At 49.7% G+C, this 71,485-nt stretch overlaps 1 protein-coding gene across 3 annotated transcripts; it reads right to left on the reverse strand.

Moving 5' to 3' along the window:
• Positions 1–7,203: 7,203 nt before the first annotated feature.
• On the reverse strand, positions 7,204–58,429 carry VANGL1 (VANGL planar cell polarity protein 1). 3 transcript variants are annotated; one of them, XM_034990221.1, is made up of 9 exons: positions 58,316–58,429; positions 57,400–57,573; positions 49,194–49,402; positions 42,024–42,156; positions 37,544–38,151; positions 18,216–18,349; positions 16,348–16,480; positions 15,361–15,595; positions 7,204–11,521 (listed from the first exon to the last, which is right to left on the reverse strand). In XM_034990221.1, the coding sequence occupies exons 3-9, from the start codon at positions 49,262–49,264 to the stop codon at positions 11,261–11,263; spliced, it is 1,575 nt and encodes a 524-aa protein (XP_034846112.1). In that variant the 5' UTR covers positions 49,265–49,402; positions 57,400–57,573; positions 58,316–58,429; the 3' UTR covers positions 7,204–11,260. The 3 variants fall into 3 exon arrangements, with proteins under 3 accessions (XP_034846112.1, XP_034846111.1, XP_034846113.1); XM_034990220.1 differs by lacking the exon at positions 57,400–57,573; XM_034990222.1 differs by lacking the exons at positions 57,400–57,573; positions 58,316–58,429 and adding an exon at positions 58,118–58,238.
• Positions 58,430–71,485: the final 13,056 nt, after the last annotated feature.

Consider the following 71,485-nt stretch of genomic DNA (forward strand, 5'->3'; position numbering starts at 1 on the left):
TAATGCAAGAGGCCTACACTGGTATTAATGTCACTTGTCATAGATCATTACTAAGTATCTTTTGATCAACAATCTCTGATACATGCAGACACACACACACATGCTTCCTAAGTGCAGATGGGTCCTGGGGCTCTGCCCTCCATCTCACCCAGCCCATGGTTACCAACATCATCTGTCTCTAGCCAGGCTCTCCTGTTTCCAAAGCCCTCACCCCAACTGTCTTTCCTGGACAGCCTCATCTGGAGTTCCCATAGGGACCTCAGATTAACATGGCTTTGGGGTTTAAAGATCTCCCCAAAATTAGGTCAAGAAGTCAGCAGTGTAACATTAATAATAATAATTAATAATCTCCATTATCATAGAAAAACAGCAATCTGGAGACTAGAGATGAGGAAAATGGGCTTCCCAGCTTCCTACCTCCAACTGCAGGCCACCCAAGGGAATCAGACTTGTAGAGCGGACCCAGGCCCTTGCTGCTCAGTGGGCAAGGATGGAGGGGAGGAGAAAAAAACCAGACCTTCAATAATCACTTCACCCCAAGAACTTCACCCCAAGAAACATGGACAAAGGGCTGTTGTCCACTAACCAGGTCACTCACTCTATCTCTGGATGGGAGTAAGGTTTAGGCAAAAGGCCAGCAGCAGTCAGGGAAAGATCCTTCTTCATAGAAGTGGAGGAGCAGGGAAGAGACATCCCCCTCTGACAATGCTCAAGCCGGAAGCCTTAGAGCCATTCCACTGTGTCTTGCTTCGGCACTGAATAGGGAGCAGGTGCTGTGCTCCCCTCTGCGCCCACCTTTCCTGTGTAACTGAGGCTTTATGGTCTCTCACCCGGCTTGCCGCAAGGTTCCAACTGCTCTCCCATCTCCCATCCAGCCTGCATGCTGCAATCAAGTGATCTTTCTAAAATGAGAAGCTGATCATGTCACACACATGCTTAAAATTCTTCAAGGGTTCTCTATTCCCAGTAGGTGTTAAAAAAATTTTTTTTTTAAGACAAAGAGGCCAAAGAGTGAGCTATGAATGGAAAGGTTGTTGACTGCCAAATGCAGAGCTGGGCCGTGTGGTGGGAGGTTGGGGAGGAGAAACAATGGGATAGGTCTTGTAAAACCAAAAGTCCTTGAAGTGTCTCTCCTCCCTGTGACGAAAGCAAAGTCTGAGTAGGGCTGATGCTGATGCTGGTGACGCCAGGGCTCTTGGATTAGGAAAGCATCGGACTGAATGGGGCAATTTCCGCTGCGTACGTGGAGGATCTGTCTTGGAATTAGGGCGTCCACATGCCTCATTTGGGATTATAGCACCCAGTTGTTATTTTAACAGAAGTTGGGTCAGCACCCCTGGCACCAGGCTAGGGGGTCAGGTGTAGAATGTAATTGCTAAAAGCCAATTTTCTTCGCAGGGCACTCAAGGTCTGTGTGAGCTTTTTGTCCACCTTACCAGCCTCATCTCTCGTAACGCCTCCCAGCCACCTGCCTCCTCTACTCTTAGAACCAGAAGTCAGTAGAAGCTGCCTGGCTGCTTAACAACACCAAGCCTTGGCTCATGCTATTCCATCTACTAGAGTGTCTCTCCTTTCCCACCTGTGCCTGCCTGGCAAACTCCCAACTATATTACCTGAAGGGTGAAGTAAGGTACATTCTGTGACTGTTCTAGTCATTCCCCAGGGGAATTGGCTACCTTACCCGCTGAACCCTCACTATACTGTGTACAAAGCTCTCTTACAGAAATTAACAATTTATCACACATGTACATTTTCGTCCCCCTATTAGTCTGAAAGCAAGCTTAGGGAAAAGACTTCAGCGGATTCTGATCTATCCTCAGTGCCTAAATTCTGATAGGTTCTTAGTAAACTTGTTTGACTAAGTATTCTCTAAGCCCTATGTAAAGCAAATTTAACAGTGATTAGTCCCATTAAGAATGTGCTAGTGATTATCAAAAACTATTAGTACCATTAAAAATATGCTAGTGATTATCAAAAGTCAATCAGGACCTTTTTGGCAATGGTATCATCTGTTCAGATCTGCTTAGAATAGCAAATTGGGATTATAAAAAAAAAAATCGGAGCACAGAATCTCTTTGGCTCAGTGAGGAGTTTCTAATGTGCGGTGTTCTTTACTCAGGTCAGCAAAGTCTCCCAGAAATATAGGCATCATGATGGCAAGCAAAGCAGCATGGGAATGACAGCAGAAGTTCCAGGCCCCACTCTCTGGGAACAGAATACCCACAGCCACCCAACTGCCCATTCATTTATTTTAATGTATCTGCAGGCCCAAATGCTTGCGAGATAAATTAAGAACCTCTTTTGAATTAATCTGGTATTTTACCAATGTGCACTCTTCAGAGTAGTGATGCTAGAATTCTTACTGTTAACCCTAGGATCCTGCAAAATCTCAGTGATTCCCCCTAAAATAATCATATATGTTTAGGTTACAGGTGGTAGCTTCCATGCTGAGTGTGCCATCCTGTTCTCATTCCCTCATTCACTCAAATATTCAATCATTGGACCCTTGAGGCTTGTTTAGCACATGCAGATTCCAGAAGGCAAAAATGAGTGGGTGAGATCAGAGGCCTGAGCAAATATCTAGAAAAGGAAAATGGTTAAAGTACCTTGGGTCACCATCATTTTGTCTGAACTATTACCACTTCTCAGAACCTCAGTTACACATTCAGACGTAAATACAGAGAACACGCCCAAAGGTCAAGAGTAGTTTTTGGTTTTTTTTTTCCATGTCCACATTAGCCTGTAGGACTAGAAGATGCTTGCATGACATGTTGACACCAACAGAGAATTGCCAAGTCTCTCTGGAAGCTGGGATCCTGGCCTTTGCTGTGCCACTGCTGGGGGCCTCCATCTCCGGCACTGGGTGGGCAGGCAGTGACTCAATTGGTGCCATCCTGATATCCCTCACTCCACTTCCATAATCTGATCGTTTATCATCTAGTCGTCTCAAAACTCTTCCAAAACTCTATAGCTGTATGACGGGCAATGAATGAAAAAGAGAAGAGTCCTTGGTTTGTGTCTGCAGACAACTCGAATCTTTTCCCTAGCAGGGTTTGCTTGTGCAGATATAAATAATGCATATCGTGGCCGATAGCCCAGAGAAACAGAGCTTATCGATAATCTATACAATGAATCTTCAAATCAATTGCTTTCTCTAGCCCCTGTCCATGGAATAGGTAAGAATTTATGCGCTATCAGTACTCTATACAGATTAAAAAAAAAAAAATAGCTGAGTGTAGCAGAAGGTAAGTTCCAACATTTCTTTTTTTTTAATTAATTTTAAGTAGGCTCCACACCCAATGTAGGGCTTGAACTCATGACCCTGAGGTCGAGTCGCATGCTGTACCGACTGAGCCAGCCAGATGCCCCCATCCCACCCCGCCAACATTTGTCATATTTTCAAGTTCCTTTTAAATAAATCTATTTTTAAATCAGTCAATAATTAAAATTGAATTATCAAGCCACTCACCAAAACAATCCAATATTCACCCCCTCACAAATCCAGGGGTCTGACACTTTTGTTCCTCCTTCCTTGATTCAAAGATCTTTATTCACTTGCTGATTTATTCAAAAGGCCCATTTCATCTTCATTTGTAGAGCCTAAGATTTTAATTTTCAGTAATCTATTCATTTAAAACATTCTCTGAGCACTCTCTCGCATAAAATGATTACAACAGTTTTTGTTACAATGACAATCCACTTCCTGATTCAATCTGTCATAATTATCTTGGTTTTCATAGAAACTTGACAGATTGTCTTTTTTTAAAAAAAGATTTATTTCCTTGAGAGAGGGAGAGAGAGAATGAGTGGGAGGGGAAGAGGGAGAGAGAACCTCAAGCGGACTCCCTGCTGAACGCGGAGCCCAACACAGGTCTCAATCCCAAGACCGTGAGATCATGATGTGAGCTGAAACCAAGAGTCAAACGCTTAACCGACTGAGCACCACCCCCAGGCGCCCCTTGAAGCCTTTAAGAGGGTATCAGAATTATGCAAGAGTGAAAACGCTCCCTAAAAAAGCAAACAACTTTTTAGATTGAAATAATCCCATGAGAAAAGAAGCAAAATACAAATTGGGATTTCAGTTTATTTTTCAAGTTGTACAGTATAAAAAAATGTAACATGTAAAATGTTTTACAGCTAATTGGGATGGGGGACCCAAAAGGGGACCAAGTAACTTGGCTGCCAGGTACACAGTTGTAAACTCTAACATTGTCACTGACGGACGTTACTATGAGAAGACATTTAGGAGCATACACCTTATGAACGTTCGTAAACGTGTTTGCGCAGATGGTTGCGGGTAGAGTCATTCATTTAGATGTTTGAAATGCCTCAACAGAGCTTGCTACCCATTTATGCCGGTATTCATACTCCGACTTTCTCCTATATATATGGTGACCCAAGTAGAGACTGATGAGCAGAACTGCCCCTCCTGGTTACAAAGTGCAGTATTAACTACTAAGAAAGACCACCAAGGCCTCTGGTCACATCTTTGCACAAACAGTGCTGAGTCCTTCGGATAGAGACAGATGGTTTTGTCACTGAACTTTCTGGGTTCGAATTCCAGAAGTGAAAAGTTCTTTCAACACAAAAGCAATTGTCCAATGAACTTCTCTGAAGAAGACCTGATTCAGATGTCCTTGGCCTTCTCTCTAGCATCTTGGTTGAGGAACTGGTTATTCACAAGGCGAGTTATGTTGACCACCACAGTGAGCCGGTATCCATCCGTCATTCTGGCTAGCGTCCTGGACTCTCCACACTAGTTGTGTTCATATACAACTGCTTGGAAATCACATTTGGCTAATGTCATAATTCAGGGGTCTCAGGGGAGTCTGCTATAGAACTAAAGCCCACAGTGAATCCATTATAAAAATAAGGAATTAGCACCACCGTTTGAATTTTACGTTCCTTTTTCTCTTAAGAATGATGAACAATATAAAAAAAATGATGAACAACATTAAGTGAACATTCCATTATTTCTGTGACTGAGGGGCACTGGCAAATGAAAAACCATTGCCACCTCTTTCTACCTGGGCCCTGGAATGGTGACAATGTGCAACTGCCTAAATTCCCTATGACGTGAGTTGAACTAGACTTGTCACCCACAGACCAGCTGCCTGGGTCCCATCGCTAATTCCCTGAGCAACAGTCGCTGGGCCTCAGAGATTAAGCTTTCCTAGGCTTTGGGCTTTGCGGGGGGCTGCTTAACAACTCCTAAATGATCAGCTCCTTCGGAATAAAAGCTCACAGTACAAGGGAAAGCCCGATAAATACAAGTGAACACAAAACCAGACAACTGTACATTCAAATATTTTTATGAAAATATTATTTCAGTGCCAAAAGACACTCTTAAAAGTCTGGGGTTTGTCACATTTGTTCCCTGGGCTTAAGATGAGTAAGTACTTTTATCCCACTAGGACAAAACATTGGTGTTTTCAAGCTGCGAGACATATAAATTGTAGATTCTTAGTGTCATATTGGAAGTGACCTCTCAGAGTACCGCTTCAGATGTTAGAGATGGGTTGGTATATTGGGGGGACTCGAAAACAACCCATTCAAGAGATTTATTTTACAGGTGAAACAAAGCAAGTTGGGTTGTCTAAGTAGAAATGGGACAGGGCCTGGCAAGGGAGATTCAGAGTCCCCAAATTCTAGTTTATTCGTTTTATCATTTCTTTTCTACCCTTTGAAAATCTGTCTTGATTCCAAATGAGGAGCCATGCATGCTGAGAGATGTATCATCTCCGTTCTCCTGTGCTCCACAGAAAGTGAACAGCAGAGAGAAAAAGGTAGTTTGTGCACAACAGAATGAAACTTTAAAGACCTCGGAGGAGAGGAAAACTGTGTTTTCAGCCTTCTGTTTTATGTCTGTTAAGACTCATGAGGGCAGGGGCGCCTGGGTGGCTCAGTCGGTTAAGCGACTGCCTTCGGCTCAGGTCATGATCCTGGAGTCCCGGGATCGAGTCCCGCATCGGGCTCCCTGCTCGGCGGGGAGTCTGCTTCTCCCTCTGACCCTCCCCCCTCTCATGCACTCTCTCTCATTCTTGCTCTCTCAAATAAATAAATAAATAAATCTTAAAAAAAAAAAGAATTTGGGGCGCCTGGGTGGCTCAGTTGGTTGGGCGACTGCCTTCGGCTCAGGTCATGATCCTGGAGTCCCGGGATCGAGTCCCACATCGGGCTCCCTGCTCGGCGGGGGGTCTGCTTCTCCCTCTGACCCTCCTCCCTCTCATGCTCTCTGTCTCTCATTCTCTCTCTCGCAAATAAAATCTTAAAAAAAAAAAAAAGACTCATGAGGGCAAATGTGGGGAGAAACAATGGGATGCAAGTGCTTGCTGAGAACACACAGGTCAAGGAGGGAGGTCAGGGGACCCCCGTTCCAGACCTCCTGGGGCTGGGCCTGCGGGTGGTCCCTCTCCCACCCTAACCAGGGAGGCAGAGCACGGGCAAGAGGCTTCCTCAGCTCAGGAAGAGGTCAGGTCCGCCCCCGCCCAGCTCCCTGCGCCCAAGGCCCAAGATGCCTGCCTGCCGAGCCAGCAGGGGCGGGGTGGAGGGCCAGAGGGGCAGAAGCAAAGGATGCCTGCCGAACCACAGGTGTGGTGCTGCTGGCGGGGCTGGTTTTCTGGGGGAGGGGCATTCTCAAGTTGTTTCCATTAGAAATCCCGAGAAATCCGCCTGCACAATGGAGAGGTTCCCCAGGGGCCACAGCTCTGGTGCAAAATGCAAGGACAGAAGGGGCCCCACCACCACCTCGGAGGAACCCTCACCCCAGGTTCTGAGTCCAGGTTAAGTGTCCTCACGTTCCTTCTCCACGTTCCAAAATGCCAGATCATTTAGATCGGCACCTCAGGGTGCAGTGAGCAAGGGGCTGGAATCAGACGTTAGATTTGAAATCCCGGTCACTAGCCATGAGACCCGGGACAAGTCCCTCCCTCTCTGATCGTCCTCTTCCTCACCTGTTCAATTGAGAGAACCCTGCCTCAAAGGACTTCCCGTTCTAGAACAGCACCTAAACACACAATACTGGGTAAATGCGTATTGGTACCCTTCTCTTCCTCACTTGACCAGAATACGATTTGTCAAGAACATGCCCCGCAATCTAATTGTCTCAGCATCCACTTGGATAAAGTGCAAAATGGCAACTTCACGGTAGTGTCTAAACTACCTCGGTTTACTACTGCACTGAATACCATTCAAGGACTGTAATATGGGCTTCAGAACAATTCATCTTTTATTTATGATGGAATATGACCACAAGGTTACATAGTAAATTCACAGTAGTAATTTATTATTTTCTTGTAACAAGATCCATAAAGCATAAACGCTACCAGAAATACTTACATCACTTTACAATCGCAGGAAGGATCTCTGCGGGACTACTTAAATATTATGTTAACATTTTTGTGCTACTTTTAGTCATCAGTGTTATGTTTTTTTATGAAGCTCAATTTTTAAGTTATACTGAGAAATATATAGTAAGGCTTCCAGGGTAGTAAAGTTGGAGCTGTAATTATCACAGAGCTTGACCTTTCCGTTTCTTGCTGTTTTCACGTCACAGGGTCCTAAGGCAAGAAAGAGTCTAATGGATTGCCTGCAGGATGTCAAGCTTTCCAGAAGACTCTTCTATGCTAAAGCCATTTACTCCTGGGGAGAAGCCAGTGTCACGGAGGGAGAGGAATAAAGGAGCCAAGGGAGAAGTAAACTGGCAGCCTTCCAAAAGATGGGTGCCATTAGGAAATCTCTCCACCATAGGGCACAGGGTAGAAACACAGACACTCATCCTTAACACATGTGTAAGTTAACCTGTTGACAGGACACCCACCAGCGACAGATGGCTAACATACGAGCGTGCCGTCCCTGGGGTAATCACACTCAGAGCCATGCACACATACATGGAAACGCATACCACCACCAAGTATGTGTCCCCACTGAAGGAGCCTGACATCGCAGGACCCAGCCAGAGGGAGTGTGAACCAAGGACCCGATTCTCTTGGTTTCACAGTGTGACTAACACTTCCCCAGGTGTGTGTGTGTGTGGGGGGGGTGGGACGAAGAGGGGCAGGGTAAGGACGTCTGCCATCCCGACAGGCAGGGGGCTTGCCGCAGAGCTACAGCCCTTTTGAAATACATGCATGCAGAATGAAGAGAAGCCGCAAGTATGGTGAAAGGGGAGGGGGACACCTCATCTCATCGCCCCCCAACACCAGCCCAGCCACCACCGCCCCACGGAAAAGGAGCTCCAACTCCAGCAAAGCACCCCAATGCGACGCGCACACACACCCCCCGGGGACCACATACATCCACCCACTTCTGAACAGAATTCGATCTGTCGGTAGACGTGAAAGCGAAGGACAGAGAGGGAGAAGGGGGATGATGACAGCCGGGCAAAAACCTGCTCAAGCATTTTCTCAAGGGCTTACCTTAGGATGGACTTTAGCAAAAGTATCATGCGTTTGACTTCACTGATAATGCAAAGGATGGGTAAACTATAAAACCTTAAAGTTCCTTCCAACTCTAAGCATGCAGATGTTTTAACATTCAGTTCGTGGATGATTAAGAATTATCACCACCTTCAGAAGTATACACTGAGGAACCAAAGTCAGCCACCGGCTAAAACACCACCAGGGGATGCGCCTGTCACTAGGGTCTTCTACTCTGAACATTTAACATTCACGTTTTAATAACTTAGGTTGAAAGTTACAGAAAATCTATAAACATTTAAGGCAAATGAAATCTTGCCTCCTCCACTGTGAAGTCTCACATATTTTACTAGCCCTGGGGCAACTCACCCTCTCTTAAAATGAATGGCCCATTGGTTCCAAGGACTGAAATAAAAACGCATCGTGTTCGACTGGGTGATGCAGCTTTCTGAAACCCTAAATCTTTTTAATGCCATTTACATTGTTCCCACTGCACCAGTAACTCAAGTTATTAAGATTTTGGAAGTGCAAAGGCTTTATACAAAGATCCTGCATTTTATTTTGTTATTCCTTCAAAAGGGACTCAATACAAAGTCAGTGTAAAAAAATCGATATCCAATTTAAAACTGAAACAATAATTTCAGGAAGTCTGACATTCTCCTATGCAAAGACTGGGGGACAGAGAAGGGGGTAGAGAGAAAATAAATTCCTTAATTTAAACCTTTCTTCACCCTGCTGGGAATACAGGCACCAAAGCAATGACTCTATCTTAACCCCTTCTGGCCTGGTAACTTAAGACAGGGTTTGGAAGCACGGTATTTTAGAATGCAGACGAATAGTATCGTCATGAACAAAATATTCTGTATACGACCCACAGGAAGTCCTTATGGCATCTCCAGCTGCTGGGCTCCTGATGCAGAAGCCTCTGACACACTTAGTCTGGGGCATGACAACCGTGACCCAACCAAAGTCCCATACGCTTTCACCATCCCTTGCCCTATCTCCCAAAATATATTTCCTGAGAAAGACATCATCAGCATAAGGAATGTCCAGTTCAAAAACTAAGAAGAACAAAAGCACCATGGTTACATGGTATGTGTTTTCCACAAACAGAACCACGTAGTTACACAGCGCATCTTGCCTCCACGCCATACCGACTGGTTCCTCCTCCTTTCTTCTGTTCCAACACATCTTTTTGAGCTGCAGGCTGTTGGGTCAAGAGTGCTGTTTACTTTTGCAGGTACAGGTGTATTACAAATATCCAAAGCCCATGTGGATTTAAAAAAACGACACACAAACACTGCACCACTTTTGGAATGCACAAACCAGAAAGGGTCCTCGCGAACACAAAGAGCATTCTGACAGCGTCCTTCTTGTCTAAAGGGGGGTGATTGGCTATCCCTGATCCCTGGGGTAGCAAGGGCGAATACTCTGTAAAGGCTGGCCGTGGATACAGGAAGGCAAATGGAGGCACAGACAGGAACTCCCCCACAGCCTTGCCACCTGCCCCCCAGGATCCTCAGGTCGGCTCCCTACCTTTCCTTTCCCCAAGCTCTGCTGCTTACCCCTTCCATCTCCCCCACTTAGCAGTAACTACAAGGACTTCCAACACCAGCGCCAAAGCAGCCCCTTCCCTGGTAGTAAGTGGCAGAGGTCATGAGTTGCACAGTGATGGTGGTCAGAAATCAGGGACCAGACAGCAGGAGCTGTCCCTGCAGTGGGCACTGTTTGGTCTCCCTTGGCAGAGCAGCTAGGTCACGAAGCTTTGTGAGGACTTCTCTCCCTGGGAAATCAGAGGCTCCAAGCTGCACCTGCCAGTCCCTGAGTCGCGGCGTCAGTCCCCCCGCACCCCCCCCCCCGTCCCTGTGAGCAGTGGGGAGGAGAACTGGGAGGGGAGGGGCTCCCGCTGTAGCCGAAAAGGGACAATCTGGCAGGCTTGCTGTCCCTGTGTTCGACCTGGTTGGCATGCTATGCTTCCCTATGCAAACAGTCCATGGCACCCACGGGAGACAGTGCACAGAGCCCGTGAGCACACATGGAGAGCCGGGTCCAGGGCAGCTCTGCAGGCTGGGCTTTCCTGGCCAGGGCCACCAGCCAGGTGGGGGTGCAGTGCGTGCAGGGGAGGGCTGATGGAGGGAGACGGGTGCGCCATCACGGGGTCAGGAAAGGGCCACCTGCTCAAACCTAGGCCGACGGTCAGAAACAGGACAGGGAGGTTTTCTCTTTGGGGGAGAAAACAAAATAAAATCATTTAGAGCTGTCGACTGCCAGTGCACATTTTTTGTTGTGACCTTTCTCAGCAGAACCTAAGGCAACAAAGAACAAAGATGAAGGCAGCCATTTCCGGAAGGGCCCACGGCTCCCGTGGGTGATGTGGTACTGGACGTTCACGGACACGAGCACCTACGTGGACATGCCGTGTCCGGTGCCCCGCAACAGAGGAAGGCGCGTCCCCCTGGAGGTCGACGAGGGGGCGGGCCGGAAGCAACAGGAGGGCGTGGCCCTGGACGAAAGGCGGGGACTAGCTGCCCTAAGGCGAGGCTCCCGAGAGCCACCTGCTCTACTTTGGTTTACAGCTGTCACAGAAACGCCAGGGAACGGCTTCGTGAGAAGTCCCATCCACAAAAGTCAGATGTCATCAGTCGCTTTTTGCCAGGGTGGACAATCCCCTGCTTCCTTCCGAGTAAAGTGCGGATGGTCGAAGGACACTGGTCTATCATCTGCCAGTTTCAGTCAGCAATGAAGAATAATAATAAAAAAAAGATGCCCCTCTGGTATACATATATATATCTCTCTATATATATTCTTTTTTTTTTTTGTAATAAAGCACAAATATAAAACTTTTAAACCGATGTCTCAGACTGTAGGCGAAGGACAAATTTGTGAGATTTGGGGTCTATGAACTCTTCCGAGAGGATGATGAATGGAATTTTCTTCACATTGACCACGAGGCTGAAGTCCAAGCATTTCAGGACGAAAACGATTCCATCCCGCAATCCGTTAGTCACAGCCTCATCACTAACCAGTCTCCACTGCGTAGAGAGCCAGCGCTCCTTGTCATACTGCAGGGTAGGGCCCGCGCTGAGGTAACGTTCTAGAAAGGCCTGAAAAAGGAGGACAAAGGCCGTCAGAGAAGAAATACCCTGTGCCAAGGGCAGTGATGTCAGGGGCACACCCATCTTATACGGATGAAAATGTTTCCCAACAAACCAAGACAGAGCCCAGCGAATCAGGCCGTATTCCCATCAGGCCCTCCCAACGGAGTCCTTGTTGGGGAGGGAAGCCTCCTTGGACTTTCTCACTCCCCTCTGCCAACTTCCAACCAGAGGCGGGCAGGTGGGGTGCCTGGCATCTCCGTCTGCCCGGAGGTCATTGCCGAGGCACCAGCCCGGCCACGGCATGGCCCCACGGCACGTGTCACCGCTTGTACCTGTGCTAGGTCTGCTTGCTCCCACACCAAAAGCTTCTCAGGGCAAGGGCCGGGCACAGAGAGGCACTGGGAACTGGAAGCTGAACAAGTGAAAGGATATACTTGCACGCACGCACAAAAATGCATGCTCCACCACTCACGGGCTGTGTGGCTTTGGACAAGTCATTTGTCTGGTCTGTAAATGAGGACAGTTAACAGCTCCTCACAGGGCCGAGGCGAGGATGACACGGCTGTCTCTAACCATCTAATGGCACGAGGTAAGCCCAACGAGTGTGGGCAATGGTGATTTCCTGTGGGATCAAGTGGGCACAGGGCAGGTCCGAGGGATGCCAGAGCCCACATCCCTGTCCTTCTCACAAGTCCCCTGCTCCTGCGGTGCTTAGCTTGTGGGAGGTCTTGGACCCCCCACCCACTCACGGCATCCACATGCATTATTCCTCCTGGGCCTTCAATTCTCCTCAGACCACCCCCTGAGCCTCTGGGCAGATTAACACACCCTCCTCCGAGTGCTTATAATCACTGGCCTGACTCCCGGGTGACCTCTACTTTCCTAACGATCACTGTGGACATGCGTGTCTGTCCCCCCGCACTGGAATTTACCCCCCTGGAGGGCAGGAACTATTTTTTAAATCTGAATTTCCAATGTGCCTGGACATAATAGGAGCTCAATGGCGTGTGCATTAAATCAATAAATACGCTGATTTAGCTACAAGAAAAGGGAAGAAAGAGGGAGCCAGTGATTCAGACAGGATATACTGGGATCTGTCACTCTGGTCCTAGACACAGGTCAAGGCCAGTTTCTACGAGGTATCCCCTTCCATCCACACCTCACTGTTGCCGCCAACTACGTGATTTCTGATCTGTAAGCATATATTCTATCTGTAAACATATATACATTTTTTTAAACGAAAATGAAAGCAACCAGGAAACGAAAAGATCTTAAGACAGAAAGCAGAGCCATGCCTAAATACACTTCTAATACAAAAATAGCTCTTGTGAATCATAAGAAACAACTCAGCAATGAGAAAACTGAAATTAATAAGATAATTTATAGGATAATAGATATTAATAGAAAATTAACATAACAAAAAGATGCTCTACCACATTAGTAATTCATGAAACATGAATTCAAATAACAAAAATTTTTTTTTTTGCCTCTTATGTAGGCAATGAGTAAAAAGAATGGTAACACCCAATACATCAAGTGTGTGGGGGAAATAAACAGAATCATATCCCAGAGGCAGAAGTGTTTAAAAGAGTAACATCCCTTGGAAGGACAATTTGGCAGTCTCTATACCTTTGATCTAGCTGTTCCTGTACCAGAAATTTCTCCTTTGGAAATACTTGCACAGATGCACAAAGATGTATGTGAAAAACATACTCGCTGCAACACTGTTTAGACCAGGGGTTGGCAAACTTTTCTCTAACATAAATATTTTCAGCTTCACAAGCCACACTCTGTCATGACTGCTCAACTCAGCCTGTGTAGAGAGAAAGCAGCCATAGATGATACGGCAATAAAAGGGTGTGGCTGTGTTCCAATAAAACTTGATTAACAAAAACAGCCAAGTCCTGGTTTACACTACCGAAAGATGTTAATCCAAATGTGCGTCGTAAGCATCGGTTACACAAATCATGGTATTCAGCGGGATGAGATGCAGCTATTGAAGAGAATGGATTAGATCTGTATGACAGAGATCTGGAAGTACTGACAGGGAAAAACTGTGCAGAGATAGTTTTAAGTGAAGAAAGCAAGTTTCCAAGTTGTGTGTGTGGTATGAACTCCCATTTGTGGTTTGCTTTTCTTCCACTTCTGCTTTAAACACACACACACACACACACACACACACCTCTGAAAGCATACACACCAACTCATCACCAAGAACTGTTTAGGGGAGGAGAATGGAAACTTCCCTTTGCACATATTTTCCTTTTCCTTTTCTTTTGTTTAAAGATTCACTTATTTACTTGAGGAGAGCGAGCACATGTGTGAGCATGGGGGAGAAGGGGAGAGGGAGAGAGAGAATCCCAAGCAGACTCTGTGCTGAGCGTGGAGCCTGACACGGGGCTCGATCCCATGACCCTGAGAACACGACCTGAGCCGAAAGCAAGAGAAGGACGCTTAACCGACTGCACCACCCAGGGGCCCCCATTATATTTTTCTTTAGTGCCTGGATTTCTAATTCTATATCGATTACTTTTAATTCAGAAAAGTATACATTTTTTTAAACGAAAATGAAAGCAACCAGGAAACTAAAAGATCTTGAGAAAAGGAAAACAATGGCTTCTGTTCTATGTGATACGAGCTACCACTTCGCACATGTATACTGTACTCATTGGCAACACGCTCTCCGTACTTTTTTGCCTTCTGTTTTTTGTAACTTAATATTCTAATGAAGATTCTTCTATTTTTCATAGGTGATACACCATAATTTATAAGCCACTGTTCTGTTTTTAAGTTATGTCCAGTTTGGAGTTATCCCAGATTACTTTGCAAAAATCACCTTCGTTATTACTTGTCCATGTATCTGATTCTAGGAGAGGGATTAGTGAGCCGAAGCATATGGAAACCTTTACAGATTCCAACTGAGTATTTCCTAAGGGTTGTTCCTGGTGACAATGCAACCATATGCTGTACATGTATGGGGCCACACATGAACATGGGTCCTTATACCAAAAGCCACTCCATGTGCACTCCACGCCAAGCTCGTTTACGCTCTACCATGTGATCGACATGTCATGTTGCCATATTGAATATAATTTTCACGCAACAACCCTATCAGGGAGATGCTACTATTATCCCCATTTTATAAAAGAGGAAACAAATATAGAGTGACCTCTACAAAGTCACAACCCAATCAATTGGTGGAGCCAGGATCTGAAGCCCCCTCTGTGTGATGGCAGGTCATTTACTAACCCTTACTCTACTCTGCTTCCTCGGCCCCACCCCTCTCTTAGCTACATGGCTATTTCCGGCAATCTCCCTAAAGTGTGCTCATACTGTAATTCAAGAGACCACTCAAGTAAAACTAACCCCATGATGTCCAAAATGCCTAACGGGGTGATGGCATCCTTTCTGCCACTAAGAACAGCCATTTATATGGCAGGCACTGTTTTAAGCACTCCGCATGAACTCTTTTAGTTCCCACCGCAACCCAGTGAGGTAGGTATTACAACGAGCCCCCATTTACAGAGTAGGAAAGTGAGGCACAGAGCCAGTAAGCGATCTGCCCGAGGTGACCAGCTCGTTGCGGGAGGAGCCAGGCTGGAAAGCGTCAGCTCGGCTCCAGAGCCCACAGAGCGGCCCTAACTGCCACCTCTACTGTGAAAGTCTTTCCTCTGCTTGAAGCTAGAGGCTCTCAAAAGGCAATTTCAAAAAACCACCGCACCCAAATCATGTAAAGCAAGTGGGAACCGGCAATTCTCATGAGTCGGGGCTTTAGAGAGCCTCTGAGTCCATCGCTCCCGGGCACAGCCGCCAACAGGACCGGCCGGCTCGGTGGCCGGTCGCACCTTGGGGGTCATGCTGTTGGTGATGCAGAAGGCCAGGTGCTGCAGGATGCTCTCCATGCTGTGGTGGTGCTGCTGCCGTGTCGTGCGCAGGTACTTCTGCAGAGCCCGGGCCATGGAGGGGAAGATGGCCTGCGCCGCCTCCCGCGGGTCCATCACTTCCCCTGGAGCTTTCTGCTGCTCTTCGGCCTGGAGGCGCTGGATGTGGACGAAGGCCTCCTCCACCGCGACCACCAGCCTGGGGGGGGGCAACGAGACGGTCATCAGGATGATGGCTGCTGCCAGGCTGGACAACAGCGTGGTCATTCAGGGCCTGGGAGGCCTCCTGCCCGCCTCTGTGTCCCAGCCTGCCGCCAGCTCACCCAAGGCTCACCTCCGTAGCGGTCACTCCAGATGGCTGGGGGGGGTGGTGGAGGGAGAAAGGAAGGCAGGAGGGCTACAGGGGTGAGGGGGAAGGAGCCCTGGGACTAGGAGATTGACCTCTGTTCTCAATTCTGCCACTAAGGAGCTTGGCGGACTCACTTCAATCCTTCCATCTCTACAACGAAGGCTTAGATGAAAAGAGCTCGAAGATTCCTCAAAATCTGGCCACAAAAGGCTCTGCACGCACTGAGAGGGGGCTGGTGCTACAGAAGCAGAGCTGCATCCCCCTCAATCCAGCGTGGGCCGGGGGCCAACAGCTTCAGCATCAACTGGGAATTTGGAAGACATGCAAATTCTGAGGCCCAACTCCAGCCCCACAGAAAGGTGAGTAAGTCACTTTTGCAGGTGGGGCCCAGAACCTCAGATCTGCGCTTTAATAAGCCTTCCTGGTCACGCTGGTGCATGAGAAACAACGGAGCAGGATACACTCCTGAGGCTTGAGCGGCTCACGTTTATACACTCAGATTTCATTCTAGCGGTTAAAAAAAAAAATAAAAAAAGTAAAAAGTCCGCTATGACAGGGTGTTAAGTGTCAGGGCTGGGGAAAGGGGGGGTCAGGCAACAGACCTCGCTCTTCGCTTCTTCACCCGCCGCTCGTGCTCTGCCTCTTCATAATACAACTCGTTGTGGCTTGAGTCTCTGCGCCGAGCAGCTGCAGCGATCATGGCCCGGGACTGACCAGTGGCATTGTTACTGGGGCCTTCGGGGAAGGACAGTGGAGGAAGAACAGTTTTAATGCCATGGGGCTGCAAAACAGAGCGGGAAACGAGTACCACGGTCTGTCGATACCGTCCACCCACCCCCTGAGAAGCATATCCACCAATCTCAAAAGAAACTTCCAGAAGGGTGAAGAGCACTCCTGCCTCACATTCGCTATGCTCATGAGAGGAAGGAAATCTCCCCCAAACCCAATCTGATGGGTGCAAATGGAAAAAGCACACAGGAGGAGATGAAGAATGCTGGACAATGAAAATATTGGCCAAAAATAACACACAAGAGAATGCTGAAGATGTTACTCACCATCTGTTACATCAAGTTTCAGTTTGGCCATAAGGGTAGCTAGAGCATCACACTTCAGCAACAAGACAATGAGAGAGAACGAGAGGGATGGGGAGAACAAGGACAGAGAAAAAAGAAAGTCAAGGGAGAAGGAGACACTGCACAGGACGACAAGCCATGCTGGAATGTCACGGTAGTCACAACGCTTAATTAAAAAAAAAAAAAAAAGTATTTGAGGACTTGCAATATGGCCCGTTTGTGACATGCAGACTTAGAACTCCCCACTGTTCCCCTGACCACAGATTGCCTTAACTTTTCAGAAGGACAAGGCAGATCACATGCTTTCTTCTGTATCAACTACTTAGTTAATGACTTGGTTTCACTAGTGGGAATTTTCAGTAAGTTTTCAGATCACAGGTGAAATTTACCAATCCTCTGGGAATCCCAACAGAGCACACATCTCATAAAGTGCACCCCCACCTGCCCCCGCCAAAATGGGGAGGATATGGCCATGAAAAATTGACACCATCCATAAATCACTTGACTTGCTAATAGTATGATCCTCTTCGAGGGTCTATAAAGCTCTTGCCCTGACCCAAGGCATCCAGCAAGAAATGACACTGTGTCTTGTTCCTTGCACTTAACTATCTGATAGCCTGAAATGCAGCTCTGATGTCGTCAGCCTGGCCTCTGGCCTCCTGCCACCCACTCAGCCCCAGGTCCTAGCCAGGATTGAGAAATCTCTTTAAGTATCTCACCAGATGCCTGAACTACTGAGAGTTACTGACTTCATGGATCTGGGGAGCTGAGTCTTTGAGTAACTTATCCAAAATTTGAAAAGCAGCTTTCCATAGATGTTCCCAGCAGGAGGCAGGAAACACACATCACTATTGTTTTCAATCAGAAAATCCCAAAATAAATGAACCTCCCACATGTGTAGACTGTAAATCAACATTCTTCTGAAAGTATGTTTGCTGAAAGAAAGAAAGAAGAAAGAAAGAAAAAGAAAAGAAAAGAAAAGGAAAAGAAAAGGAAAGAAAGGGGCGCCTGGGTGGCCCAGTCGTTAAGCGTCTGCCTTCGGCTCTGGTCATGATCCCAGGGTCCTGGGATCAAGCCCCATGTCTGGCTCCCTGCTCAGCGGGAGGCCTGCTTCTCCCTCTCCCCCTCCCCCTGCTTGTTTTCCCTCTCTCACTGTATCTCTCTCTCTCTGTCAAATAAATAAAATCTTAAAAAAAAAAAAGAAAAGAAAGAAAAAGGAAGAGAAGAGAGAAGAGAAGAGGAGAGAAGAGAAGAGTTGTTCTGAATTGAGAATGTACAATAAAGATGGACACTGAGGGGAAGAAGAACCAAATGGACCATAAAGTTTAAGCTAAAGAGTTGCCCTGACATGTGCCCCCCACACCCACCAACCAGAGACACCACTTCAAGTCACGTACCATCTACATTGTAGACTTTCAGCCCGGCCATGTGCTTGGCTGCTCGGAATTTGGAGGCTGTTAGGAGATTGGGGTTATAGATGGTGAAATCTTTATAGTAATTTTCCAGAACCACCAATGCTGCTCGCTGGATACTGAGAAGAGAAGGCAAAATTAATGCAATGCTTTTTCCCTGAAGAACCAGGTCCCAAGTGACCAAAAAAATCCTCTTTTGGAGTCAGGTAGAACAGCAGAGCACCACGGGTAACCTCCCATCATGGCGGGCCCCTGGATTTTACCACACCATTTGTCAGAGCAGGATGAGAATTTAAAGGTGAGACAGTTCAGTCGTCGAGTGGCTTCTTGGCCTTCTCCCAGGCTGCGCCATGAACTGCACCCCATCTAGCCAACAGCTGAGAAAGGAATCAGTTGTAACTCAGATTTGTTCAGGCTGCACAGAACTTTCCTATTTTCCCCAGTTTACAGAAGAGGACACTGAGGATCCCCGAATGGTCGAGAGACTTCGAGACGGTGGCAGGGCTAATGGGCGAAAGAACAAAGTGTAGGTTCAGGTTCTCAGGTCCCAGCGCAGGGTCTCCCCGTAGGCCTCACGGCCCCTGCTGTAGGGAAGGCTGGGATTTGGGTTCTCCATGGATCAAAACGAGCTACAACCAACCACACAGGACAGAGGGCACATGAAAGATGCTGGCTGTAGACATTGGTGAATCCTGATCCCTCCTCTGGGGTCTGTCCTCTCGGTCCCAAGCCAGCTGGAGCTCCCTCTTTCAGAGGAAGCAACACCCCTTCCCGAGCCCTCAGCTGAGACTTTGGCCTTTATTGGTCTGTGAGGCCTTCCGTCTCTTGGACAACAGGGGTGTACAGAGGGGACTCTCTCTGCTCTAATGTCCTGCAACCTCTACTCTGTCACCTGTCTGGCCCCTCGGACAGCAGCAGAGGAACAGAGAAGAGGTAACACCACCAAGGGGGAGGGCGGGGCGGGAGGGCGCCCATACTCCCCGACTGGCGGCAGAAGAACTTGCCCTTGGTCATGGATGCAGGCCACTCACCGCTTCAAAGAGAAACGTGTACTAATACAGCATGGGTTTTTCATGTACCATCTTGTCTGACTTCCACAATCATTCAAGGTAAGACAACTGAGGTTCGACAATCTCTGACTGGCACACAGCACGCATCTACCACACAGGAGAACTCCAGTCTGGAGTTACAAGCCTCCAACCTGTGCTCTTTCCCTGCGATGTGTGGCCACTATGGGACAGTGTAGGTACCGACACCGGCCCCACAAATTTCTTTTGATCTTGCCCTTTATATTCCCCTTCCCAGCCCCTGCTAAGTGGGTGCGGTGACAAGGATTACTGACAACAGTCTGGGCGCCGGGACAGGGCTGCCCTCTGTGCCTGGATGACCACCGTAACTCTCCACGTGGCTCAGGGACGCTCACTTTACAGCAAGACAACGCAGCCTCTAACTTATCAGTGGGACACTCTGTCAACCCACTGCTCAGCTCCCCTTGTTTAGCACGAAGTCTAAAAACGATCTAGAAGTCAATCAGCTAACCTCCTTGAGAGCAGAGTCGTGGCCCAGCCTTCTCACTTATATCCCAACAGCGCCTCGATCCATGATCTGCTCAGTTGCTGCTGAGTATCAACCTCGATACGTACACTCCCAGGAGGCGGGGGGAATCTGGCAAGACTAATCCCGTATGATGGAAGTAGAAGAGTCCTAAGAGCAAACCCACATTTTGAAAGCCCTCGTCGTTCAGTTACTCACTTGTCATCACTCCCACACTGGAGCGCCCCCATCCGCCCAGCCCTGGGAGTGCAAGGATACGACGCAAGGAGCTGCTCCTGAGCCAGGCAGACAGAAACCCTAAGCTCCACCGCAGCTAACTGGAATAAACGTGGGCTGGGGAAGCATACAGAAGAGCTTCAGAACGCCCAGACTCGGGTGAGTGCAAGAGCAGCCCCCCGAGCAAGGGAAGTGGTCCCTGAGTTGACGTTTTGTGGCATACGTCTTTGTGCCGAAGTCCCCTTGGCTGCAGGCAGACGCTCTCCACACTGGGGCAAGTCCGCGGCCCCCCTCGAAGCCCGCCCGTGCCAAAGCCCCGGTGGCCCCGGGGAGTGTGTGCGTCTCACAGCCTTCGAGAGCCTTCGCTTCTGGACAAGTCTGCCCAGTGGCTTCCAATCAGCAGTCTCCTCCTTGACCTCTGACTCTGGTATTTTCCAAAGTGGGGCAAGCACTTCTTCTCCACCGCCCCCTTCTATCCAGAGACTCTCCAGGGCCTGATGATATGTGTGCGCACACACAAAAACTTGCCCTCATAAGCACCCATCCCACCTCCCGCCCCGTGCCTCTCTGGAGGCTCTGGGCCTGGTGAGATAAGACGCCCCTCCACACTGAAATGTCCCAGTTCATGCACAACAGACATGCTGGCGTGCAAATATTTCCTCCCACGCTCCCATATGGACATGAAAACATCTCTCGGCTCCTGGATTCCAGCAGAGAATGATTTCCAGGATCAAAATTTAAAAATTAAAAGGCACCCCACAGGTTATTCTCAGGCCCGTCTTCAAAGCAAACCCTCTTGTGGTTGCTGGGTCTGGCTCTTCCGTTCAGCCAGGTCGCAAGGAGGAGCCCAGGGGATCCCACTAGCTCAGCCAGGGCCTGCTAGGCGGGTGAGGGAGAGCTGAATGGGAGCCCGGTGGCCCTATTTCCCAACCTCTCCACCCCCAAACCACAGACAATGCACTGTGCTGCCCGGACATGGGGTGTCTGCCCATGCCCAGCTCTGGCAGGCTTTCCTTGCCGGGTGCACACCCCACACCCAGCCCCCTTCCAGCACAGGCCGCCGGCAGACGCTCTCCACACTGGGGCAAGTCCGCGGCCCCCCTCAAAGCCCGCCCGTGCCAAAGCCCCGGTGGCCCCAGGGAGTGCTCAGGGATGGGGCAGGGAAGATGGGGCAGGGGCTGCCGATGCTACGTGTATGCGTCTCACAGCCTTCGAGAGCCTTCGCTCAGGGGAACTGAACAAGGGGGAAAAGCCAGGCAGTGCTCGCTTCCTCCAGCACTGTCCTCTCCCCAGGGGCACAGGAACTTCCCAAAAGCAGCCATGGTCGCCCGGCCAGCAACCCCCACCCCCCCTCTGGCTGACAAACTAACGCAGGAGCTGAGGGACTCTCCTGGGAAGTTTTTAGAAATGCCTCTAAGAGGGCTGCACGCCCTCACCTACGGAAAACCGTCTGCGCAACACCCACAGGCCACGAGAAGCTCCCCACGCAACAGAAAACTACGCATAACTGAAGTACCCAGCTTGAAAAAAAAAAAAAAGGTTGTGAAATTTGGATTAAAACCCAATATGCCTTTTTTCACGTTTTTAAAGAGAGTAAGCTATATGTGACTGAAGCCTTGTCAGGGACTCAGGACACATGTTTCCCGCATTAATTCTGAGCTGTACCACGCAGGCGGCCCAGTGAAGATGTCAGTCCCCACGGGAGACAAGGGCCACCTGTCCCGTGCGGCGGGGCAGTCGGAGCACTCGGCTGTTTCTCCACATCCTTTCCGCATCCCCCCTGACTATGGCCATCAGAGTCCTTCCCAGGGGCCGTTGACCTACCTGCCTCTGTTCTCAGACACCCTCAGCCTGGGTATAAACGGGGAAAAGAGCTTCGAGGGACCCAAGTGAGGAGCTCTGCTCCAGCTAGGTGACACCCACTGTGGCATGGGAGTCTGAGGTCTATGTCAATCCAAAGCCTAAAGTCTTTTCATTTCTGTTCTGGATCCTGACTGTAGGTTCAAAGTAACATGCTACTAATACATTATTTGGCTCTCCAGGGAAAGAGCAATTCAGCACCCACTTAGGGGACATCCCGCTGGGCACCCGGAATCGGCTTCAGCCATGGCCCACAATGCCAGGATGCAAAAGCACCCTTCTCCTCGGCCAATGTCAGGGTTCAGTATCTTCCTGCCTCTGTTCTTTGCCACCTTCCAAACGTGCTGTCTTCCAAGGCCAAAGCAGGCCCAATTTCTTTTAGGAAGCCTTTTCTAACTCTCTGGCCCCCACTCATCTGCACCTAAATGCACAGCATCAACAGCCTCCCACATGGGACTTGTGAGGTCTTCAAGCATGCTATTCTCCCTCTAAGGCAAGGCCATGAAAGTCCCCTGTGCACAAGGGACACCTCCTGTGACTTCCCCTGAGTACATAATACTCATTGGCTCAACTTGCTCATGTAGGAAACCCTAGAATTCCAACGGGTGTAGGATCAGTCCTAAGCATGCATTTCCTAAAGCCATGGAGTTTCCAAGGCAAAAAGGGCCACAGGGATGGGGAAAAGCAAATCCTTCAACTAGTCCCAGTCTCCAGACCAGATCACCTCTGAGGAAGGAGGGAGGCAAGAAAAATCAAGCTGGTGAGAAACCTGCCATCTCTCTTATCACCATCCTATTCTGAGAAATAGTAATCTGACTAAACAATCCCTAGACGGAAACCCCATATTAAGGCAGGTGGACCCTGATGTAAAGATTATAGATGTGGCCCCACCAAAAACCCACGGCAAGGAGCACTCTCCCAAGATAGAGAACGCCAGGCTCAATTAATACTGCATTTCAGGATACCCCTCCCCCGCCCCATCTCAGCATACAGGGAAATACCCCTTCACAGATCACACAGAGTTGTGGAAAACAGCATGGTGATACGTGGGGCTGTAACAGAACTTGACGCAGACAGGACTCCCAGATACGCACATGAAAGGCAACATGGATAAGCCAATATTTAGGGTCAGAAGAAGCCGATGTTACTGCCCGTGCGAAAGCAAGCCCCTCAGCTCCGCCTGGCCAAGGCTGATCCCAACTTGAACTCATAGACAAGACAGGCCAGCCACGGATCAGCACACGTGTGAGGAAATTCAACAGCCGCTTTTCTTCTTTTTATGTTTTGTTATTTGTCTTTTTTTAAAATTAACATATAATGTATTATTTGTTTCAGGGGTACAGGTCTGTGATTCATCAGTCTTACACAATTCACAACGCCCACCACAGCACATACCCTCCCCAAGGTCCATCACCCAGCCACCCCATCCCTCCCATCCCAGCAACCCTCAGTTTGTTTCCTGAGATTAAGAGCCTCTTATGGTTTGTCTCCCTCTCTGGTTTCGTCTTGTTTCATTTTTCCCTCCCTTCCCCTATGATCCTCTATCTTGTTTCTCAAATTCCTCATATCAGTGAGATCATATGATACTTACCTTTCTCTGATTGACTTATTTCACTTAGCATAATACCCTCGAGTTCATCCGCGTCGTTGCAAATGGCAAGATTTTGTGGGGTTTTTTGATGGCTGCATAATATTCCATTGTGTGTGTGTATATATACATACCACATCTTCTTTATCCATTCATCTGTCGATGGACATCTAGGCTCTTTCCATAGTTTGGCTATTGTGGACATTGCTGCTACAAACATTGGGGTGCACTTACCCCCTCGGATCCCTACATCTGTGTCTTTGGGGTAAATACCCAGTAGTGCAATTGCTGGGTCTTAGGGTAGCTCTATTTTCAACTTCTTGAGGAACCTCCATTGTGTTTTCCAGAGTGACTGCACCAGCTCGCATTCCCACCAACAGTGTAGGAGGGTTCCCCCCTTTCTCCGCGTCCCCGCCAACATCTGTCATTTCCTGACTTGTTAATTTTAGGCATTCCGACTGCTGTGAGGTGGTATTTCACTGAGGTTTTGATTTGGATTTCCCTGATGCCGAGCGATGTTGAGCACGTTTTCATGTGTCTGAACAGCCACTTTTCAATGTGAAACTCACGGCCGACCACGCTGCCTGACTGGCCTTATTCTCTTTTCAGGACAAAGACAGTGGAATGAGAAGGGTTGTGGCCTCTCGTGTCTTATCAACCACGAAAACATTTCCAGTGTTGTTGACAACTGTCACATAACCACCATGGCCACGGAGGTGAGGGGCCTGTGCTCGTGCTACAGCCAAGAGAAGCACCTCCAAACAGAGTTCACATTTGAGTTCATAAAAACCCGAAAGACATGTTTCTGAAAGATGAATTCTGAAAACCAAAACCGAATGGATGTTCTCCACATCCACGCTTCCTGCTGTCCTGTGCATTTCTGTGGTGGGAGAAAGTATGCACAGAGCAAAGCAAACGGCACCACGCTTTGGCCCCAGACAGCATGACTCTTGGCTCTATCATTTATTCTTTGACCTTGAACAAATTAATTCAGTTCTCTAAACCTCTGATTCTTTGTCCGTAGGATGGGAAGAACAATACAGAAAGCCCTGCTATAAACCTAAGTGGGCTCTAAAATACTCAACTCTATAGTATATATTACTGAAAGGTCAACGGAATGACTGAGGCTGGTGTGGGTAGCTGGTCAGAAATTCCACGGACAGACGGCGAGATCCAAATATGTAAGGTGCTGGTTGGAGCCTGGTATCACCTGTGGCAATGAACTCCTGAGCTGAAACATCGATGGGGGCAAATCCAAATTCTATGACTTTCCGAGACTTCAAAGTCAGTTGGCATTGAGGTTGGGAAAAATACTGGGGACTCGGGAGTCCACCCTCTACTTTCTTGCTCCCAAGGAGGGAGTGTTTTAAAAGTATGTATTAGAGATGAAATGAGATACTGTATTCCCAAGTACCTGGCCCAAAGCAAATGGCTTGCATACGGCAGCACCATGAGCTTACAGTGTATGCTGGGGACGCCCTTCTGTCCCCAAGTGCCCCTGCTCTGTCCTCCCCACCCCGTGCCCACCCTGAGGGCACTGCCACAGGAAATGAGCCAGGGCAGATCCCCTCCGCACTGCTTTCTTAGTGACTTAGACCCTATAGTGATGCCACTCTGTTTTTATGCAGTGTTTCCTGCCAATCTCAGCCCCCCAAAAACCAGGCCTGGTAAAAAAGGACCAGGCTCAGAGTCAGAAGGCCTAGATCGCAGATCTGTTCCTGCTCCTGTGTAGCCCTGTAGAAGTCACTGCCCTCTCTGGGCCTGTTTCTTGGCCCGTGATGGACAGAGTACCTACTGCTGCATGCGGATGTCCAGAAGAGCAAACGAAATTATGGCAGGGGACGTGTTTATAAACTACAAGGCATCGGGCAACCACAAACTGTCATATTACTAAGGAGCATGAGCGTTTGGCAGCAAGGGAAGAGGCTGGCTGCTGGCTGCTGGCTAGATTATTCATACAGTCTCTGGGCAGAAAAGCATGACCTCAACTCTGCTTACACTGAATCACAAAATTTCCTCTTCACAGAACGAAGAGAACCGTAGTGCTTACTCAAGCAGAGACACAAGAGGCAAAGAAACCAGAGTTCAGCTAGGCCAAACTCCCAAATCACATACCAGTTCTCTTTATAACACCCCAGACAGCAACCGACCTCTCCGTGAAAATTCACTCTCGCTTGGCCTTGAAATGACCTTTCTCTAAGATCTGCCAGTGGTCCACCCACTGCTTCCTTCTGGACCCAAACCCCTCCTTTCTTGTGAAAGCTCATCAAATACTTGAAGGAAACAATTGTGGCCATAAACCTCCCCCCCTTTTAACTCTCTTACTGTGCAAATAAGGGCACTGAGGCCTAGGAAAGCATGTGTACGTGTGTGCATACACATACATGCCTACATGCACACACATGCACCCCCACATAAAGAGTTGCCTATTTCATTCACTTTTCCCTGGATTTGGCTGTGGCCTCCACAATTAATACATGCTATTAAGGGGCACCTGGGTGGCTCAGTGGGTTAAGCATCCAACTCTTGATTTCGGCTCAGGTCATGATCTCAGGGTCGTGAGGTCGAGCCCCGGGTCAGGCTCCGAGCTCAGCACAAGAGTGTTTGTCCCTGTCCCTCTGCTCCTCTCCCTACTCTCTCTCTCTCAAATAAATAAGTAAAATTAAAAAAAAAAAAACAAAACAAGCATGCTACTAAAGCCAGAAATATTCAGGCTTCAGAGCTCAGGCAGTCTGAGACCCTCACACCTTACAGCCTGTACTGTCTCCCAGGGCAGTGAGAAAGGCCCTCCCTGACAGGGCAGGGAGGGGAAGCCTCATTCAGGTTGTAGCCACGTCTTTTCAAATATGCACTTGCCCTCTTTAGCTCTGCCAACAAAAAACAGCTTTCTTCATGCGTGAAAAACGTGGAAGCATCTCATACATGTTAACGCCCCCATGTAAATGCCAGGGACCATGATTCTGATCACCTCGGTGTGTGCTGATGGGAAAGCACTGAAGAGACAGTTCTAGTCACAGTAAAATCTGCAAAGACCTTCTTTCAGGACAAATACTCATTATCCCGTGAGCCACCAAAGGATGCCGACACCCAAAAATCTTAACAACCCGTCTCTCCAACGCCATTTACAGGCCAGTATGAATTAAGAGCACCCGCTAAATCCCCAGGACTCGGATACAGATGTGAACAGAACCTCGAGAGGCTTAAGGTCCCGTTGGTGTGGTGACCCCCAGGCTGGGACAGAACACGTGACCGGGGTAGGGGTGGGGGCTTCGGGGGAAGATCTGCTGAGGAGGCGAAGCTGACTTTTCGAGTTAAGTCTTAAACGATGAATGATGGCCACACCACGTGGACACGGGCTGTAATACAAACCACTTCCAGGCAGAGGAAGCAGGGTGGGCAGAAGGTGTGAAACAATCCTCCTCAACACCTTCGGAAAGAGCGACAGGGCGGCACTGCTGAGTCACAGAACAGCTGTGAGAACCTGCTGTAGTGGGGTGAAGAGCGTCTCCCCAAATCCACACGCATACCCACAACTGCAGAATGGCATCTCCGCAGATGTGATTACGCGGAGTTAAGGTCATGCTGGTGTCTATTAAGAAAAGGAGACACAGGCGGAGAACGCCATGTGGCGACAGAGCAGAGATCGCGGTGATGTGGCCACAAACCAAGGGGCGCCGAGGATGGCCGGCAACCACCAGAAGCCAGGAGGACAAGGGAGGATTCTTCCCTAGACCCTCCAGAGCGCGCATGGCCCTGCCACTACCTAGATCTTAGACTCCTAGTTTCCAAAACTGAGAGAGAACACTGTGTTTGTGTTTTTTTAATATTTTATTTATTTATTTGAGAGAGAGAGATTAAGAGAGCGGGTGGGAGGAGGGGCAGAGGGAGAAGCCGACTTGCCACTGAGCAAGGAGCCCGATGCGGGGCTCGATCCCAGGACCCTGGGAACATGACCTGAGCCAAAGGCAGACCCTTAACGACTGAGCCACCCAGGCACCCGAGAGAACCGTTTCAAGCCACCCAGTCTGTGGTCCTATGCTACGGCAGCTTTAGGAAACGAACACACATGTATTTAGGGCAAGAGGGATGGAAGCAGGTAAAGGGGAGGGAGGCTGAGAGGGTGGCAAGGTGAGCGGGTGAGGAGGGAGAGCGGGCCATGAAGACCCAAAGGATGCCAACGGTAATGGTTGCCTGGGTGCCAAGGCCTCCCTCCCTCGCACTCTTCAAGGCGTGCCTGCTCCAGTGACTGCATTTTAGGCCTGAAGCCAGGGTCTTTGAGAAAACTAAAATGGTTCAGCTTTTTGTGAAAACTCCCAGTGAGGGCGAGCCGGCTGATGGACCTGGTTTTATCGGACTGACCTCTCCCTGGAAGAGTCAGCAAGACTGCAACCTGGATGTGTAGGCTTCACTGTCCCCTGGATGGAGAGATCAAGTGACTTCGGGGTGACCAGGAGTCAGGACAATTTGCAGCAATGTTCATGTGAGTCCGGGAGACGCGAGTATAATTCGCCCCCGAACGCCGGCTGTCACCTCCACCGGGAGCCCGGCACACAAGTGTTTGTATCTCCAGGCCCTCCTGCCTTTTAATTAAAATGTTTCTCTTGCAACTGCCTTTGGGGATGTGGCTTCCATGAGTCCCACACAGATAACAGGCAATGATCACCTTGGAACTTGAGGACAGGGAGGGGCAAAATTGAGGAATGGCTTATGTTTACTGACAGATCTGGATTAGACGGCAGAAAGATCTGGGGTGGGGGGAGGCTGGATTTTCGGGGACTCTGTCACAGCAGGCCAGGAGGGACACACATTGCTGCTCGAGATCTTGGGACGTGAGGCAGACTGTCCACCCCGACAGAGGACACACACAGCTGGGGCCCTGTCCTGCTGGGGAAGCCTGCAGAGGCCCTTCTCTAGGCCGCATGGATTCCCAGGGGGGCCCCGGCCTGCGGGCTCCCCAGCTCCATGGAAGCTGCAGCGTGACCTAGTTCTCTGAACCAATATTCACAGGCTGCAACGTGTCCCTGGCCCAGGCACCAAATATGGGGCTACAGACAAGCCCTGCATGGTATCCCCACCAGCAGAGAGACCAGAAGCTGGGAATATCAACCCTCACAGCTCAAAGGAGGTAGAATCAACAAGGGCTGGTCACTGTGGATTGGCCTCGAAAGTGCAGCCCGGGGGGAGCACTGGAGCACCCCCCTATGCACTTTACTGTCCCCAGGGAAGGATAACGCTGGAAAATGCCCTCTAATGTCAGTCAGACCACACAGAGAACATGTCCAGAGGAGCCCCCATGCTCTGTCTCACCCGGGGAGTCTCTAGGCCGAGAAGAAGCTAACGACTACATGCACCGGCCTGGTTCTTCCGGTCTCAGGGACTGAACAACAGAGAGCTGTCCCACATGTCATCCTTTTTGGCCGAAACGCCGCTATCCACTGTCCACCAGGCGGTTCTGAGTGTGGGGACGACCCTGAGGCAGCCTCCTTCTGAGCAGGTGATCCCGCCATGGGCGGCTGTCCACCTGACGGCCTTTCCCACAGCACAGGGCTGCTGGCAGATGTGTGAGATATGCTTCCCTGTAAGCGACAGGTTTGGCTGTCGCCACAGCCGGCCTGGAGCGCCCGCAGCCTCTCTTCTGGGCCAGGGCCCAGACGCCGCCACGCGGCCACCTCCCTGCACCGTCCAGCTCAGGCCGCACCTGCCCTGCCCGGGATGGAAACGCAGCTTTCTCGAGGCTTCCAATGACTGTGCTGAATCACACCAGATAAACATCAAAGACAACCGCCTGCTTAGGGCTGAGACCGAGATTGAGATAGGAACCAAGGTACCTCCAGACCCCCCTGGAATGCTTGACTGGCATTCTCTCATCCGGCCTCACACTTCTCACCAGCAGTACCTCTGGTCTTGGGAGGAACCACAGGAGCAGAGCATGGAGAGTCCGGAGTCTGAGGGCAGCCAGCCTGGCCAGTGGGACCTCTGTTGGCCGGGACTGAGCCAGAAGGGGCACAGAGCGGAGCTGGGCAGTGGCTTTGCAGGACAGGGACAGCAGACCCCCATCCGTCTGCATGCTTGAGGATCAGCACAGCTTACACACTACATCAGATCACACCCATCCATCCGCAGGGAGACACGCAGAATGCCAGGCCCCGTCCTCAGTGTGAGTCCTGCAGGACAAGGAACGGCACACCATCCAGGGTGCAGGATCCACCCCCGCCCCCAGCCACCCGTGGCCCCACGGGAAGGCCATCTAAACCAGCTCCGCATCCACGAGCTCTCTGGCCGTCAGTGGCTGTGCTCTGTGAGGGGTGCCTCCTCTCTGCCTTGGAGCAAGGCTTAGGGGCAGACGCCGTGTGAGGGAAGCCTTCCCAGCCGCGGTGGCTGCCAGGAGACAGCTGTGCAAACACGGGCTGCAGTGTCCTGCACCTTCTGCTCTCATTACAGCCACTTTGAACAGCACCACGCGGCCAAACCACAAACGGCAGCTCTGTGCCCGCCCTCGAGGTTCTCCCACAGCAAAGCAAATCCGAGCAGAAGAAACCTTTCCTCTCTACCCTTCAGCACTTTCTCGTTTTTAGCCTTTGCTTTTTGAGGGGCTGGGAGTGAAGACCGGCAAATGTCTTTACTGAAAAGCAGTTAAACAAAACACGCGTTTCTAAAAATGAAATTGTGTATGAAACCATGATTATAAGTGACACGAACCCAAACCTCTGGTGGTCATCTAAAAACACTCCCCAACTTCACAGCCGATGGCGCTGGGTCCTCCCCAAACCGTCCGTGCTAGTGTTGAACGTGGGAAGGAAGGCCCACAGCCCAGCGCAACAGTCCAATCTGATCGGTGGTGTCATCACTGGCTTGGATATCACTTGACCCAGAATCACAGACATAAGATTTCAAGGGGAGCTGGATCTATCCTGAAATTACTGGAGTAACCTTAGTCTCTCCAGGAGATGCTCCCTTTTTCACTTCTACCTAGAAAACCGAAGTGCATTTGAGAGAAGCCAGGCTCCCACTCAAGCTGGGAGGACGCAAGCGTGAGCTGAAGAGGGCATAATATGAGCTCATCAGGGTTGAACTGCGCTCACTGATCCCATGGTTTCCCGGGGCTCTGGGGTCAAGAGTCACCAGTGTGTACTGTTCCTGTCTTAGCTTGGGCTGCCATAACAAAATACCATAGACTGAGTGGCTGAAACAACAGAAACTTATTTTCTTCCAGTCCTGAAGCCCAGAAGTCCAAGATCAAGGTTTGGCTGATTCTCTGGTGAGAGCCCTGTTGCTGGCTTGCAGATGACGACCTTCTCATGATATCCACACATGGCCTTTCCTCGGTCCATAGGCACAGGGGGGGAGAGAGAGTGTGCGAGCTCTCTGGTGTCTCTTCTCAAAAGGACATGGATTTTATCAGATCTAGGACCTCACTGAACCTTAATTACTTCCTCGGATACCCCATCTCCAAAGACAGCCACATGGGGTTTAGAGCTTCAACCTATGGATTTTGGGTGACCACAATTCAGTCCGTAACATTCCATCCCTGCCCCCTAAAATTCATGTCTTTCTCCCATGCAAAATAGACCCATTCCATCCCAATAGCCCTGAAGGTCTTGACTCATTCCAGCACCAGCTCTAAGTGCAAAGTCTCATCTAAGTGCCAAGACTCAAGGTAAGATCAAGACTGAGGTAAGATCCCTCTCCAGCTGTGAACCTGTGTTACCAGACAACTTAACGTGCTTCCAATATAATCATGAGACAGGCATATGATAGGCATTCCCATTCCAAAAGGGAGAAACTAGAAGGAAAGGGGTGATGGGTCCCAAACGAGTCCAAAACCTAACAAGGCCAATCCCATTAGATCTTAAGATCTTGCTCTTCAGGATAATCCTCTTTGGTTCAATGCTGTGTCCTCGGGGCTTTGGGGGTGGCCCTGTCCACGCAGCTCTCGGCAGTGGCCGCCTGGCCCACCGAAACCAAGCTGGGGGGCCCATCCTCTGAAGCCAGTGAGGAAGCAACCTGGCCCCTGGGCCTATGGTGGGAGGGGTGGCCTAATGATCTCTGGGTCACCTTTGGGGTCATTCTTCCCTTTGCTTGAGGGATAACGTGTGTTCGCAGCCTTCCTTCCATCCCCCCCTCCCTGTTTCCTTTAGTCCCAAGTGAAAGGGGTGCTGTACTGGTCCTGTCTCATCTTCCCATCTTTATTCTTGGCTTCTGCTAGAATGGCTGATTAAATCCTGATTAAATCAAACAGCTGGCGCCTGGCTGGCTCAGGCGGTGGAGTGTGTGACTTTTGATCTCGGGGTTCTGAGTTCGAGCCCCACGATGGGTGTGGGGATTACTTAAATAAATAAATAAATATAGGGGCGCCTGGGTGGCTCAGTCGTTGGGTGTCTGCCTTCAGCCCAGGTCATGATCCCGGGGTCCTGGGATCGAGCCCCACGTCGGGCTCCCTGCGCCGCGGGAAGCCTGCTTCTCCCTCTCCCGCTCCCCCTGCTTGTGTTCCTGCTCTCGCTGTCTCTCTCTCTGTCAAATAAATAAAATCTTTAAAAATAAATCCATACATACATAAATAAACTTAAAAAAATCAAACAGATGTGTGACCACACCCTTGGTGTTCTCTTCAGTACACACTTAGTCATTGGTTGCAATATGGATAGGCTGAGAATTTTCCAAATCTTCAAGTATGGATTCCCTTTTGCTTAACCATTCCTTCTGCAACCCATCTCCCTCCTCTCACATTTTATAGAAGCAGTTATGGAGGACCCAAGCTGCATCTTTTGGGTATTGGATGCACCCAATGGGTGCATTTTCAACGCTTTGCTCAGAAATTCCTCAGCTATGGGGTGCCTGGGTGGCTCAGTCGGTTAAGCGTCCAGTTCTTGATTTCGGCTCAGGTCATGATCTCAGGGTTGTGGGACTGAGCCCTGTGACTGGCTCATGCTGGATACGGAGCCTGTTTAAGATTCTCTCTCCCTCTGCCTCCACCCCCCACCCCCATGCACATGCACACACTCTCTCTCTCTAAAAAAATACAAATAAAAATAAATACCTCAGCCAAGTATCCAATTCCATCCCTCACTCACAAGTTCTACCTGCCACAGAACACTAGAATAGGAGCACAGATCCGCCAAGTTCCTTGCCATTTTATAACAAGGATCATCTTTTCACCATTATCCAATGCCATGTTTCTCATTTCCACCTACGAATTGGTTGGGGGGGAGACCACAACAGTTATGATCCATGATCATAAACTTGCACTGTTTGAAAAGCAATCCAAGAATCATTTCTTCTAACGCACAGGTGGTTCTGTGGTCAGCAGCCAGACCTCTGACAAAAAGGTGCAGGGTTAGCCCCAATTTATAAGATACTCTCAGTGTCAAAGAATGAAGCATGCTTAGAAACCCAACAGTGAAAGCCCGCTGGTGGACAAGCAGACTCCAGGTATGAGAGCTGAGTGGTCACGGAAGTCTGCTAGGTCGTGGACCCCAGTGAACCCACCCTCCCAGCTCCCTGCCTCGTGCAGCTCTCTTCTGTACATCTGGGCTGGGGCTCTGGTGGAAGTCGTGCTGGGCCAGTTCCAGGCACAGGCCTTAGAAGGCTTTTGTGTTCTTGGGAGCCCTGAGAAGAAGTCTACCTACCCTAATGAAGAAACTACTCCCCTGAAGGGCTCTCTGGGGAGGGAGAGAAAGAAGCCCAGCCCCAGCAGCCTCACCACGTGACTGCAATCACACAGAAAATGTTGGTCAGACCAGCAAAAGAGCCTCCCAGCTGAGACCAGCCCGTGAGAACACTAAAAAAATAAAAGGTTGCCCTACACTACTACTTTTGCGGGGGGGGGGGGGTTATATGACAATAATTAAAGGAGGTCCTTTGGAGACATGATGGGACATACAGAAAAGTTAAAAAGTTTTGACCAAAGGCTCAAACCTACTGCTGTGTTTTTTATGATTTTATTTATTTATTTGACAGAGAGCACAAGCTGGAGGGGCAGAGGGAGAGGGAGAAGCAGACTCCCCGCTGAGCAGGGAGCCTAACCTGGGGCTCCATCCCAGGACCCCGGCATCATGACCTGAGCCGAAAGCAGATGCTTAACCGACTGAGCCACCCAGGCGCCCCCTACTGCTGTGGTTTTAAGGTCCGGGTGTTGCTTGCTAACTGACTGAGCAAAAAAACCAACAGGCTAAGGAATGGCTACACAGTGCAAGCCAGCCATCTCTGACAATCCTCTGCATTCTCTCCTTTCCAGCCCTCAAGTTGGGAGTTAAACAGAATCATGTATTTAACAAAATAGCTAGCACCCAGCCTGGCACATGGTACGCAACTCAAACATGCTGATGAGTTCTTTCAAGTGTTCTGGAAGCAGTGATATGAACATGAACACATCTATCCAGAGGCACGGGGGGGGGGTGCGACCCCCAGGAAGCACGCAGTCCCCCAACCTGCGGCTAGGGCTCTCCTCTGCAAAGGGCAGTGGCCCTCTACCACCTGCCCCGCCCTGACAGGGCAGGAGGGGTAAATGACATCAGACATCTGAAAAGCCTTCTGTCATCCCCCAGGCACTGGGCAGAAAGGTTAGGAAGTATCTTAATCTACTTACAGTATCTCACTTTTTGTACCACAATAACCTTTTATTTTTCTCAAAGTTTTCAAATAAGCCCCTAACTCCATTCCTGCCAACAAGCAGGACCACTGTACCTTTTATGAGAGCTAACAAGAAGCATCTTTTCTTTAAGAAACTAAAGAAGAGGCATTCTTTTGACAACCTTCAAAAATAGCTCAGTCGATTCCATAAGGTCATCTTTGAGAACACCCCCAAAAAAAGCACTCACCATCACTCCGCAACTAAGCGCATCAGGTCAGTGCCACAGGGAAGGCGTTCCGTAAAGGAAAATGGGAACGGCCTGCCAGTCAGCTGAGGAGGACTTGCTATTCTGATCCCCGGACTCGCTCTTTGTCTCTTCGGGTTCCCCCATCCCTCCTGTCTGTTTCCACGCTCTACAAAAGGGTTTAGAAGTTATATTTCTGGCCCTGTGATTCTTGCAGGCACCGCTGGGTTTAGAGCCGATTTAGCCCCAGAAGCGGCAGGGGACTGAGCCCACACGGTGCCAGCAGGGACAGATGCCAAGCCCACTCCAGCTCACACGGCCTGGCTGTCCTATGGGCAGCCAGCCCTGCCCAAGGGCTCTATTAGAGAGCAAAGGCGCCTCCCCTGCCCCGGCCATCTCTCCACCCCATGAGCAGGGTCTCCCTCCATGGGACGAACCAAGGGGGCCTTTCTGAGAGCAGAGAAAGGAGGAAAACAAAGGGTCCTCGAGAGAAGCCAAGAGGAAGATCCGGGGCACCACCTGGACATGCTCTCCCCACCCCCTCCCCGGGGCTGCCGGAAAGGTGCTACCCCTGGGTCTCCCCAGGAGCTGGAGTTAGTGGCTTCAGGGTTAGCAAGTCAAGCTGGGCAGTTGTTGGTCATGGCGAAGGACAGGCATGAAAGGTATGCAGCAAGGTTGTGGGCCACATGGCGCAGTCGGCCCTGCCCTCCCCCCCCAGGCCTTCCGCCCACCCCGCCCCCAGCAGCATAGCTGTGTGGTGAGGTGCCAAGGCTACTGCCAGTTTTCTGAACACAGCACAGGGTACTGCGCCCGGGCTGTCTGGTTTGTCCCCTCCCCACGCCTGCTCCCATCCAGCCTTGGAGGGAGGGGCCAAGTGGGAACCATGGGGCGGCGGGGGTGGGGGTGGGGGGTAGTCCGCCCCACCACCTGGACGACCCAAGGGCAGACAACGCCCTTCGCTTTTCCACCCCATAGATGGGGTTCGCGCCAATGAGGGTGGAGGCCAGCGCCTTGGCCGCTGACATCAAGAGTCCCAAATATCACTCGTCTCTACTGCAACTAGAGCTAGATTTCTCTCCACCGCCTTCAGCTTGAGCAAAACCAGTCCTGTCCTGGGATAGGCCGCTTCCCGCTGGCTCTATCACGGCCACTGCCTCGTCCTCCATTGCTCCTGTCACCCGTACCCAGGCCTGTGTGGGCAACTGTCCAAGCACAGCAGGGCACTGGTCTCTCGCCAAGGGACAGGGAGTCCCAGGAGTTCCAGACAGAGCTCTGAAGGCAGCCAGCGTTGTGTCTCGGGTGCCCCCAATGCCGGGCTCTGCATGTGGCAGATTTTTTTTAAAAGATTTTATTTGTCAGAGAGAGAGAGCACAAGCAGGGGGAGTGGCAGGAAGAGGGAGCAGGGAGCCCGATGCGGGGCTCGATCCCAGGACCCCGGGATCATGACCTGAGCCAAAGGCAGATGTTTAACCAGCTGAGCCACCCAGGCGCCCTGTGGCAGATTTTTAATGCGCGTCTGCTGGTCATTCTCCACCAAAAACGGGGAGAGGGGTGAAGAAAGCAGAGCTAAATAAGCAGCAGGGGCGTCCTTGCCTTCAGAGCCCCACAGGCATCTGCAAAGGACTCGGAGACATAGGATTCTGCTGTGCGTAGCATGTGACTCAGACACCGATTCCCTCCAAGGACCAGGCAGGATGGCAGCCGCTTCCAGTGCTAAACCACTCAGTCCTCAGGGGGTACAAGCTCAGCCAGAGGAATGAAAGAGGGTGCGTACCAACACCAAGATGGTTTGGCAGTGCGACCCAACTCCAAACCAGGGCCAGGCCACCTTCCTGTGTCCCAGCCAAAAATATGACAAAGCCCATTGTTCTGATACCCAATAGGGTGCCCTTGTCTGTCTTGCCAGCTACACGATCACAGGCCATAATGGCCACAATTAACTAAGTGCTCACCGTGTGTCAAGCAGGGTACACACATCGGCGCAGATCGCTGGAGGAGGCAGGAGAGCCCAACGAGATGCCAAAGCCAGTCATCCCAGGTGATCCACTCACCGGTAACCACGTGAGTGCCAACTGTATGCCGTGCTCCAGGCCAGGCACTGGGGATCCAATGAAAGTGAGACCCAGCCCCTGTCCTCGGCCCCCTCCTCAATTTGTGGCAGAAAACAGACAGAAAAAGGGTCCAGGAAACACAAAGTAAGACCATCTAGAGAAACTCCTGCCCATGTGCACCAGGAATCCTGAACAATAACAATCCTGATTATAACAGTTGTGCTTGTAATAGCAAACAAATAAAATAAAATGGAAATAACATTAATGGCCAAAAAAAAAAAAAAAACCAAAACCAAAAAATCCAACCCTCGAGAGAAACAGAGAGATGCCATCATAATGGGGGCATTAACTGGAGCCCAGCTTCGTGACAACCGGGTAAATCCTAAACGAGGCCTGCCATGTTATTTTCTACAAATTATTTAAATCCCCTAATCCCCCATTTCCTCCTCTGTAATATTGGGATGAACATTACCTAAATCAAATGGTTCTGTGAAGACTAAACGTGACAATCTATACAAAGTGCTTACCTCAGGATAAATAAAAATAAATAAAATAGGATTATCCCTTTTTTAGTTACCCACAAAACAGATGATATGCACAGATTTAAAGTATGACATCTTGATATATTTCTAACTTTATCACATGTGTACATTTCCAAAACGCTCAACTCTCCAAAAGTTTGGGGTCTCTAGCCTGCACTTGATTCTTTACTGAGGGTCACCAGGGTGGCCCCGTAATTTAGCGCCTAAACCAGGACACCTCTGAGAGCGGGGAAAAAAAAGGAAGGATGAGCAATCCTACCAGGACCAGGATGTAAACCAGATGTAGCATTTTGAGCAAACTGGAGGGGCTGGTCACTCTGTCCACTGTTCACAGGCCAATTTCAGGGGCAAGGCCAGCAGCCATCACAATGCACCCCCGTCCACCACTTTTGGGAGCTGCCAAGCTTGAGAGCTGGCTCAATAAGACTCCAACCTGGATGAAGCCACCAACGGTGTCACCCCACCCAGTAGTCAGGAAAGTCAGTGGACACGGACACACACCCCCCTTCCACACACACACACACACACACACACACACACACACACACACACAGAGCTCCTTCCAAAACCTGAAGAAGGGAGTCAGACCCCGGTCCCGGCACCTGGCACCTGTCCTCACCCCTCACGTGCTATCCGCCAGCACGATGTCAGTCAGCGGTCCTTTCTGCCTCTCGGACGTGCCCCTTACCTCAGGTGTCCCAGGCTGTAGAACCGGGACTCGCCGTCGGTGGAGCGGACCACCTGCAGCGTGAACATGGGTTGCAGCTGCCTGAGCTCCAGCAGGACGATGGCCAGGTAATGGATGAAGAGGAGGGCGTCCACCAGGGACACGGCGTACTGCACGATGCCCTGGTAGTTCCGGTCCCGCGAGTCCAAGATGCGGACCCCGTAAAACAGCCAATAGGAAACCACAAAAAGAAAGATGAGGACCAACAAAAGGGCACGGAACACAAACACCCGCGGCACGTCGGCCCTCTGCTTGCGGAAGAAGAGCGCCCAGGTCCCGATGAGCAGAATGAGGAGCTTGAACGCCACGGAAATGAAGAGTCCCTCGCAAATGGTGCCACAAGGCTCCAGCTCGTCCCTCCACAGGATGGGGGGTAACAGGATGAAGGCAATGGGGGTGAGGAACACTAGAAGTCCGAGGACCGAGGCCACAGTGAGGCCCAGGTAGCGCTTGCAATCCAGCCCCACGCTGTCCTCCATGTCCTTGCTGATCCTGGCAATGTCCTCCTGCGAAATGCTGTGCTCTGACGTGCCTGTGATGGCCGTCGTGGTCTCTCCCCAGTTGTCATCCTGATGGGGAGAGAGGACAGTGAGCGCGAAGAGCCACAGGCGGCAGGTCCATGGTAAAAGCCACGAAGCCAGCCCTCGGACACACGGGAGCCCTGCCTCCCCGAACCAACCCACACCCACGGGCAAGCCTAGAACGTGGAAGCTGCACCCTTCAAATACAGGAACTGTCAACCTTGACGACCTTTGCTGAAGTTTTTCAAGCTACATGTTATATTCACCTTTTCAAACAGAGAAAACACAGTCTAACCTTTGGTGGGTGTGTTGGGGGGCTTCATTACTCTAATGTTGATGATCATCCCCCATGTTGGAATCTCCTGAGACGCCCTGGGCCCTGCAGTAAGCCATCCCGCTGCGAGACCTAACATAACAGGGCTCACCTATGGCAGAAGAAGACTCTGCGTTCTCTTCTTAGTTCATAGCTGGGTTAAAAAGGCTGACAAAGTCCCACTCCTGGAAGTGGGGCATTACAATACCCTCCAGCAGCTCTGAAAAGCTATACGTACAAATCACAGCTGACCCATAGCTAGTTTTTTGTTTGTTTGTTTGTCTTTATAATTATCAGTGTCAAGCACTCCTTGACCATGTTTCTCACTGAGCAAGCTAAGCAAATTCAAGTACCGCTGGCCAGGACAGCTCAAAAATTCCTCCCCGAAAACACACGTTCTCATGACACACTTAACATCGAGGGCACAGAACTCCCAGGCTATTGCAATGTGTCTTTGACTTTCTTGCTTTCTCTCTCTTTTTAACCTCTGAGGTAGTTTCCAGTAGGACCAATCAGTCCCTTTAATGAACAAGACCCAGTTCTTAAGGTTTTTAAACAATCCTGCTGTTTTGCTGGCAACCTGACCCCACTACGAAGCAACAAGAGAGCAAGAAGGCAACGAAAAGCCACACGGGGTCCACAGAGGTTTTGCCTCAGAGATTTGTGTATATGATTTAACTTGGAAAAAACAGTCTGATGCAGGGGCAAGCCGGGTGAAATTCATGTGGAAGACGACAACTTAGAAAAATCTAGTTGGGGCGCCTGGGTGGCTCAGTTGGTTAAGCGACTGCCTTCGGCTCAGGTCATGATCCTGGAGTCCCTGGATCGAATCCCGCATCGGGCTCCCTGCTCGGCAGGGAGCCTGCTTCTCCCTCTGACCCTCCCCTCTCATGTGCTCTCTCTCTCTCTCACTCTCTCTGTCTCAAATAAATAAATAAAATCTTTAAAAAAAAAAAAAAAGTCTAGTTGAAGTTGACAGCTGAATCAGCAAGACAGGGAACCCACGAACAATAACCTTAAATCTAGTAATGATCAGAAAAATATGATTTATGAATGTATAGGCTACAGCAAGGCGTGGTGGTGGTGGCAGAGGTCTTGACCTAGGAACAAAGAGTTCGTCAACTTGGAAAGTTACAAGTGTTACACACCATGAAAGGAACGACTCTGCAGGACAAGAGACAGAAGACTCTCACACGTGGCTGAGGGAAGTATAAAATGGTACAGTCGCTCTTGAAAATGGGTCTGGCGGTGTCATACAAATTCAAATATATGCTCAACTGTATGATCCAGCAAATTCCACTCCCAGGTTTTTATCCGAAATAAATGTAAACATATGTCTGCAAGAAGACCCGGGTCAGAATGTTCTCAACAGCTTTGTTCATGACAGCCTCAAATGGCACCCCTCAGATATCTACCCATCAGGGGAACAGGTAATAAACTCATACAAAAGAATACCCTCAGCAAAAATAAGAACAGATGAATTGCTAAAAACTCACCAAAACATGGGTAAGTCTCAAAATCATTATGCTGACTGAGAAAAGTCCGAAACAAAAGAGTATGATCCCAATTATATTAAGTTCTAAAACAGGCAAAACTAATGTAGTGATAGAGATCAAAACAGGCTTTTTATCTTGGAGAGGTGGGGATGGGGACAGGAATTGACTGGGGAGAACATAAGAGAACTCTGTAGAGTAATAGAAATATATATATTTTGACAGTGGGAGTTACATGGGTTTATTCAGCCGTTTGAACTTCTCAAACTGTACACCTTAGATCTGTTCATGTCTCTGTGGGTAAATTTACTTCAATTAAAAAAAAAATCACCAACAGGGGAAAAAACAGCCACAAATTCAAAGATCGACAGTACTCGTTGTAATATAAGGTGAGTTCATAAAATACTTTACTTTGTAACACTCTGGAAGAGTATAGGGCAAATACCAGATGCCATGTTTTATACTGGGCCTACTATTCAGGTGCTAATCAATGTGGAAGTAATAATTACTAGTATCTCGTGGTCATTTTGTTGACCACTGCACTGCTATGATTTAGCTATTGACCCTTTTTCCCACCAAAGAGTTGCTAACTAAATCCCCTGTACATTTTGAGAATGGATGTACATCTGGGCCTAAAAAATGTAATGTCCAAAGGGTCCTCTTAAGCTTGGGGTTCTTAGAACAGAAAGGACCTACGATCTTCTAATCTGACACCCAAGAGCCTGAGGCTCACAAAGGTCAGGACTGCCCCCAGTCACAGAGCTACTGAGAAACACAGCCTCCAAATGCCCGTTTTTCCATGCTTTTCTCCTCACATCAACTTGGTGTAAACACCAACAGCTTCCCAATATAGCTTCCCAGTGGCCTACAAGACGTAGAGAAGCTGCAAAGAAATGCCTTCACAGTGGGCCCCCCGCACCTCTGAATCCGCATCTAGAAGGAGACTGACCCCCTGCAGCACTTCAAGGTGGTCCAATCTTAGGAGTAGCCCCAAGCATCCAACCATCCCTCTGGTCCTCCCAGAGCTATGGCAGGCAGTGCAAGGGTAAGGACTAACGACACGTACTCATCACTGGACAAACTCCACCTTCATCCCACAGCTGAGCTTTGGGTCCCAAGAGCACCTTGTGTGCTCTGAGGAATTCCAATTTTAGTCCATCTCTCTGCTTAGAAATGCAGATGTCTGTGTACCTGCAGGTGTGAGCATACATCGGTTTATATGGGGCCATGGCTAGCCACACAGATATTTCAAGAGCTGTGGAGGGTATGCACACGTTTCTGAGGACAACTCAGATGTTTATTTAGATCAGGTGGGCTGCCAGACAGTTAGGACCCAGCAAGAAGAACCCACACAGTGTCTTTTAAAGATTAATACATTGCCAATATTTAAAAATTGGCTGATTTCACATAAAATCCTAATTTCCAGCTTTTCTTAAATACCACTAGATCCAGGAGCACTGAATTCCTGCATTCCTGAGCGGTAATAAGAGTCCGGAGCTGGGGAGCTGCCGTTCCTGACAGAAGAGATGCATTCTCTAGTTTGCTACAGACCTGACAACCAAGTGCCACCCAGGTTGCTGCTCACCCCCCAAGCTTGCCCGATATGTTCTGGCCCCTTCTCTGTGGGCCAGGGGCTATTTCATTCATCCAGTTTTCCTGTCAGGCATCTAAGTGTACAGATCCCCGATTTACTTCATATAGCTCGTAGTGGTCAGTCTGGACTCTCTTAACCTCTTGTTCCCCACAGCACTTGGGGCTTCTGGAGACAGTTTCCTTCCCTGGCGTACTGTTCCACTTTGGAATGCGTCCCCAGAGACGACAGCCTGTAACTTTCCCTTTCTCTGCCCTGTCATCAGCCCAGCAGGCTTCTTTTCAACACCATTCAAAGCAGGCCCACCAATCACAGCTCAGAAGAATCCCCAAGGTAGCCAATGGCAGGACAGGCTGTCCTTAGACCAACAAGAAACCACGAGACATAGAGAAACTCATTACCATGCTAGAAAAATAAAGATAAAAACCCAAGAGAACCTACTGCAACAAGACTTAGGAAAACATTTACTGAAAAGAGTCTTGATCAAGGCGCAGTGTGCTTACAGACTGCCTTTGATCCTTACCTGAACTTCCTCCGTCCGAGTAGAATCATTTGCCAACAGGGGCTCTCCGGTGGGAGCTTGAATGGTGACAGATTTTTCTGACCCTCTGCCATCTTTATTCCGGGGTGATTTGTGTCTCTCTCTATTTCTCTCCCTGAAAAAAAATGATCATCAGCTAGCACATTCATACTGTGTGAATCACCTCTCACTGAAATATATTATACATTTCATTTTGAGTTAGGAAAATTCTACACACGCATATATATATATATACACACACAGACAAACACACACACACACACACGGTGCCAACACCCATGGAAGCCACCCCCTGCAAGGAGTAAGCTAATTTTTACCCCCTACTTAGTATTTTCTTTCTGCCATTCCAAGACCCAAAACAAAGACTGTCACTCCTCCCTCAACAGTGGAGTTAAAAATAGATTTTTTCAAAGCCTAAAATTATGAATTTTAGAATTTCTGTGGCTGAGGCACATTTTACTGTAAAATTACTGACTTGATTTGGTTATAATATGCCTAAATTTATTTTCTAGGGCTTTCTTGTGGGAACAACACTGCAAAATATTTACACTTTGGTCTGTCCAAAAAAATCTGGGACACATTGTCACCCTACACCTTTGGACAAGTTGAGAAGAAAGGAAATTCTAAACCAGTACAAAGAAGCATTTACTTCTCATCCCTACAAATTCAAACTGAAAGTCATTCCCACAGGTTCTGGATAAATTCAAAGGCACCCAGAGGAACAATAAAAGCCAGGACAAATGACACCAAGAGGTGCGTGTGTGCGTGTGTCTGTATTTTCAGGCTTCCTAAGGAAAGCAGGCTGCTGCCTCATTTTACTCCAGATGAACTTCCTGGGTGGTCTTCCAGGGTAACTGCGAGAGCACCCTGCCACGGGGTCAATCTTGAAATTACGAAAGGACTCAACCGCTGTGCGAAGCTCAGAAGTCACAACCTAGCCATTAACCACCCATGGAAACTGGCACTCCTGTCCCCCAGCTGTGAACAGTCAGTCCAGGAGCCTGTCTGTCGGTGTCCCCTGTCTTAGAGACTGCCTTGACACCAGTCCTCCCTTCAAACACCTGCTCTCATTCCCAAGGTCCCCTCCACCCCCCCGGCAGGACAGAGCACTGCATACACAGACTTTGGGGACAACAGTCAGATCTCAGTTCTGCCCCTATTAGATGTGTGACCTTGCACAAGTTATTCAACTTCTGAAAATCTCAGTTTCCTCTCTGTGAAATGGGGATAATGATAATACCACATAGATAACGTATGCAGAGCTTGGTACGGGGGCCTCGGAGGAGACATACAAGGAACTATTAACACACATCCAACTCCCTCCCTCCACAGCATGTCTCCTAATAACCTGCTACTTAGCCAAAAAAATCACATGCAGTCTTCCTGTGGGCAAACTCCAACCTTATGAGGACCTCTCCAGGATAAGCACTGGTTAGTTTGTTCAAAGGCATCCTCGATGCCAGAAACTTTCAGTTGAGAGCATCTCTAATTTCTAGAGCATCACTTATCATCCTGATCTATTGTTAGAGTGTAGAAATACATGTGTTCGGATCAACTTGGGTGTTTCAGTTTAACCAGGTAACTGGGGGTGGGGGGGCAGCAGAAAATCTGTTTACCTAGAGATGTATCTATCAATGCCAATCATTCCACTCCCCGCTCCAATTTAGAGAGCACTTTATTAGGTGCTCTATGATATTAATTTCATTCGATCCGGACAGTAACTGTATGAGGACAGGAGTCTTGTCCCCATTTTAGAGATGAAGAAACCAAGGCTCCCGGAGGTTAACTGATTTGCCAAACTCGTAGTAAGTGGCAGAGCAGGATGTGACCCCAGGTCTGCTCCCACCACCTCGATTCACACCCGCAATGCTGCGCTGATCTGAAGAGCAACTGGGCAAGATCCAGCAGCATGAATATTCCTAATGCTCGTCCTGACACCCTCTAGCTGAACCGCTGGAGCTCTGAAATCTGCCTGTGGGGCTACCGTTGGCAGTCACAAATGCACTGTGAACTTGGGACAGCACAATGCAATGAGCCCAAAGCTCTGGGCTGCCAAAGACAATCACTTCAAAAGGTCCCAGTGTGAGAAACAATAAACAATTTGGGAGAGCCTTCCCAGGTGCCTGGGCCGACTTCGGGATGATCTTTGTGGCCGAAGTCTAGAACCCAATTCCCAGGGCCTCCATAGGCCAGACCCAGGAGCCTCCTCTTCTATCTTGTGTCTCCATCACCCCCAACTGTTTCCCCAGCTATCAACTCTTTCTGTCACCAGCCAAGTCATGTGCTCCCCTCACCCCATCTATCTATTCACTAGTCCCATGGGTCAAATCCTGTGACAGCACAAATTCCACTGGAAACCAAAATTCTTTCACTGAATGCCAAGCGCTGGAGCCCGAACACGGCCAAGGCAGAAAGCAGGTGGGGGACACACCCAGGGCTGGAAACTGCCTCGCCAGGGCCAGCCATCACTCTGACCCCTGGCCCACCCCACCTGGCTCTTAAAGGGCCCAACGGCATCCAAAGGAGACATGATAGCCTGAACCATTCCCTTGGTGACATCTGGTAAACCAGATAGGAGCCTATTATCTGATAACCCCGGGAAGGGAAGGTTTTCTCATCCCCTAGAGCCAGAAACCCGAAACCAGTGCTTCTCACACCTGAGTGTGCAGAGACACCACCTGGGGTGGGGATTTAAGTGCAGATTAGCTGGCCCCACTCCTAGGGAATTCTGGAAGGGAGACAACAGGAATCTGCATTTTCACCAGCACCCCAGGTGATCAGGATGCAGGTGGTCCAGGAAACTTTCCCCAAGGTTCTTCCACCCAAATGCTCCCGGGGAGAGGGTTGTGGTATTGAGTGCTTGGAGGTCTGGCTGTCTGTGAAATGCCTGTATACAGCAGGGGCTCAATAACGGGAGCATTATGCTCAGCCATACAATGTCGAGGTGTAGAGTAGCTTCTTCATTAAAATAGCATTAAGTGGATGAGGCTGGGGAGAAGGTTCAGACCAGTGTGCACCAGGACTCAGCATCAGCATCAGCGTGCATCAGCCTTGTGCTGGTCCCTGTTCTCAAAGGAGCAAGGCCTGTCACACAGCTTTTACAAAAATCACTGGTCATGAATTACTGCTCTGGGAAGGCGTCTGAGCCAGTACTAAATAGAGAAGTCCAACAAAAACACTGCCATTCAGTGTTGTCCAGGGTGCAGAGCTCGGACCACAGGATGGCAGCTTCACTGCATGAGGATCCTGCCCACATATTCATCTCGACAGCTCCCAACACTGGGACTCCAAGCAAGTGCCAAGTGCACTCTGGGAGAGGGCTTCCCAGTGGTGAAGACAATCTGTTCATGGGATCTAAGAGTGGAAGCAGGAGACATGGCGGGGGTGGAAGTATGGTTATCAAACCCCAAAGGCCTGTTACAAACCCATGCACACTGGGGAGTGTTTCCAGCTCTGCCTGAGTGGTGGGGATCACTGGTGCCCCTGCCAGGCAGGCATGTCAGCCACAGGAACCGCTGTATCTTTACCCTGGAGTCCGTCTCCATGCGACATCTGCCTATAAGGGTACAGATCAGTGTAACTGTGCTTGTGGGTGTGCAGGCGAGAGGGTGGGAAGAGCAAGCAACAGCAGGCAGGAGGCCCGGGCACGTGTCTGTACCTGCTTGCGTGTGTGTGTATGTGTGTGTGTAAACGCATCTATTTAGGCAATTCCAGAGCTGAGCCCTTGGGGGCTGCTGTAAAACCCCCCGGTTCCAGCCAGAACCTCCATCAATTCCTGTTCCCTTCCCGCTACAGTCTGCATTTCCTGGAAAGACCATTTAGCTCTGTTTCTGTTGGTCTATTTCTATTTGGGGAAAGCCGGCCCCACCAGTCACTCCTCCCTTTCCTTCTCTAGCACCACCCACTACCTGTCCTTGCCCGGCTGATGGCGGGGCTGTCTGGCTGCTTTCGCTGGCTCCGCACGGACCGGTGGGAGGGCCGGGCACAGCGCAAACCGACTCTGAGGCCGCCTGGGAACACCAGCGCCAATTCTCTCCGCACTCTTTTGAGCATTTCAGCACATTAGTCACATGAGTCCCCCCGCCCCCCATCCCCCCTACGGGATACCCCTGCTGTTCTCCATCTAGCACAGCCCAGGGGGCGGGCGGGGGCCGGGGGGGGGAAGCTTGGGCTTCCAAAGGGCCAACAAGTCAGGCCCGAAGCCTGCTAAGGGTACCTGCTAGCCTCATAAGGTCAGGCAATCACACTGCCTCTCTGCACCTCCCATTTTATCACCTGCTGAATGGGGATACCACCTCCCCACAGCTCTAGGACTGCCGTGAGGATGGAGGCCAGGGACTGAGGGTCCTCGCAGGTGCCTGCCAAGTGTTCCTTAGCATCTCAGGCCACTGCTGTATGTGACACAAAGAACTGCTACTCCAGGCTCAAAAGGTAAGGTGAGGTCAGCTGAAGTCCGCACCGTTTTCCCAGCAAGTTGACTAACTGGACACCCTCTGGAGAGAGCAGACATCACAAAACCAGACCGCTGACCTCTTTGTTGGAAAAAAGTCAGTTGTCATCTGTTTGGATCCCAGCCAGCCCCCCAAAGCTGATGACGGTGTCACTGGGCATATCAAATTTGGTGCACTTCATTATTCCTCTCTGGGTGAGAGGCCTGCTACAATTACCAAAAAGCAAGGTCCCTCCACTTTCCTACTTTTCCATTCAAATTCCTGACAAACCCCTGAGCAGAACAGCCTTCATGGGGACCCCCTGGGGGTTACCATACCCTTGGCTGGGGCTAGGGCCTGCTTAGACACCGGTGAGGTGTATTCTTACCGCTTAATATTCTTTCTGCCCTGACACAGTACTCCCCGGCACGCACCATCCACAGACTGTAAGCTTTGCCCCGTAGTTCGCTAACTCGCCTTAAAAGGCCCTCAGAGAATTCACCGCATGTGGGTGTTGTTTTTTCCTCAAGAACCCACGGAATCTCTGATGGCCATCCCTTCTACCCAGAGCTTTTCTGAGTAGGCATTCAGTAACACTCCTTGACTACTTTATTAAAAGGCTCAGCTTGTCCTATCATTTGCCAGGTACCTTCCACCTGGGTCCAAGAAGGCACTAAGAGTTCCGCACACCATTTTAATTGGGAATTATTGTCTCCTAAAGTCACCATAAGAACACTGCTGGATCAATTTCTGGGGGCCCCAAGAGGCCTGAGAAAAGAATGGAGCACAGCCCAGGGCCCTGACGTAGAATAGTCAGGACCCATGCGAGGCAGAGGAGACCAGAGATGGTTCCTCCTCAGAATCCTGTAATGCGTCATCCCTGATTCATCCCCAAGCACCAGCAGCACCCCAAATTCCTACTTCTGTCACTGCCGTGTGGAAAAGAGAAGCTTGGCACGCTGACAAGGGAATGGCTTTCTCCAACTGGATGATTCCAAATGGCTATTTCTGGTGTTTTAGAATGAATCTGATTATGTTCACCCGCTGGTTGAAATTTGTGATGAATCTCTGATCACCAGAGGGGTTCTGACTTTCCGGAGACCTGGGCTCTGCCGTGTCACCTGAGGCCTCCCTCAGCAGGCTTCTGTTCAGCATGTTGCCAGAAAGGCTGACCCAGGCTCTAAGAAGAGTTCATTCACATCCTTTCCCCACATTTTTATGATTTTAAGACCAATACATGAAAATTTAGAAAATAATGGAGGTTTCAAAAACAAAAAACAAAAAAACCCACCCATAATCTTAATAATCCTATACTCGGAGACAGAACAGGCAAGGCCAATAATGTTACCATTCATCTTCTCATAAAAACATAGAGCTATTATAAGGCACAAAGTTTTGACTCTTGCTTTTTATATCATGGCCTCATAAACATGATTTCTCAGGTCATTAAACAATCTGTGTAAATGGTTGTTTTACATTCTTTTATTCTGTTCAGATTTTTAATTACAAAACACACCCTTGTGGAAGGCTGAACGGGTACAGAAAGATAAAGCAAAAACAAAAATTCCCATCAGTCAGCATCTCGTGTCTGGCCCCTTTCCTGTGGGTGACCACTGGGGGCAGCTCAGAGAATACCCTTCCAGACCTCTGGCTGCCTGTGTACACCCAGACGGGCTCACAAAAATAAGTCAATTAGATCGACACATCTTATTGCTGCATTACAAAACAAAGTCCCGCTCTGCATTCAGCTACCCGTGTGAGGAACTGCTTGGTCAGGGAAACGCCCCTTACAACCACCGTTCCCAGCCCTCGCAGGGCTGTGACCGCAGCTGGGCCTTTGGGCTGTGGCCAGTTGGGACCTTTGAATGTGGTGCTGAAATGCCACGGCCGTTAATAGCATTAATACAGTCACTGGTTAGTGACCTCTTACCTGTGGGCCGTGTTAAATGCTTTATATGCACAATCTTACTGAATCCTCTCCACAGCCCTGGGAGACGGCTCTACCCATTTCACAGAGAAGGCGGCTAAGTAAGAGGCAGCACTACAACTTCACCAACTGGCTCCTTAACCTCTCCATCCATCCATTCCCTCGTTCCTTTACTCACCAAACATTCCACAGGTCTGTAGCACAGCAGGCTCTATGAATTACCAGTGCAGACCTGTGCGTGTTGCAGAGAGGAGGGGACTCTGGCCCCCATTGCCCCGGATGGCGGGTTTTCATTACCCAGGCTTGTTCACTGGGAAAACTCGTCAGAGAGAAATATGGCACTGGGCCAACCCCACCACCTAGTGTATAAACCTCAGGGCAAACGCCTAATGGGTAATGAGTCAGCAACTTTAGGCAAAAAGCAACAAATCAACACTTCTTTTTAAACTTTCATTTACATTCTTGGTAAAGCTTTGGGAGAACTGTCATCCATGAGAAGTATTTAGAAATGACAAATATTTCCACTGCAGGGAGAAACTTTAATTTAAAATCAATTGTGAGAAATTAAGGTAATCGACTGCGATGGCAGCTATAAAATGTAAATTGGTGGTATAGTTACTCCCAGCGCTTGTTAAATGCTCTTAAAGCCCAGCTTCTCCTGCGCCTGTGGACCCATCCTCCAGCATCGACAGCCCCGCAACCCGGCTTTACTACTTGAAAAGTGAGTCGAGAAAGCTGGACCGACCTGCGAGTTTCCCCCAAAAGGAAATGTGGAACAATCAAGAGCTTACATACCCTTGTCTGTGAGATTTTTTCGAATGACTCGAATAGTAAGAATATCCAGAATATGTGGATTCGGTATCCATAGCACTGGGGAGCTTGCTCTTGAGAAGTAGCAGCACTGTTTCTCCTCAGAGGTAGAGAATTGAATTTCCACCCACTAGACTCCTAAAGCCACAAAGGGTCTGGAGATCCAGGAGCCAACTCTTCGACGGGAACAAATTCTAGGAAATGCAGGGAGAAAAAAAAAAAAAGATCATCAACTTTCAAAGGCAACCCAAAGATTCTAGAAGATAAATGACAGCAGCCACCTCCCCTCTGGGGTCTCTGTTACAGAACAAGTGAGCAGGGAAGGAGCGTCTGAATGCTAAATGCTTCCCCAGGTGTCTGGGAGGGCGACAGGGAGGTGCTGGGCAGGCTAAACCCCTACCACGGCGGCGAGGCCTACCAGACGTGGGAGAGACCTGGCCCCTGGCCATTTCCCGGACACAGCCCCGCTGCATGGGTCCAGGCTGGAGGAAGTGGCTTCCCACCCGACAGCCCACACAGTGCCCAGCCCCCACCGCCAGTTTGCCCGTTACAAGAACAATACCCAGGCAAGCAGTTTGTAAGGGATTTTGCTCATAGTTTCCGAAAGACAATTAAAAAAAAAAAAAAAGTTCTCTATCTCTTTAAACCAGGAATCCAAAGTCCTGAGAATTTCTCTTAGGGAACTAGTTTTTTTTTTTTTTTTAAGAAAAACTATTACCGCATTGTTTACAGCAGGAGAAAGCGTGAAATAACCTAAATGCCCCCAAAGCGGTGGACTAGGTAAGGAAAACACGATTCCTCCGCCCAGAGAGATATCACAGAGCTGTTTAAAATAATCAGGAAGAACGGAAAGTTTTACAACATAATGGTAAATTTAAAAAGCAGACTACAGGACTGTAGATACGCCCTGATCCTATAGTTATAATCATATAAAAGGCTTATGTAAACACAGCGATTAAGAGGGAACAACAGAAAAGGAAGGGAAGCAGGTGATTTATTCTTTGCAGGCTCCTGGGTCTTTCCCCCATTTCCATTAGATGTTGCTTTGCAATAAAAATAAACTGGAAACACTTCCAAGTACTTTCCTGAGGCCCACGTGCTACAAAACCCTTTACTTCTAAAGGCCTGAGAAGCACAAGTTTGTCTCTCCCGGCATCCTGCACCCCAGTGCTAGTCTCCGCCCATCAGGGCTCCTCCTTCCAGTGTCCCCCCTCCTCCCCTGGGGGCTGAAACTGCAAACAGAGCTAGTGACATAAGTGTGAAAGGAGAACAAAGGAGCTGCAAATGCCACAGCCCTACCCCTCCTGGGAGGGGGCCAAGGCTCCCCGAACCTCCACTGCAGCAACCTGCAGGCCTGGAGCCCATCTCCTGGTCACCTCCACGCACCAACACAGCTCCCGGCCTCAAATACCGCTTAAGAGGCCTTTGCCCTTAGCGTTCATTCTGCCTGGAAGTGAGGTGCAGTCATTTCCAGGCGCTGTGACCACGGGGGCTAGCCTCCCTTGTCCTGGGTGTCGTGACTCATGGTTCCATTCCTCCTCTGCCACCAAGAGCCCCAGGCGAGCAGTGGGGTCTAGCCAGAACGCTTCGCCGTCTGATACAACCCAGGAGAAGCCACTTGCCTTCTGCAGCCTCAGAGTCCTCATCTGTCAAACTGGAATAAATCACAGGGTTGATCTGAGAAGGGAAACACAGACAGGATCTGGAGCTGGGTTCCAATCCCCGGCTTTCCTCACATGTTTCGTTATGTAACCTTGGTCAAATTACTAGTGCTCTGAACACCTGCGCTGTAAAGTGTGAGTCCCAGAGCTGCTGGGAGAAACAAGGGGGCTCCGGCTGCAGGCGAGCCCAGCCCAGGTGGCAGGGGCAGCGGGTAAGTGAGAGTTGTGGCTACAGGACTCCCCGTTCAGGCTCTGAAAGCTGATGTCCCTCCTCGTCTTTCTCAGCAAGAGGAAACCTTGGACAGGAGCAGGGCAGAGCTGGGGCCCCACTGGCCCTGCTCCTGCAGACAGCACGGGGCGTATGTCAGCCCCTGGGATGCTCACTAGCCGTGCAACCGAGCAAGGCAGTTTCCCACCTGGAAAATTGCAAATGAGGCCCCTAGTCGGTGGGCTGACTGTGCAAACCAACGTGGGGGCATTTTTTCAGAATGCTGAGTTTTGCTCCTGGACCACTTCCACTTTCCTAGAAGACCGCAAGAGCCACTCATCCTCTTTGCTCCCGACTCCGCCCCCCACCGTTTTCAACCAGCAATTTCAGCAAGTTGCCAGCGCCCTCGATTCTCATCTCCTTTCCACTCTGGGCTTTGCTGCTTGTTCATCTGTTTTGTACCTGGCTGACACCTACATCAGGAGGTGAGCCAAGATCCCCAGGCCTGCCCAGCATGAGCCTCTTTCCCTAAAAGCCCTTGGCCCGGCTCTCCTATCATCCCCCCTTCCCGTCCCCACTTCCAGCTAATTCTGGCTAAATGCTGCTGGGGTGTCTCAGAGGCAGATGACCCAGGCCCTGCAGACCTGGGCTGGTGCTATTCATGCTTCCTGGATGCGACATTGCTGAGCCACTGTTGCCCCGCCCCCCATAAAATGAGGCCATTTAACATGAGCTCTTCCTAGGTCAGTGAGAGCAATAAACCAGGCTCCCTACGTAAGCCACATGGTAACCCAGGCTCCATTCCCCTTCCCCCTCGGCAAGAGGACATCATTCCAAGTCCTCATTAAAATCTCTGGCCATCCATTAAAACAACCCCAGGCACGTCCCTCAAAGGAAATCACGGGCTCCCAAGTGCCCTCTGGGGAAAGGCTTTACCTAACTCTACCAGCACCGAGGTGCGGGTTCTCCCACAAGTCCTACCTTGTACTCCTCAAAGGGGTGGTCTGTATATGCTGCCATCCCCTCCCTCTCAACGGTCACCCCAATTCTCCTCTCTCAACACTCCACTGAAACAGCTCTAAGTGGGCCAAATCCAAAGGTCACATCCTCGTCCTCCTTTCCCTAGACCTTCTGATCCCATTTCTGCATTCATCTCTCTCTGTATTTAGCAAGCAGCCCAAAGGGGAGCATGCTAAGCAATGCTGGGGCACAGCAATGACAAGGGAACGCACACGGCGCCCGGTCTTCCCAGAGCTTTCTGCTGCCGGCCATCCTCTATAGACAGGACAGCGCTGATGCTACCACGTCTCCAACACTCCCTCCCTCTCCCCCATCAAGTTATCCCTTAAGGCTCCAAACTCGCCCGTTGTTTCTTCTCCATCCCATCCATGGATTTACTCCAGCATAAGCTCCTTGGAGACGGGAGCTACCGTTTACCTACCGTAGGATACTGTGCACGTAATAGGTACTCGATAAATACTCAAAGAATAAATCCCCAGTGCGCATCTCCCACCCAGCTGCCTCTTGTTCCCCCTGGGATTATCAACATCCCCACGAGTGCTTTCTGGAGTCCTGGACTATCTTTCCAATGTCCTCTGCCATAGTCATCCCATCAAACCTGTCCACCCAGCCCCGTGCCATTTCTGATTCTCTCTCTCCCCCGTGATTCCCACACATCCCACTGTCACTAAGTGCCATCTGTCCTCAGGGGCCTCCCCTCACTCTCCTGGTGCTCAGCCACCCACCTCCCCCAGGCTTCCTGGACAGAGGGCTAACCTATTACAAAGCCTGCAGGTTTCCCCATGGAATCCGGTCTCCGGTCTAGGCTGAGCTCAGGCTCCTTCCCCTAAGTCATGCTGTCAACTCCTGTCCCGGATCTGAGGAAGGATTCAGCATGAGCAACAGGAAGCAAATTGGCAAAATCCAGAGCGGGCTCATTTTAAGGGCCAATGAAAGAGCGTGGATATAGTTAACAGAAGCACCCAACGTGGAGCTTATCACTGCAATGATATGTTTACGAGATAGTTGGCTCGTATGCACAAGAAATTAGCAGAACTCAAATAAGGTCAGAGGGACGCCTTATCAGGAAGATAATAAACTAGTGAAAAGGAATCAGGTTCCCCTGGGTGATAAACAGATAGGTTGGTGCACTGGCTGGAACAGGACAGTCATATAAAGGTGTAAATATGGATCCTGGAATCTGGAACGCGCCCTCTCTCATCCTGACCCCGGAGATGACCCACACCGGGCAGCTGGGCAGCTTCCAGGGTGATCTTCCATATCACAATGTGGATGTCACTTCTCTGCTTAAAACCCTTCCGTGGTGTCCCACTACTGTTGGAATAAAACACAAAATCCTCCATTTGGCCCACAGGGCCCTGCCCACCCGGCCAACTGTACTCTCCTTCTCAGGTGCCAGGCCCTTCGAGGCACCGGGCTCTTTGTAGCCTCAGAGCCTTGGCAGAGCCCAGTATAACGACTATCCTGTCCACATGCCCTCTTTAGTCCAACTCCTACCCATCCCTCTCAACTAAATCCTGCTTCTTTCAAGAGGCCCTTCCGGATCCTCCAGTCTATGGGAGACCCCTTCACAGCACCCCATACTTTTCCTTTAGAGCACAATTTCCAATTCCACAGGGGCGTGATGACTTCACGTCTGGCTCCCAGGGGGCAGGGACCACGTTCAGCGCGGTCCGTCCGGCTCCTAGAATGTAACAGGCACCCAATAAACGTGGGCCAAGGAAGGGGTTCTGTGGCAGACCTCAGGCTGTGGAGGGCACAGATCCGCTGCGGAGGGAACCTTAGAGGCTGCCCATCTTCCATTCTCAGTTCGCCAGGAGAGGACAGCAACGCAGAGATGAGGTTAGCAGCGATGTGAGAACCACCGGCTTTTGGCTCACACAACAGTCTCGCTCAGCAGCTAAGTGTCTATTCCAGACACACTAAGTAAAAGTCGGCAGCAGTCTCAGTTCAGCTGCTGCCCAGGGCGCCCTGCCCAGCCGCCTCCCCCTGCCTTCCTGCCATTCGCCCCTGCAGCACCTGGTGTATTAGCAGCTACAGGCCCTGCCTGGGGGGAGGCTGGGGACAAACGCCAGGATGGGGCCGGAGCTGGTCAATTCACATCTCCTGAAGGCCAGGAGGGCAGCGCTGAGACAGGTGCGCTCTTGCCTGCGTGGCAGCATCTTCAATTCTGGGACCCCCAGGCAAAAAGGTCAGAGAGAACCCCTTCGCCCTGCTTTCTTAAAGTGAAGATCAGTGGCCTCAAAGAGAATCTTCCCCCAAAGTTCAGTTCACCCACATAAAACAGACCTGACTACTACCTAAAAGAAAAACACAGTGTTCGGAAAATCACAGGAGGGAAATAACATGTTACGGTAATGACAGTGGTAAACATTAAGCTAACCTTGACGAAAAGAAAATTATAAAAGCATCAACGGCTCTGCCGACAGCTATTAAGTAATTAAGGGAACTCTGGTTTGGAAGGTAGAAAGTTATCTCGCGAGGGGTAGAGAGACGCACGCTGCATTTAAAGAGCCGTTCGTTCTGCTCCTTCCGCAGTGGAGGTATTTCCAAGGGAAAGAAGTTTCTGGTACAGTCGTGCTTATGCAGACTGCGCATGTTACTGTTTATCATACATATGATGCTAAAGGGTTCACTGCATTAATTATTTTTCCCCCACTAATTATTATCTTTATTATGTGTTACAGTGGACATGCTTCTCAAGGTACCCCTTTTCGGTTACGTGGCACTCAAGGGGAACATGTAAACTGAAATAATTCTGTTCAAGGTCAGCTCTTCTTCGACAGAGGAGAAGCAATGAACACAAGCTCTGGAGTTAATGCTGTCACCCTTCAAACCCTGGCTCTGGTATGTATCAGTTGTATAACCCCAGATCAAGTTACTTAACCTTGCTGTGCGGTCTCCCTAACTCTTAACAACAGAATTATATTTTCCTTACCGGCTCAGAGTGGGTATCAAATGAGAGAATTCACAGTCATTTAGAACAGCGCCTCGCACACAGAAGGCACAATGGTTAGGCATTATTATTCATCAGTAAAGTAAAATTCCTCCAGTTAGGAAGACTATCTTGGTATGGCACAACATCTCCGTATCCCTTGCATTACACTTAACATACATTGTTTGGTCAGTGCTACTCTACCCTGAATGAATACCATTAACTGTAGCTAATCTAGTGATTTCCATTCTGTTCCTTGGGCCTCCTTTTACTAGTCCCAGGTTGGAAGTGAGTATCAGACCAGAAAAAAAAACTGTGTTTTATTGCATTTATTTGGAGGACCTTGGGGTAATAAGGGAGGGTGGGAAGAAGGATGGCAAGCTTTGCAAAACATTTTGCACAACTTGTGGTCTATAAACCATAAAACATCATCCAGGTTGGTCACTATGTGGGGATCAGAGGGCTTGTGGCATTTGTGACAAAGCCAGTGATACTTGCATTACAACAGACCTCTTATAAGTGAATGATCCTGGGCCGCTGTACACAAGCAAATAAAATGTCAACCTCATTTTACCTGTTTTGCCAATGATTTCAACTCGCCTTCCTAGAATAACTGCTCTTGACTCCAGTCCCTAATGACCTCTGAAACACCCCCCAGCAGCTGGGTATAGATTTCTGAAGAGCTGTGAATGGTTAACGTGTCTGGGGTTCTGTGATGTAGATCTGTTTTCAAGTGACCCCCTTATCCCCTGCTAGATTTTTAAGCTTCAAAAAATCGATTTTACGAGTACTACCTCCTCTCTAAATCCCATGGTGCCAAGTCCAATGATCACTGTCCAATAAATGGGATTCAGAAAGACCCTGATGGGGAGAGCAGCACGCACCTTTTCATCAGGCTTCAGGCGAGACCAAAGCCACTAGCAAAAACACGGTCCAGCCCCAAGTCCACTTAAACCTGTCTTGTCCACCTTCTGGAAAATGGCACAGCACGATGCCCACATCACATGCCCGTACACAGCTAGTCCCCTAGCCACAGCTAATTCACTTTAAGAGAGAGAGCATGGCACTTATAATAAAACAGACTACAGTTCATCGTGTGCTTCCTATGTGTTGTGGGCTGTTTAAATCGTTTGCATGTAATAGCTCACTTCATCCTCAGAACAAGCCATATAAGGGATAACAAGTATTCATGTCAAGTTACAGTTAAGGAAAGCAAGGTCACATAAGTGAAGGAGCCAGGGCTTGAACTATGGAAAATGGAGAGCAATATAGCAATTACCAGAACTGTTTATTTACACATCGGAGGGGAGGCAACAATCACAAATTGTCCCAAACCACATGTAACCCACAAAGAATTTCGCAATTTCACCTCCTGCTCACAGGTTCAGTGGGCCAAGCATTGTGGGGAGTCTGGGAGAAAAGAATCTGAAACAGTTGTAGGGAGTTCTCAGCCCAAAGGTGGACACTGCCTATTAAAATACAATGTGATAAGCATGCATGTGATGCGAGGTCTGGGGTAACAGGGTGTGTGTTTGCGTGTGTTAGGGGATGGAGGAAAGAACACCTTTCTCACTCAACACCTGTTTATTCTTCAGCGGACTGGGGTGACACGGAATTGGGGCTTGTATGGAAACGTTCCTTTATGGTTCTGTCCTGTTGCTCAAACACCTAAGACAATAAAAATGTCCTGCATGGCAAGCTGTCCTTACAAATATGCCATTCTCAAAATTCTTCTCCCATTTTACTTATAAATTAAGTCGCAACCAAGTCACATTGCCAAGGCTGTAACAGTGAAAACTTCACACTGGATGTTTCACTAATTACCTTGAGAGACACCAATGTTTGGGAATGCTAAATGCCCTATGGGTAGGTGAAGAGCATTATTTCTCTGAACTTCAGAAAAAAACAGTTTCCTCCCAGAAATCAAAGCCCCAGCTATATCACACTAATTTAATTCAACTCTAAAAACTCTAATTAGTGGTTACATAAAATGACTAATTACTTCTCCCTGGTTTTAGACAGTTTCTGCCATGTCACTTAAAAAGCCTAGGAGCTGTGTACTTGAACAACCCTGGACCCCCAGGAAGAAGAATGCTAATTAGCATTGTTGATGGGTGACACAAGCTATAATATTTTCCAGCAACTCTGTAAAATTTATAAACATATCAGGGAAAATGCCAGATTCTTTACAGCTTGCTAGCTTTTGGCATAAAGGTCTAATAATACACGCATTTCCAACCACAGCCCGGTCTAAGGGTTTAACAAAATGCACGCGCCAGCCACACAATCATCACAATAAAGCGCTCTGACATCTCTTAACGAGGAGCTAAACGGGCTCACAACACCTTCTCGGCTGGGCCATTATACCTGGTTTCAAGATGTGAAAACCGAGCAAGAGATTTCTCAGCTCCGAGGCTCAGCAGCTCATCTCCGGGCCGCCAGGCCACGGCTCCGCCCCACGCCTGCCTCCACCGGCGACGCGTTTAAATTTTTATAAAGCTTCACACTTCTCTGGGCGCGTTGCTTGGGACAGTTCAAAGACTGCAGGAGGAAATGAGATCCTGCCCGTGGCGAAGGCTGCCCCGGCGCGGTGATTTCCTCCAACTGGGACACCTCGGGCAGAGACTTGCCGGACGCCTTCTGCTCCACCCCGGCGTTTTTTGAAAGTAAACTCCTACCTGCCTGTTGCGCTCTCCCGGGCGCAACCGGACTCTCCCCCGCCAGGCCTGCGGGGCCGGCTCAATTTTGTGAGCGAGGTGTGAACACAGGCCGGCTCTGTGTGGGTTTCTGGCCCAGGGCCGGGCGGCTCCGGGGGCTGGCGGGTACCGGGTCGAGCCCCGCGGTGGGGTGGGAACCGCGGTGCGCGCCCGGTTCCCGGGGAGCAGAGGGCGGCCCGGCTCCCGCCCGCAGGCCCGGTAGGGCCACCCGGGTGCCCCGGGAACGTTGGCCCCTCCCCGCCGGCCGGCCGGAACGCGCACCCCGGGGCGCACCCCAAAGTGCGGCGTCCGAGGCGTGGGGAGGGAGAGCCCGGGTAGTGGGGTGCAGCAGCGAACGCGGGGCAGGGGCCGGGGCAAGAGGGGCGCACCTCGCGGCTTGGGAGAGGAGTGGGATCCCGGGAGGCACGATCGGGGTGCGGTGCGTAGGCGGGGAGCAGGCTCCCGGCTGGAGGCGAGGAGGGCGGGGACCCGGGGTCCCAGTCCGGGTGGGGGCGCGGGCGCTCCGCTGCGGGGGCGTCTCTCCGCGGGAGGTATGCACCCGGCGCCCGGCCTCTCGCGGGACTCACCTCTGCGCCGGCCGTGCGGGCTCCGCGGCCCGCGCTCTCGGCTCACAGCGGCCCCGGCTCTGCGGCCTGCGCTGGGCTCCCTCAGAGGCAGAGCCCCGCCGCCGCCGCCGCCGCCGCCGCACTGCCGCTTTCCGCTTCCTGTCCCGGCGCCGCCCCGCAGCCCGAGCCCAGCCTTGCGAGCCCGGCGCGGCCGCGAGCCAAGAGCAGCGAGCGCGGCCGGCCCCGCCGCGGGCCCGGCCCACCTGCAGCGGAGGGCGGGGCCGGCCGGCGTCTCCCCGCCCCCCTCCGCCTCCCCCCGCCCCCCCTGCCCCCCGTCTCTCCACTGGGCGCGTTGCTTGGGACAGTTCAAAGACACACGCTCGTGCACACTCATGCACACACAGACCTCAGGGACTGACCTCGCGCGCACACACACACACACTCATTCACCCATAGTTAACACATAGCCCGGATTGACCCCGCCCTGACCCCCAACATACTTGCACCCTCAAGCGCGCGCGCGCGCACACACACACGCGCACTCACACATTCACAATCATACACAAAATCCAAGCCTGTTTGCTCTCACTGGAGACCCACATACATTCATACAGCCCAGGGACTAACCTCCCTCCACACACACACACACACACACACACACACTCATATACACACATTCCAAGACCTGAACTGCAAATATCCATATACACCCACGCCTCAACCAATGTACATTACTCACATTTAAACTCACAAACAGCCCGGAAAATGACCCCACAAATAACGACACAGACCCAGACCCCCACAGCCAACCCTCTCCCTAGTCCTCCTCTAACAGAGCCATCACTGCCGCCCCCCCCCCCCCCCCCGTTTTTCTGGAAACTGCTGGAAGAGCACACCTCTGAAGGCGGGCAGGTAGCCCCAGGTTTCGGTCCTGATTTAACCAGGTCGGCTTCCATCTCTGAGTCTCTGTTTCCCTGTCCAAAAGGTGAGAGGATGAGAATGGCAACCTTGCAGGATCGTGGTGAAGATTATGGACAGTGGCTGGTGCCCAATAGGCACTGAACAGTTGTCAACTGTTTCTCTGAATATTTGCATTCTTCTTACTTAGTTGTCTTGTGTGGGTAGGGCTAGGGATTTCTGTGGAGAGTCTGGAATCTGGCTGGAACCCAAAGCTGCTTACATGATGAGCTCTCTTGTAGAGGCATGTCTAACCAAGTACTGTGGGCAGCTGGTGCAGGGAAACACACGCCCACCCTGAGCTAGCCTTAGTTGGGGAACTTTAGCCCCCAAAGCTGTCACTGTCCCCTCACCACCTCTCTTCCGCATCCCTGTAGTCCCCACGGTCTCTCCCATATATCGCACTTCTTCAGAGGACATCACATGTTCAATGTGCCAACCTTGACCCCCCCACCCCCAGCCTGCCACCAGGTTTCACTGCTCACCCTTGGCAACCCAGGACACCTGCCCACCCCTCACCCACCTGTCGCCTGTCTCCAGAGGGCAGGTGCTGCTGACTCGGTAGCCAGCTTCCTAAGGGTAAAGCCAGTGGTCTATCCACCGTGCTCAGGTGCAGAAATACAGAGCTTTATAAAAACGTGTGTCTTTCATCTTGAAAATGTAGACCCTTCGAGGTTACAACAGGCCAGGGATTTCCATTCCTAGTTATGATGCTCCTGAATAACCCCCATGAAATACACAGATTCTCACTAAATCTTGATGGGAAGTGACTATAATTCAGTGTAGTTTATGAAATCTAGCTACCTTACCATGTGCTTTTGTGGGAAAGGGGGTAGTGCAAAATAAACTCTATTTTAAGACAATAAATTCACATTTAAAGTCCATCTACTCTGTGTTTTCATTTGACAACCTCAAGTATCCAAGTGTAAAAGGTAAGAGCTAGAAAACTTGTCAGGAGCTGAAGGATGGTCTGTATAACCTGGAGGCCTGCCCTGGCTCCCATTTTCTATCAGCAAGTGGGTCAGGCTTATTTAGCTCTTGCCTAAAGTTGAATTCTCCAGCATAACCTGAATTAGTAATGAAGGTAAAATTGTGGGTTCCATCTGCCACTCCATTGTTTCACTTCTCCATTTGTTCCAAACTCAACTAGGGAAGTGCAGTACTGTGTTGGGTGCCCTCAAGACTCCAGCATGACTATATATGTTTCACAAATTCATGCGTGTATTTCTCCCTTCCTGCCCATTCTCATGGGTAGAATGCTACTCACTAAAATTCTCCCTGTCTGCCAACATCCGACTCAAATGCCATCTCTTCCCAAAGCCTTCCCTGGTTCTCACAAGCAGAAAACATTCCTCTCCCCTATTTGAATTCACATAGCACTCGGGGTTTCTATACTCACCTTCTTACCTTGTATTGGTTATCGTACTGCCCAATAATGTGTAACTACCACATCTTATTTATCTTTTTTCCATCAAAGATCTTTCCACATAGTAGTTGCTTAAAAAAAAAAAAAAAAAAGCCTAGCAAATGAATGAATGACTATAAAATACCACTTGCCTTTGGGAAGTTAATAATCTAATCAGGGAACAATCTAATTGAAAAGTTATGACATGCACATAAAGATAGTTAACAATAGGAGAAAATATGTAAAATGTTAAATGCACTAAAGGCACACTTTTTAAGAAGTCACTTACCCAACCTTAAGGATTCTGAATATACCTGAAAAACAGCAGTTACACGAGCAAGGCCTCTAATCAACAAAATAGACTGTACAAATTCCATGCTTTGAAGTGGACAGACTTTATATGTAGGAGAATCTCTCACACCCTCACTTAGATGCTGTTTACACTTTGTTTACAAACCTTTCTAATAAGCTTCATCATCTGATTTCTAAACCCACTGTTGATTAGACACTTAACAACGGAGAGCAGAAGGTGACCTCAGGAGACCCCAGGGCCTGCAAAGGGAAGCTTGTTCAATTCCTAAATGCCAGTTACCTCTCTTGGCATGCTGTCACATCACAGAATAATAGCGATGAGCCTGAGTCATAAAGGTTACGTGGATATTCAGTATATAGTACTCTAAGAAGACAGGAAAAATTGAAAAAAAAAAAAAAATTAGAAGGATTTCCATCCAAAATGTTTGAAATGTTATAAAGTGCTGATTCTTTAAAGGGAAATGTTCTGTGAAGGCCACATATGTAAAAGCCACATATTATTTAGGTTAATAATGCCAGTGATGGGGTGCTAAAATATGGGTCATTAGTGTCGAAGGAGAGAGTCACAGGGGCCTGGACAGTCAGTCACGGTCAACTTGTCCTTACCTTGAGGAAAGAAAGAAGTAGAATGAGCAGAGATAGATGGCATGGCTGGAACAGGGATTGGTTTATCTCAAGTGCTTAATAAATATGAGTTGAATAAATGGGTAAATAGTATTTCTGTTTGGAGTATGGGTAAGGGTGGGGGAGGCCAGTGTCTGAGATATGGTCAAGGGCAGTGGAAGAGCAGTTAGGCTCAAGATAAGCACTCACACTAAGACACAGAGCATTCAAAACTGAGTGGCCTGATTAGAAGGTAGAGAATTTTGAGTCCAACTCTAGTGTTTGAACTTTTTTAAACAGGCTAGCAACATGATAACGTGCTCATTCACCCGTCCATTCATTCAAAAACATACACTCGGTACCTACTACAAGCCAGGCAATGTATGAACTACCAGGGATACGCAGATAACGCAACAAATATTTCCTGAGTACTTACTATGTGCTGGTCACTATTCTAGGCAGACAAAAGTTTCCGCCCTCCTAAAGTGTATATTCTAGAGGGGAGAGAGAGATGGACAAACGAGCAGCACGTGTACCGGGGGCAGACGGCAACAAGCACTAAGGAGGAAACAAAGTAGGACAGGAGATAAGGGGGTGGTGGTGGTGTGCACCTCCCTCTCCTGCAGGAGCTCAGGCTGCTGGATGAGGCTGCCACTTACAGCCTTGCAGCCAATATGAGAGCCCTGTGACGGGCGCAGACACGGGGTGTGAACTGTGGGTGTACAGAAAGAAGAGCCAGCTCAGTCTGCAGAAGCAGCACGGCTTCCCCTGGCCATGACCCTGGGAGCAGAAGTCGGAGGATGAGTACTTGGCCGATAAAGAGGGAGGAAACATTCTGGGCAAAGGCACAGAAGTGTGACAGAGCATGTCTGGGAGGCTGTATCACATGGCAGCGCGCAGCGCTGATGAGCTGGTGGCGAGCGGGGCAGGGAGGGCGCAGTGTGGGACTGCAGCTCTGGAGGCCTGAGGTGCTCCGCTGCCGGTGGTGTCATGGGGCAAGGACAGGAAGGCCCAGATGTTGGAGCGGCATGCACCTGCAGGCAGTGTGGCAAGGGGCATGTCTAAGGGAAGAAGCAGGGCTGGGGTGGGTGGGAGAGGGGTGGACACAGCCTGAAAGAGGGGGCAGAGGCCATGGTTCTGAAGGCTTTATGTGGTGAACCAGGAAGTTTGGACTTTATCTAGTAGGTAATTAGGAGTAAGATGAGCTGGTCTGAGGCGTGCAGGGTGATTTTCGGAGGAAGGAGTGAAGGCAGGAAGACCCAATCGGGCTGGTGAGACACAGGGAACCCGAATGACAGATGCCGCCATCCTGGGCAGGTGGGGAATCCGGAGGAAGAAATTCAAGGAGGGAAGGGAAGGTCCGTTTTAGGCATGTTGAATGTCAGTACCGTGGGCATGTGTAGGTGTAAACAGTAATAGAACTTTGTATATTACAGGTCTTATTTATTCCTCACCGTGTAGGTATTATATCATCTGCATTTTACAGAGAAGAAGACTCAGGCACAGAAAAGTGGCATAAGTTGCAGGAGGTCACACAGCAGCTAAGAGGTGAGGCCGTGCTCTGAACCCAGACTGGCCGGGCTCTGAACCCAGATATCCCATCTTTAATCCGTAAGCTATCCTGCTTTCTGGTGGCGTGGGTTTAGTACCGGGAGGAGACTGGCTGCGTACAGTTTCTGGAGATCAGTTGGCAATGCAATAGATAAAGGAGCAAGAAGCGGGTAGAGAAATGCAGATTGAGAGGAAGAGAGATAAGACAGGGACAGGCGGAGGTGGGCAGGTGCTGCTTTTGTGCTGTTTCGACAGAGGAAGCCCTCAAGCCTGTTTACAGACCCGGGAGGAGAAATCTTAGATTTCGAAATTTCAGAAAGAAAGGCTAACCTGGGAGACGGGTGGAAGGACAAGTCTTGCACAGGTGGAGACAGAGGTGAGCGCACAGGGTAGGTGTCAGAGGTCAAGGGCATCCAGGTATTCTCCACGAAGTAGGAGGCAGGAAGCTCCAACCGAACCTGGGAAGCTGGGAGATGAAGTATGATGGCTTCCCAGGGGCCTTTGAGAATCTGATTGCCACTGGGATGGAAACCACAGAAAAATACACATTCCCCAGTTTTTCAAACAATTTGAATGGGCTCACATACCCTGCAGGCCTTCAGGGGACCCCAGATGTAGTGCTCTCTCAAGTCTCTTCTGTGTCTAAGAACTGTCATCTTGGAGGCGTTGAGTTGAGGTGAGGGAAGGATGTTCAGTGGTAACTTGAAAAAGCCATTGAAAACGGTGGGATTTTCTAGCCCATAGCTTTGTTGGGCTTGGGAGTGGAGTCTGCAGAGGACCAGAAAGCAGACGTGCTCCGTGTGAAGCCACCGGGCCCACGGGAGCCTAACCAAGCCATCGTGGCCACGGACCAAGTGCACTCCTGGCTCTGCAGCGAGGCCATGCCCCCATGCCCACGCAGCTCTGCAGGTCCAGGCAGGCAGGCCCACTCCCAGGCCCTACAGCTATCATTACCTTGGGGGCTGGGAGGGAACGAAATGTCAGGTAGGGCTCAGATCTCAGGAGCAGGATCCTGCCAAGCCTGCAGTCAGCCTCTGTGCTTCTGCGGCTTTGTTATCAGTGGAAGGAGGGCGCCAGGGACAGAGAGCCTGATGAAGACACCAGTCAGCGCACATGGCCTTGGCGCTTCTAGGTGTTCCCAAGGCGATCCCACTTGCCTGGGCAGTGCAGAGGATCACACTCAGGGCCCGTCATGGGCAGGGCTGAACTGGCTAATAATACCTTCTGGGGCCTGGAAGTTTCTTCTTCGGCGTTATTTTTAATCTAGGGAGTCATCATCAGTAATTCATTACCTATTTATGAGAAACACTTGAGTAACACCCTGCATACCGTGTTAAGCTAATTACTTGGACGAACACCAGGTGGCATGACTTCCTGAGGGCGAACCAGCCTCCGGCCCTGCAGGCTTGGGCTCAGACCCCTCTGGGCTGAGGAGCACCTACAGGCATGGACAGAAGGCCCCCAGGTTCTGGCCCACACTCAGAGCCACCTCCCCCTGTGTCGTAAGCGGTCTTCATGGGTGCTGCAGAGGGGGAGGGCCAAGTCTGGGCCCGGTAGGACACCGCCATTAATCCACCTTAGTGATTGGGGTTTGTGTTCATCTTGCCTTTTTATTTTCTGTAAGTTTCTCCTGAAACTTTGCTGATTTGTGAACCATACAAATGACCAGGCAGAGAGAAGAAATTAATATTTGTTGGTTTTTTAAAATTCTGTATCAGGCATTGTAATAGTAATTTTTAATCTCATCTCATTTAATGGTATTTTCCTGGTAATACTATAAAGTGGATATTTTACAAAAGCTCAGGTAGGTTAAGGGACATTCCCAAGCTCACGAGCCTGGGGCTAAGCCCAGGCCTGGCTCCCAGTCAGGAATTTCTCACTGCACTGGTCATAGATCTCTAAGATTGATTTCTTTTTCTTGTTTCTTTATTCCCTCTCCCTTTCTCTAATGATTACTGCCCTCCCCATCCTCCACCACTTACCTTTTTTTCTACCTTTCCCTTAAAAAAAAAAAAAATTCCTTTCCCGTGTTCTTTGTGTTTCTTTCCCGCCTTGGTGAGAATCTGAAAGACAAATAAATCATAAATTCCAGGATATAATAAAATTCCTTCTTTTAATTGCAAAAGGCTTGAAGTTCTGAACTTACAATTATTTTTACATTTTCAGGTCAATAATAACATTTTTGGCATGTGAATGTCCGGTTGTTCCAGCACCATTCGTTGAAAAGTCCATCTTGCTCCATTGTATTGCTCTCGTGTTTTGTCAGATATGGTTGACTCTAGTCACATCAGTCTGTTTCTGGTCTCGCTATTGCATTCCATTGATCTACCCTTCCCCAGCCTTGTTGGCATCTTCTTGGTATCAGTGTAGAATTCTGGACCCAAGATGTTTCTTGCTGTCCCTTAGGATAGAGGGTTTTTCCTTCTACTCTTCTTCCCACAACAACGGTTCTTGGCCTATGTCCTGGGAGAGGCTTTTCTACCTTCTCCCAGAAGCCATGGATCTAGAGAGTTCACTATCCCTCCCTCAGTGGTTTAATGCTTTTGCTTCAGAGGAGAAAAGGGGCCAGGGAAGCAAGCAGGGCTTTGTGCCTATCCCCCTCAGCCATCTGCTAACTTCTTCCCTCCTGTGTCAGAGAGGAGACTCTGTCAGTCTCCTTCCCTGCCCCCAATCTTTCTTGGGAGCGCCCAGTGGAGGGTCATGAAGAAGAACTCGCAACGGAATCAGTTCTCCTGGTGTCTAGGGCCCACAGCTGTTCTAAACTGACATGGTGACCCTCCCTTGGCCTCCAAGAATTTGTTAACATTTTAGTTGACTTCTTACTCATTTGTTTGGCAGCTACATCTGTCTCCCACACTCTGCCAAAGGAGAGACGCTGTGGGTCCCATTTTGCCTTCTGTCCTTCTGTGGAATTTGGTTTACTTGGTGGCCTTGTGAAGTCAGAATTCCCACGGGCTCCATAAAAGTTATAATTCTGTAGCTTATCCAGCTTTTCTTCATTGTTAGGGTGGGAACAACATTCTTTCCAGCTTTCTTCACCCTGAGTGGAAGCCTCATTCTCTTATCCTCGGATTCACTCCTTTTCTCAATAGCCTGAAGAGGTGAGTCTCCCATGTTACCCATGGGAAACTGGGCTCTTGGAGAGATTATGGTCCTCCATTGGTAGGTGATGGTGCTGGGACTCCCTGGCTACCAGAAGTGTATGAGGTCTTCATTGGGATGGGGCAGGCAGAAAGGCTGAGGGTCCTGGGAGGTGAGAGCACATGGGGCATTGAGACTGTCCAGGGGGTGAGGGTCACAGGTACTCACTCACACCTCTGTTAGAGGCAAGAATCCAGTGATCAACCAAAAACCGGGTGGCTTTCTGAAACCTAACTGGCCAAGAACTGCCCCACCCAGGGTGAAGGGGCATTGAGATGGTGTGACAAGAACATCTCCACTGCATTCAGGGGCCAGGCCAATGCCTTGCCCTGTGCCCTCTACTGCCTGCCCCACTGACCTTCACAACTATGTTCTCCTGGCACACCCAGCCCGCTCTCCCCCGCCCCCATCCACCAACACCCAGCCCGCTCTCCCCAGCCCCCATCCATCACGCAGACACACTCTCCCACTTGCCATTTCTCAAGCATGCCCCTCCTTTCCCTGACATTATGGACCTCTCAAGGTGTTGCTAACTTGCAGTGCCCTTCCTACTCCCACAAAGCTCCTCTCTCCACCTGGGGTTCTGCCAGTCCAAAGCTGAGGATGGGGGAAAAGACGTGGGTTTGCATTGCATATGTGAAATGAAAGAAAGGCTGTGAGTAGGAAGGGCAGGAGGAGAGCGCCCCAGCAAAGGTGGGAGACAACTCAGAGGGTACTCAAAGGGGAGGAGAGACCGGCAAAAATGAAATTGCTAATTTTATTATAATTTCAGAACAGTGCTGGAGATGTGCTTCATCTGTCAGTGCTAGTGTTTTGGTCAGATGCAGGTGTCCAGCTACAAATGAGACAGAATTAGCCCAGCAGGGTAACAGTGACAGCTCATATTGGGAATCCTCTTCAAGGCTGGCTGTGTGGAGGGGGTCTGGGTGAGGTCCCCGGGCTGCAGACAGAGTGAGCGGAGGCAGGGTAGAGGCACCTTCGTGAATGGCTTGAGGGGTTGGGGAGGGTCTAATGCCAGAGTGAATTCAGTCCCACCATCAGCGATTCAATACTGTACCATGTTCTCCATCCCTTGTCTTTAAAAGGCTAATCTTTCGGGGCGCCTGGGTGGCTCAGTTGGTTAAGCGACTGCCTTTGGCTCAGGTCATGATCCCGGGGTACCCGGATCAAGTCCCACATCGGGCTCCCTGCTCAGCGGGGAGCTTGCTTCTCCCTCTCCCACTCCCCCTGCTTGTGTTCCCTCTCTCGCTGTCTCTCTCTCTCTCTCTCTGTCAGTTAAATAAATAAAAATAAAATCTTTAAAAGTTTAAAAAAATAAATAAAAGGCTAATCTTTCTAAGGGTAATATGTTCAATTCTTTTGGTTCAATCTTATGTTAATCGCAAAGGCTTTGAATCCATTAGAACTGAGTTCAAATCCTGACTCTACCAATTACCAACAATGAGCACTGTGAACCTTTTGTTTTTAGTTCTTAACTCCCTGAGTGTCCATTTCCTCGCGGGTAAAAGGAGGATAATGATACCCACCTTCCAGGTTTGTCATGAGGATGAAATGAGATAATGTGCATAAAATGCCCCACACGAGCATCTGCCACAAGAATCATCCATTTGTCCATTCACCGAATATTTATTGAGCAGCTACTAATGGTAGGTACCACTCTACATGCTGGAGATTCAGCAGCAAACAAATTCCCCACCATCATGGAACTCATGTTCTAGAGCAGGGCAATAAAAAAATAACTAAATAAGTAAATATAAAGTATGTCAGTAAGTACCTCAGGGAGCAATAAAGCAAGGGGATAGGGATCCTGGGGGAAGGGTCACTATTATAATTTTCTGTAGGGTGGTCAGAAGGCCTCTTTCCTCGTGCGATTGGGACAGGGTCTGAGAAAGTGAGGGAGTGAGTGCCCAAGATCTGGGGGGAAAGTTGGCAGAATAGAGAAGAGTAAACAGAGGCCTGGAGTCCCCAGCATGCTGGGCAGGTGTGCCCTCACACTTGGGAGCTCCGGGTGGCTGCAGCAGAGTAAGGAAGCGGGGAGCCATGGGAGAAGTGGGGCCGAGGGGCGTCATGTCACACAGGACTCCTGGGCCAATGCTGAGAACCACAGCTTTACCTGATGGGAGCCATGGGAGGCCTGTAGGAGAGGAGAGGCATAGGCCCACCCTCCCCCTGCTGGGTCCTGCATGGAGTGTAGACTGCAGGGAGGGGAAAGGTGTAGATGCAGGAAGACGGTTTAGGACACCATTGCAATACAAGGAAATGATGCCTGGGACTTTGATCTAACTGTGCAGGCAGTGAGAAGTCTGGCTCTGGATAGAAAGTGAATGTGCTGATGAATGTAGTGTGAGAGAGGGAGCAAGGATGACCCCCTGAGTTGTCTTGACTCGAGCAACTGCAAGGGCAGGTGAGCCAGTTACTGAACTAGGAACTCTGGAGAGGGTTAGTTTTGAACAGGTTTGGCTGGACACCGAAGAGGAGTTGTCAAGTAGACAGACAGACATGGGAGTCCCGCATGCAGAGGAGGGGTTTAGTCTGGAGATAGCAAGGGACAGGGAGAGGTAGGGCAGTGTTTGCGGACTGTTCCTTTTTCTGCCCATCTAGATATGGCTGTAGGAGGGTTTAGAGAAGGCTCTGGAAATGAGGGTGGGGCTCTGACAGCTCCTACCCAGGCTCCACTATGTGTGCTTCTACAGGCGATTCCCCGACTTTGATCCCATTTCTTTGTCCATGGAGGAGAAGCCGGACCAGACGATCTAAGGTCTGACATACTAAGGTTCTCTGGGTATCCCACGAAGATGCAGATACACTTAGAAGATGAAGTAACACAAAAAACTATTAATACCTTGTATGGGTCCATTTAACAGTTGTCTACTTGGGGAAGTCAGGGAAGACAGGATGGTGGGAACCCACAAAGGCAGGTGGCGTTACAGCTGGGCAGGGCAGGACTGGGGGCCCACCTGGATGGACATGGGGTTCTGTTTTTCAGTAGCAGGGAGCAAAAGATGGGCTTCCCAGCGCTGCCTGGAGCTGCTCTGAGTCAGCTGCCCGCACTCGCTCTCCGGGAGCCTGGCCAGCCCAGCCCAGCAGCTGAGTGACCTTGTTCATTTTGCAGCTCAAATCTGAAAGCCTCAACTTCCAAACAGAACTGACTGCCTTTCCTAAAGGGGGCCGTCTCCCTGCCTGGAAGTGCATCCCGTTGCAGCTGCATAGTTCAGTATAGGCCTCCGGGTCTATGATTGACGGAAGTAGTCCTTTGGCCTGAAACCCACCAGTCTGTGATTAGTGGCCTCTCAGAGAATGTCCTGATGAGGCGGAATCTTCGCTTAGCCAAGAGAGAAATTTAACAGTGCCATTTCAAATTGTTAAAACGGAGGTGGGGGAGGGGGTGCTTGCGGAATAAATTATTAAATGAGAAACAAAAGGAGTCAAGTCAAATTAAGCAAGAATAGAAGTCAGCCATGGAACAGGGCATGCTGGGATTTAAGTCAACTGGCTGCATATTACCCCCAATAAGGAACTCCTTGCAAAGGTCATGCTGGTAAGAGGTGAAGCCCACAAGCAGAGTCAAGAGAGCCTTCACTCCAAGTTCATTCACAGCAGGGAATAGGAAACCACCTCCACTGGTCCAAAGAAGGCATCAACAAGAGTGATGGAGGGCATGGTTCTTAAACTCTGCAGTGCATAGGGTCATCTTTCAAACTTGCAGACTGCTGTGTCTGTCCCCAGAGATCCAGTATGTCTGGGATGTGGCCTGGGGTTTGACATTCTACCAAGCACCTCAGTGATCACAGGCTACCCTGAGGAAACACTGGTAGAGGAGGGGAGGGACCAAGGGACCAAGGAGGCTGGGGAGTAGGGGAGGGTTCCAGGGTTTCAGGGGAGTGTTTTGCTGACCCTGGACACTGAAGCCTGGAGCTGTGTACAGACCAGCAAAGCAGCAGAAGGATGAGGCTGCTAATTGAGCTTGTGCAGGCTCACCCGTGGTGGCCAAGTGTTGGGTCCATCCCCGGAAAGGCAGACAGGGAAGCTGAGAAACTAGGAAGAAGTGAAGGTAGGAGGAGGTAATCTGTGACTCCCCCTGGATAAACAGGGAAGGAAGAAGTGGACAATTGCCAAACTACACAGCACGCCAACTTAATTTACAAAGAGAGTATGTGTGTGTATACATGATTCCACCATGGCCAATTCTGAAAGGAAAGGGCTTTGTTTCCAGGGGATTCATTGGTAAGAGTGTTGCTACTGTGTTGGTACTCCCCGGGCTGAATATAAAAGAACTTTTTGAACCAAGAGTCAAATTTTACAAAGAGGAAAGCCTGTTGTGGAAGCTTGTTTTAAATGGGAAGATGCAGGGCGCCTGGGTGGCTCAGTTGGTTAAGCGACTGCCTTCGGCTCAGGTCATGATCCTGGAGTCCCTGGATCGAGTCCCGCATCGGGCTCCCTGCTCGGCAGGGAGTCTGCTTCTCCCTCTGACCCTCCCCCCTCTCATGTGCTTGCTCTCTCTCATTCTCTCTCTCTCAGATAAATAAATAAAATCTTTAAAAAAAAATGGGAAGATGCATTCTAGAGGAGTGGGCTTGCATGGCATTTTCCATTCAGTCTGGCATGGAGGAGAGGTGAGGCTCTACGTGTGAGGATGTGCAAATTCACCAGCCTGTGGTGGGGAGTGAGGCCCCTTTATCTTGTAGGACCACGCCCTGTCGGCTCATCACCTCCACCTGTGTCAACACAGCATGAGACAAAGTGGGCGATGAGACAGGTAAGCGAGGGCCATGGAAGGAAGAGGGTGCAGACGCATCTCCACCCGGGTAGTAAAATCAGTCAACTTTTCAATCTGCATCTTGAAAAGGATCATTCGGCTGAGACTGTAATTTTGTTTCTCTTGGTTGAAGGAGAAATTTATAACCCTGGGCAGCTATACAAAGAAGTATGGAGATAATGAATAAATAGATGCAGAATTCTTTCTGGTGGGTTATATTGCATGGGATTTGTAACAGTTCTTGAAATCATTCTGCTGCTTTGTCTCTGCTTTGTCTGCTTTTCTGTTTTTACGATATTTGAAATAGATAAGAGAATCTGAAATGCCACATGTACAAGACTGATTTATTAATTTACAAAAGTAGCATCGTTGTTGAGGATAATTTTCCTTGTTAAGTCTGCCACAACAAGTCTCAATTGCCTGGAAGATTCCAATATATAAAATTGTAATTGTATTTTCAAATGTC

Source organism: Mirounga leonina, unplaced genomic scaffold, assembly GCF_011800145.1.
Source record: "Mirounga leonina isolate KUSES-001 unplaced genomic scaffold, KU_Mleo_1.0 Mir_507, whole genome shotgun sequence".
NCBI lineage: Eukaryota > Metazoa > Chordata > Mammalia > Carnivora > Phocidae > Mirounga > Mirounga leonina.

Bases quoted from the DNA above. Each gene is read 5' to 3' on its own strand.
- VANGL1 (XM_034990220.1), bottom strand. From the start codon at position 49,264: ATGGATACCGAATCCACATATTCTGGATATTCTTACTATTCGAGTCAT. The intron at 16,481-18,215 runs GTACGTGACTTG...CCTTCCCCGAAG, and splicing joins GAAAGTCTACAATGTAGATG to GCCCCAGTAACAATGCCACT. The intron at 15,596-16,347 runs GTCTGTTGCCTG...GCCCCCCCCCAG, and splicing joins GTGAAGAAGCGAAGAGCGAG to GCTGGTGGTCGCGGTGGAGG.